Here is a 72,089-nt window from a genome sequence, read left to right on the forward strand (position 1 = left end):
TTAAGGCTTGAATCTCCCACCTGTGCCAAAGAAGGGAGCATCCAAGCTTTATTATCAGCCTATCCAGATGTGGGGAACAGGGGGAAAAGGGAGCATGCCTTAATGGCTGTCAGTAATAAGATACCAAGAAATGGAAGCAGATTCCTCATTACATATACTAATACCCACAATACTATTATCATCATTCAAATAATCCATATGTTAAAATTACAAGCAGATATAAGAAAAAACACACAAAATATATAATAATTCTATCCCTCAAAGACAATTACAACTAATACCTTATTCTTATGTACTATTGATACATATAGTTCTTTAACAGCATATGATATAGTATCTGCATGATTCTGAATCAGCATATGATTCTGTATCACATGATTCTGTATGCAAAAAAACTGCATTGCGTATTGGATTAATTTTAGAACCATTGAAGTATTATTGATATTTGTGTCCTACCTCTAGAAAGTCTTGTTGAGGCCAGGTGCAGTGGCTCATGCCTGTAATCCCAGCACTTTGGGAGGCCAAGGTGGGTGGTTCACCTGAGGTCAGGAGTTGGACACCAGCCTGACCAACATGGTGAAACTCTGTCTCTATTAAAAATACAAAAATTAGCCAGGTGTGGTGGTGCATGCCTGTAATCCTAGCTAGTTGGGAGGCTGAGGCAGGAGAATCACTGGAACCTGGGAGGCGGTGGTTGCAGTGAGCCGAGATCGCGCCAATGCACTCCAGCCTGGGCAACAACAGCGAAACTCCATCTCAAAAAAAGAAAAAAAAAAAATCTTATTGCATTGGTCTGGATTGTGATCTAAGCAATGAGAGTTTTATAATCTCCCCAGTTGACTGTAACATATAGCGAAGTTTAAAAATCCCTGTTTTAGATGGTGTGTGTATAGGTGGGAGGTGTAATAAATGTGGGGCCAAACTCTTAATACAGTTAATTTGATAAGTGGTGCTCATTCCGTCTGAATAGAACATCTTTCCATGCCCATAAATGCACATCTCCTTCATAATTGTGACGCCTCTCAATTACTTTACTACATGGACATACACTACAATTTCTATCCTAGTAGGCCACTGTTTTGAGATACATACATGATATTCAGTTTATTATACTCGTAAAAATCCTTATGAATATTTTTATATATCCCTTCTTGTAAATTTGTCTGATTCCTGGTGAAAATTTTCTAGAAATATAATTGCTGGCTTACAGAGTATGCATGTGTTTAAGGCTCTTGTTCCATCATCCAGCCAGCAGCAAATCAGATTGTCCATTTTCCTATAACTTCACCATTCTGGATATTGTTTATTTTCTCAAATGTTTGCCTGAAGGTAGAAACAAATACATAATTTACCAATTTTATCAAGCCTTTACATTATGTCTTTTTCTTTGATATCATGCTAAGAGAGGTATTTTCTGCCCATAGTTTATGTAAATAGTTTGTCATGCTTTGAAAGTTTTGTTTTCCTTGTATTTTATACTTCATATATTCATATTTTAGAACAGGTATTAAAAACAAATCGCTAACTTTATTTCTCTCTGATGGCAAATCAGTTTTCCAAAATCAGTTACTCGATTGTCCTCAATTTACCAGACTCAGAGAACTCATCTCCAAAGTGAGGAAATAATGGCACCTAACTCACATAATTTCAGAGTGGACTAAAGAGTTAATGTATATTAAGCACTTACAATAGTACATGGCACACAATCAATATTCAGCATACTATTGCTATTATTCTTATGATCATAATGATTATAATCATATTTGTTGTATAACTTCAGTCTCTCTCTTGATTTTGTGTTCTATGGCACTGGACACCTTGTTTAACCTTGTCTCAGTTTCTCATTGTTTCATTGGGTATATTTTGACATGCGTATCTTTAATAATTAGAAATTCCTTATTTTGTCAAAATTATTCTGACATCTCACTTGTTTATTATATTAGAGAACTGTCAACTCGTATTTTCAAATTCAAAAGAAAAAGTCATTCTGATTTTATTTGTGATTGGGTTAAATACATGAGTTAATTAGCCCAAGATGCAAAGTGTTTACAATTGTTTATTATTTCTACTTACTGGCATGGTGTGCAGTTACCTATTGTCAAGTCTCTTTTTACGTCCTCTGTAAATTCATGGAGTTTTCTTCAGAGAGGTCTTGCATATTCTTGTTCAGTTTATTGCTAGAAATTTTACATTTTTATTGGGTTGTCAAAGGGTTAGTTTTTTTTATCATTTTCTAACTGCTTATATTTAGTATACATGGGAGATAGTTTTGTATACTTATTTGTAAGTGACTTACTTCATTGAACTCCCTGTGTTGTTATAATTCAAGGACATTAAAACTCGAGGCTTCTAATTTTATCAAGAATGCTATGTGTTGCAGCTAAATCCCCACTGAAAATTAGAATGGGATTGAGAGAGAATGACTAGGTGGAGAAATAAACATTTCTCCTGTTTCACCTTTAGGATTAAAATGTGTGTCATCACTTTTATTTGTAGCATGCATACTGCAACTTTCACAGAGCCATATATTGAAGTTACTAATTATGAAAGCTTTTAGGTGACAGTCTAGGGCCTCAGTGACTAGCAAACTATATTAAATATAGCCTCAACTCACAAAATTAATCACTGTCATCCTTTTCCCATAGTAGCTATAGATAAATTAATCCCTAAACTTTATTCTTACCAGTATATCTAAGAAGTAAGGAAGTTGTTCCAATGTGTGGTTCAATGGATGCTTAAGGGATCCAAGTTATTTTTAGGGAATCTGTGATATCAAACTTAATATTTTTTAAAAAATTAAGATCTTATTTGATATTAGCAATGATAGTAAAAACTAATAGTGGGTAAAACTGGTAGTGCCTTAGCATGAATCAAGGCAGTGGTACCAAATCATCATTTTATTCTTTACCATCATGCACTTGCAGATAAAAAAAGAAAAAAGAGAATACTTTAACCTAAGAATGCTCCAATGTAGTACTAAAATTACTAATGTTGCTAAATCTCAGTCCTTGAGTATGTATCTATTCTGTTTGACAAAATGAAAAACATACATAAAGTACTCTGTAGATTAACATGTTGGTTAATCCAAGGAAAAGCGTTTGTGTGATTATCTGATTAATAAGACGAACTAGCCACTTTTTTCATAAAGCACCATTTTATTTGAAAGAATAACTCCCAATCTAATGGTTAAGACTTTGGTATTTGCAGATACTTTCTGGAGATTGAACTCAGTGAGACTGTCACTTCAAGGAAAATAAGTAACAATAGTTGTTACCAGGGATGAAATCTGAGGCTTTAATTGAAAATTTAAATCCTAGAAAGCTTGAAGCTGCCACTATGACCTTGATAATTTCAGTATTTAAAGGCTCTCTAATGAGATTGGTGATAATAACAAATGTGATTTTTCTTTGCAAATGCATAAAGAAAGATATCTACATTTGGAATATCTACATAGCATAAGGAATCAATTTTCCAAATGGCAAATTCATAATATTATAACATTATATATGGACAAAAGATCCATTTGAAATGTATAGCCAATGAATGGATTTTAATGTAACAGAGCACTAAAATTCACTGATATTGTTTCAAATGTCACAATGCAGCTAATCTTCATGAAACTGCTGCTTGTCAAAGACGAGTAGCCACAAGTATCTGAAAAGTCTATTAAAATATTCCTCTGTTTTTCTTTTCTTTTCTTTTTTTTTTTTTTTTTTTTTTTTTTTTTTTGAGACAGAGTCTCCCTCTGTCACCCAGGCTGGAGTGCAGTGGCTTGATCTCGGCTCACTGCAAGCTCCACCTCCCAGGTTCACACCATTCTCCTGCCTCAGCCTTCTGAGTAGCTGGGACTACAGGCGCCCACCACCACACCTGGCTAATTTTTTTATATTTTTACTAGAGACAGGGTTTCACCGTGTTAGCTGGGATGGTCTCGATCTCCCGACCTCATGATCCGCCCGTCTCGGCCTCCCAAAGTGCTGGGATTACAGGCGTGAGCCACCGCGCCCGGCCTTCTTCTGTTTTTCAGTGACATACTACCTGTGTTAGACTAGATTTCCTTTTATATACCTCAATCAAAGCAACCTAGTCCAATACATTGAATGCACAAACAGCTCTGGGAATCCAGCTTTCTTTGCTCAAGTTAGCCTTTAAAGAAATTTGCCAACACATAAAGCAATGACATTTCACTTACTAAAAGTAAATTTTTGTTGGGGAAAGTAGAGTTGCTTTCATAAAAATAAATTTTTATATTAAGGTAAAATGGGTTTATTATCATTTTAAAGTTTATTAATATTTTAACCTTCTAAATTTCTTGCTGTGTGACTCATATCTCAAGAAACATTATTTTAAATAGAGTATTCTTATAAGCACCACCAATGATTAGAAGTATTACAAATGCAAATAGATCCTAAGGCTCCCTATATTACACAGGCTTCCTATATTACTCAGGCTCTCTTTATGAATATTTGTAACACTGTACTCAAGACAAATACAGTCTCTTCCAGTCCTAATGGAAATCAGGTGACTCTCAATAGGATGATGAACAAAATTCATCAGAAAACTCATTTCAGATACACTACAACAGTCTTCAGATTAATGCAATCTCAATTTCTGAATGGGCATTAAGATTCCTATAAAAACTTGAATCAAAGTTATTATGTTTTATGCCAAGTCTGCCGTGATGTTAGATAGTTCTTAATTTTTCTTATACTAGTTCTTCTCAAATATTTCATCTCAAACCAACTTATACTCTTAAAAGCTATTAGGAACTTCAAGCCACAAAGAACTTATGCTAAGTTATAGTTACTGATATTTAACAAATTACAAATAATTGAGACAATTTAAAATATTGGTTTTCCAAGTATACAATCATGTCATCTGCAAACAGGGACAATTTGACTTCCTCTTTTCCTAATTGAATACCCTGTATTTCTTTCTCTTGCCTGATTGCCCTTGCCAGAACTTCCAATATTGTGTCAAATAGGAGTGGTGAGAGAGGGCATCCCTGTCTTGTGCCAGTTTTCAAAGGGAATGCTTCCAGTTTTTGCCCATTCAGTATAATATTGGCTGTGGGTTTGTCATAAATAGCTCTTAATATTTTGAGATACGTCCCATCAATACCTAGTTTATTGAGAATTTTTAGCATGAAGGGCTATTGAATTTTGTTGAAGGCCTTTTCTGCATCTCTTGAGATAATCATATGGTTTTTATCTTTGGTTCTGTTTATATGATGTATTACGTTTATTGATAGGCATATGTTGAACCTGCCTTGAATCTCAGGGATGACGCCAACTTGATCGTGGTGGATAAGCTTTTTGATATGCTGCTGGATTCAGTTTGCCAGAATTTCATTGAGGATTTTTGCATCAATGTTCATCAGGGATATTAGTCTAAAATTCTTTTTTCTGTTGTGTCTCTGCCAGGCTTTGGTATCACGAGGATGTTGGCCTCATAAAATGAATTAGGGAGGATTCCCTCTTTTTCTATTGATCAGAATAGCTTAAGAAGGAATGGTACTAACTCCTCTTTGTACCTCTGGTAGAATTTGGCTCTGAATCTGTCTGATCCTGGACTTTTTTTGGTTGGTAGAATATTAATTATTGCCTCAATTTCAGAACCTATTATTGGTCAGTTCATTGATTCAACTTCTTCCTGGTTTAGTCTTGGGAGGGTGTATGTGTCCAGGAATTTATCCACTTCTTCTAGGTTTTCTAGTTTATTTGTACAGATGTGTTTATGGTATTCTCTGATGATAGTTTGTATTTCTGTGGGATCAGTGATGATATCACCTTTATCATTTTTTATTGCATCTATTGATTCTTCTCTCTTTTCTTCTTTATTAGTCTTGCTAGTGGTCTATCAATTTTGTTGATCTTTTCAAAAGACCAGCTCCTGGATTCATTCATTTTTTGAAGAGTTTTTTTGTCTCTGTCTCCTTCAGTTCTGCTCTGATCTTAGTTATTTCTTGCCTTCTGCTAGCTTTCAAATGTGTTTGCTCTTGCTTCTCTAGTTCTTTTAATTGCGATGTTAGGGTGTCAATTTTTAGATCTTTCCTGCTTTCTCTTGTGGGCATTTAGTGCTATAAATTTCCATCTACAAACTGCTTTAAATGTGTCCCAGAGGTTCTGATATGTTGTGTCTTTTTTCTCATTGGTTTCAAAGAACATCTTTATTTCTGCCTTCATTTCGTTATGTACCCAGTAGTTATTCAGAAGCAGGTTGTTCATTTTCCATGTAGTTGAGCAGTTTTGAGTGAGTTCCTTAATCCTGAGTTCTAGTTTGATTGCACTGTGGTCTGAGAGACAGTTTGTTATAATTTCTCTTCTTTTACATTTGCTGAAGAGTGCTTTACTTCCAACTATGTGATCAACTTTGGAATAAGTGTGATAGGGTACTGAGATGAATGTGTATTCTGTTGATTTGGGGTGGAGAGTTTTGTAGATGTCTATTAGATCAGCTTGGTGCAGAGCAGAGTTCAATTCCTGGATATCCTTTTTAACTTTCTGTCTCATTGATCTGTCTAATGTTGAGAATGAGGTGTTAAATTCTCCCATTATTATTGTGTGGGAGTCTAAGTCTGTTTGTAGGTCTCTAAGGACTTGCTTTATGAATCTGGATGCTCCTGTATTGGATGCATATATATTTAGGATAGTTAGCTCTTCTTGTTGAATTGATCCCTTTACCATTGTGTAATGGCCTTGTCTCTTTTGATTTTGTTGGTTTAAAGTCTGTTTTATCAAAGACTAGGATTGCAGTCCCTGCTTTTTATTGTTTTCCATTTGCTTGGTAGATCTTCCTCCATCCCTTTATTTTGAGTGTATATGTGTCTCTTCACATGATATGGGTCTCCTGAATACAGCACGCTGAGGAGTCTTGACTCTTTATCCAATTTGCCAGTCTGTGTCTTTTAATTGGAGCATTTAGCCCATTTACATTTAAGGTTAATATTGTTATATGTGAATTTGCTCCTGTCATTATGACGTTAGCTGGTTATTTTGCTCATTAGTTGATGCAGTTTCTCCCTAGCATTGATGGTCTTTACATTTTGGCATGTTTTTGCAATGGCTGGTACTGGTTGTTCCTTTCCATGTTTAGTGCTTCCTTCAGGAGCTCTTGTAGGGCAGGCCTGGTGGTGACAAAATCTCTCAGCATTTGTTTGTCTGTAAAGGATTTTATTTCTCCTTCACTTATGAAGCTTAGTTTGGCTGGGTATGAAGTTCTGGGTTGAAAATTCTTTTCTTTAAGAATGTTGAATATTGGCCCCACTATTCTGGCTTGTAGAGTTTCTGCAGAGAGATCCGCTGTGAGTCTGATGGGCTTCCCTTTGTGGGTAAGCCAATCTTTCTCTCTGGTTGCCCTTAACATTTTTTTCTTCATTTCAACTTTAGTGAATTTGACAATTACGTGTCTTGGAGTTGCTCTTCTTGAGAGCTATCTTTGTGGCATTCTCTGTATTTCCTGAATTTGAATGTTGGCCTGCCTCGCTAGGTTGGGGAAATTCTCCTGGATAATATCCTGCAGAGTGTTTCCCAACTTGGTTCCATTCTCCCCGTCACTTTCAGGTACACCAATCAGACATAGATTTGATCTTTTCACATAGTTCCATAATTCTTGGAGGCTTTGTTCATTTCTTTTTACTCTTTTTTCTCTAAACTTCTCTTCTCACTTCATTTCATTCATTTGTTCTTCAATCACTGATACCCTTTCTTCCATTTGATCAAATCGTCTACTGAAGCTTGTGAATGCGTCACGTAGTTCTCATGCCATGGTTTTCAGCTCCATCAGGTCATTTAAGGACTTCTCTACACTGTTTATTCTGGTCAGCCATTTGTCTAATCTTATTTCAAGGTTTTTAGCTTCTTTGTGACGGGTTCAAACATCCTCCTTTAACTCAGAGAAGTCTGTTATTACCAATCGTCTGAAGCCTTCTTCTCTCAACTCGTCAAAGTCATTCTCCATCCAGCTTTGTTCTATTGCTGACAAGGAGCTATGTTCCTTTGGAGGAGAAGAGGTGCTCTGATTTTTAGAATTTTCAGCTTTTCTGCTCTGGTTTCTCCCCATCTTTGTGGCTTTATCTACCTTTGGTCTTTGATGATGGTGATGTACAAATGGGGTTTTGGTGTGGATGTCCTTTCTGTTTGTTAGTTTTCCTTCTAACAGTCAGGACCCTCAGCTGCAGGTCTGTTGGAGTTTGCTAGAGGTCCACTCCAGACCCTGTTTGCCTGGGTATCACCAGCAGAGGTTGGAGAACAGCAAATATTGCAGAATGGCAAATGTTGCTGCCTGATCCTTCCTCTGGAAGCTTCATCTCAGAGGGGCACCCGGCTGTATGAGGTGTCAGTTGGCCCCTACTTGGACATGTCTCCCAGTTAGGCTATTCTTGGGTCCAGGACCCACTTGAGGAGGCAGTCTGTTCGTTCTCAGATCTCAAACTCCATGCTGGGAGAAGCACTACTCTCTTCAAAGCTGTCAGACAGGGATATTTAAGTCTGCAGAAGTTTCTGCTGCCTTTTGTTCAGCTACACCCTGCCCCCAGAGGTGGAGGCTACAGAGGCAGGCAGGCCTCCTTGAGCTGCGGTGGATTCCGCCCTTCGAGCTTCCTTGCCACTTTGTTTACCTACTCAAGCCTCAGCAATGGTGGACGCCCCTCCCCCTGCCTCGCTGACACCTTGCAGTTTGATCTCAGACTGCTGTGCTACCAGTGAGTGAGGCTCTGGGGGCGTGGGACCCTCCCAGCCAGGTGCAGGATATAATCTCCTGGTGTGCCATTTTCTAAGGCTGTTGGAAAAGCACAGTATTAGGGTGGGAGTGTCCCTTCTTTCCAGGTACCATCTGTCATGGCTTCCTTTTGCTAGGAAAGGGAATTCCCTGACCCCTTGTGCTTCCTGGGTCAGGCGATGCCCCGCCCTGCTCCATTGGCTGCATCATCTAACAAGCCCCAGTGAGATGAACCTGGTACCTCAACTGGAAATGCAGAAATCACCCATCTTCTGTGTTGCTCACTCTGGGAGCTGCAGACTGGAGTTGTTCCTGCTCGGCCATCTTGCAACCTCTCTTTCTTCATGTCTTGAATCTACTTTGTAATTCTTTTTCTAGTTTCTTAAAGTAGAAGTTTAGATAATTAATTAGTGGCTTTTCTTTCTTACTATAAGCCTTTAGTTTCATAAATTACACTCTATGCACTATTTTAGTTCCAGCCTACAACTTTTGGTATGTTATATTGTATTTTCACTTAATAAAAAATATTTTCTAGCCTTCCTTATGATGTTCTATTTGACCCAGGGGATACATAGAAGTATGTTGTTTAATTTCTGAACATTTAGGGATTTTCAATATATCTTTCTACTATTGATGTTTAGTTTAATTACAGTATGGTCAAAGTACATAATTTGCACCTCAATTCTTCTAAATGTGTTATAGTTTGTTTTACAGTTCAAAATATGATCTGGTTAACATGTAGCTTATGTACAAGTGGAAAGATTGTCTCTTCTACTGTTGCTGAGTAGAGTGTTCCATAAATGTCAGTTGAATTTTCTAACAAATATAACGATTTTTTGCCTACTTATTTAATCAATTACTAAGAAGAGTTTACATTTCCAAATATAATTATGGACTTACCTGTTTCTTCTCTCTGCTCTTTTTTTATATTTTTTTTGCCTTATATATTTCAAAGCTATGCTCTTAGGTGCATTACCTTTTAGGATTATTGTGTCTCCTTAATGAATTGACCCCTTTATCATAATATACTGTCCTCTTTTTTCTGCTAATATTCTTTGTTGTGAAGTCTACTTTTTCTGATACTGATATAGACACTAGCTTTTTTTTGTAATGAATGTTTACATGGGATTTTTTTAAAATGATTTTTTCCAATTGAATTTAAAATAGCCTACTTGTAGATAGTATCTACTTGGATCTCTGTCTTTTATTTGTGTTTAGACCATTTATATTTAATGTGGTTATTGATATGGCTTTATTAAAATGTCCATCTTAGTAAGTGTTTTACATTTTCTTTGTTTCTTTTTCCCATCTTTCTTTCTTCTTTTGGATTGATGAATTATTATTTTATTTTTTCTACTAATGACTTGTTATTTATACATTTTATTAAAAACAGGTCTTTCCCTAGGGTTTACAATATATATATTCAATAAATTGAAGGTAGACTGGTAAACTGTCACACAGCAATAGAAACTTAATATTTCACATTGTACTGTAAAGATATTACACAATACATTCCCAATTCCTTTTCTACTCACAATTTTGTTGTTGTATTCATTGCAATAATTTTGTTTTAGACAGTAATAATCCACAGCAATTAAAATTAGAAACTGGGTTTTATAAAAATTATACTGTAAGTTCTGGGGTACATGTGCAGAATGTGCAGGCTTGTTACATAGGTATACGTGTGCCATGGTGGTTTGCTATCGTGGGAACCCACCCTCAATATTTCAACATAGGTTCTTTCTATTTTCCGTAAGTGTTGGCTGGTCTGAAACATAAAGAGAAAGAGCACAAAGAGGGGAATTTTACAGCTGGGCTGCCAAGGGTGACATTACATATTGGTAGGACTGTGATGCCCACCTGAGCCACAAAACCAGCAAGTTTTATTAAGAATTTCAAAAGGGAAGGGGGTGAAAGAAGAGGGAGTAGGTCACAAGATCTACAAGATCACATGCTTCAAAGGGCAAAAAGGAGAACAAAGATCACATGCTTCGGAGGAAACAGGAGTACTAATAAGGGTCTATGCTCAGCTGTGCATGTATTGTCTTGATAAACATCTTAACAAAACAGAGTTCAAGAGCAGAGAACCAGTCTGACCTCAAATTTACCAGGGTGCAGTTTTTTTCCCCACCCTAATAAGCCTGAGGGTACTGTAAGAGACCAGGGCATATTTTAGTCCTTATCTCAATCGCATAAGACAGACAGTCCCAGAGCGGCCATTTATAGACCTCCCCCCAGGAATGCAATTCTTTTCCTAGGGTCTTAATATTAATATTGCTTGCTAGGAAAAGAATTTAGCGATATCTTTGCTACTTGCATATCCATTTACAGGCTCTCTGCAAGAAGAAAAATATGGTTTTTTGCCCAACCCTGCAGGCAGTCAGATCTTACGATTATCTTCCCTTGTTCCCTAAAATCACTGTTATTCTGTTCTTTTTCAAGGTGCACTGATTTCATATAGTTCAAACACATGTGTTTTACAATCAGTTTGTACAGTTAACGCAATTATTACAGGGTCCTGAGGTGACATACATACTCAGCTAATGAAGATAACAGGATTAAGAAATTAAAGTAAGACAGGCATAAGAAATTATAAGAGTATTATTTGGGAAGTGATAAATATTCATGAAATCTTCACAATTTATGTTCATCTGCAGTGGCTCCAGCCAGTCCCTGCATTCAGGGTCCCTGACTTCCTGCAACAGTTTGCTGCACCCATCAACCCGTCATCTACATTAGGTATTTCTCCTAATGCTATCCCTCCCCTAGTTCCCCGACCCCCTGACAGGCCCCAGTATGTGATGTTCCCCTCCCTGTGTCCATGTGTACTCACTGTTCAACTCCAACTTATGAGTGAGAACATACGGTGTTTGGTTTTCTGTTGTTGTGTTAAGAAACTGAGTTTTACATTTACATTAAGCTATGACCTGTCCAATGCCCCTCATTTATTTGAGTTGATCTATCATCCTTCTAGCAGTGAATATTGGTCCCCAATAGCTGTATTAGTTTTCTATTGCTGTGTGACAGGTAGTCAGAAATTTGTGACTTAAAACAACACTTTTTTTTTGTGGTGGGGGAACTAGTTACAGGTGATTATTTTACAATTTTTTGAATGTACCAAATGCCATTAAATTATATAATTTAAAATAGTTAATTTTATGTTACAAGAATACCTCAAAAAATACCATCTATTGGAGCTATTGGGGCTATAACTGAGTTTTTTATTCCCTTAGGAGCTGATTAGAGTCTGTTAAGCTGGAGAGTATAAAAATAAATATGAAAACAAAACAAAAACCACTCATTTGTTATCTCATAGCTCCTGTGATTAGAAGTCCAGATACAGTATGACTCATTTCCCTACTCAGAATCATCAAGCCACAATTAAGTTGTTGGCCTAGATTGTGATTTTATCTGAGACTCTGGGTTCCATTTCATACTCATTTGGTTTGGTAAAGGAATGCAATTTTTTTATGATTGTAAGACCAAGGTTCTCACTTTCTTGCTGTCTGTCAACTGGGGACCATTCTCAGAGCCTAAAGACACCTGTCATTCATTTCCTGCACTAACATAAAAACTTAAATGGCAGTTTCCCCCTTCAAGGCCAATGTGAAAATGCCTCTTATTTCAGGATATTGGGGCCTTCTTGGGATTCTGCATACCACTCTGTGTTTACCCACAGTGCACTAAAGCTTTCACTTTTCTCTAACGCTATCTTGTGCTTGAGACTGGGATTTATTTGGTAGAGGTTTCCTTTCAGTGTCTGTTCCATCTATAGCTTCAAGTCTTTCCCTTCATTCATCCTTCAGATTATGTCTCTCTTAATTTTCTACACCTTCTTCCAGTAGTGAATTGCTATTATTTATAGCTCGAAACTTATTAACCTGCTGGCAGAGGGGAGGGAAGTGATTCTCTATTGTTGGGGCTCAGTCTCTAACTTAGATAAGCACTGTGTCCCTGAGTTCTGGATTTGGTGCCTTTTCAGTGCTCTTGTCCATACCTCTAATTACGTAGGCCATAAATGTATTCCCGGCCTTCCTCTAAGAATAGAATATTTTTTCTTTTCTTTTTCCCCTCCTGGAATGGGTCTTTACTCTTGCCCTAAAAGTGGTATGATTGGCCTCCCTAACCCTACTAGGTTAAAGCTTTGGTTTCATAGGGAAGATAGGACCTAGATGCTGCTGTATGTCTTTCCCAGGCAAACTTCAGAAAGGAGTTTTTCTAAGGGTTTTTGTTTCGCTTTTCATCATGAGCTCACAGTGAGGCCTATGGGGAAGAATCTGTGAATCTCTGCAAATTCCCTTTGTGTGTGTGGCTTCTGATACTTCTATATGCTCACATTCTCCTATACTCAACATTGAACAATTTATTAAAATTTTTGACTGAATTCTTACCTGCCTGCCTGGTGTTTTTTGTCTACTGTAAGCAAACAAGAGCTAGCATCGTGTTTCTCCTTGGAGGTGTCTGCCTTTCCTTAGATATTGGCTTTGTTGGTTGCCCTACAACCACAGGTCTCTGATCAGTTCAAGAAAAGTTGTGATTTTGTAGATTTTCTAGATCATACTATATTACATTCAGGATAGAAAAACTTCTCTTCTTTGCCTTTCACACCCTAAAGGAAGCCCTATTAACTTCTTGTTTTCATTATTGTTGTGAATCTTCCCTTGAACATTATAATCTCTATAAGGAGAGTGGGAATATCTTTTTTATTAGTAAGTCTGATCCTTACTTGACATAATATTTGTTGAGTAAACCAATGAAGAAATGAACAAATAAAACAAGTAAATGAATGAGCTACATAGAGTTGTGTAGAGTTACATAGTAAGAAGTTAATAGAAAAGTGCAGCAAATATGAGAGCTTGTAGTAATTCAGTGGAATAGTCATGTCAGACATAGAACTATGCCATTTAGAAGATTCATGTATGAAAACGATTAAAATAAAACTAACCAGCTCCTAAAAAAATGGAGCTTGAAAGATCAAGAGAAAGACCAGGCAACTGCTTGTCAAACAGCCTGGTAAAGAGAATTGAATCCTCCTTGTGGGACTCAATACCTTGGGAGGAAGGTGAAAGAGAAAATTCATACCCTAGATGAAGGAAGGTGGTGGGATGGTTAGCTATTTATATGTTTTCATTAATTGTAGATTATACCTTTGCTAGATGAACAGTATAGTGTTTGCTGCAGCGAGATAACCAGATACAGTTTCAAGTCCAAGCTACCCAATCCCTAGCTACCAGCATTGTTGGCTGCTGACACCTCATAACTGTGCAAAAGGAAGTTGCCTTTCTCAAGATTTTGCTTCACACTCCCCAACAGCAGCACCAATGAATAACACAAAGGTAAGACCCACATGCACTTCAGCTTCAGAGCTCTCTCTGAGATTGTTTGAGGTCTCTGTTGCCTCCCAGTTAGACTTCTGACTAATGCTGCTTCCCTCACTCACACAGGTGTTTCTTAGAGCATTCGCCAGTACACCTCACACATACATAGTTCTAAGGTAGTTCCTTAGAGAAGTCAATCTGCAGTAAATAAAAGAAATTATTTCCAAATTCTGATAATTTGTAAATTTAGGTTTACTGATATATTATTTGTCATTAACTTTTCTGCTCATTGGTTCCAGAAGAAATCGTGGTGTGATAGACTGAACGATGACTTCCTCTTCAAAAGCAATGTCCATGTCTCAGTCCTCAAAACCTGGGAATATGTTACTTTTACATAGTCAAAGAAATTTTGCAGATGCAATTAATTTGAGGATTTTGTGATGGAGAGATTATCTTGAATTATCCAGGTTGGCCTGGATAATCATAAGGGTCCTTTTAAAAGTGGGACAGGATTAGAATCAGACAGAAGATGAAGTGACGACAGAAGCAAAGGAACAGAAAGAAAGATTAGAACATGCTACACTACTGCTTTAAGGATGAAGGAAGGAGGCATAAGCTGAGAAATGCTGGCATTCTCTAGAATCTAGAAAATGCAAGGAAATGGATTCCCTTCTAAGGCCTCCAGAAGGAATGCAGCCCTGCCAATCTTTTTTAGACTTTAACCTCCATATATATGAGATAAAACTGTGCTTTCCTGTAAGCCACTCAGTTTGTGGTAACTTGTTACAACTTCAATATGAAATGAACATACACAGTAATCATAAGTTTGTTCAAAAGATGACCAAGTGCTTACAGAGATGTAACCCAAGGCATAAGATTATGAATGTCATTTCACTTCTATATTTTCTCAATGTTTATAATCTAGTTATGTTATTTTATAATAGAAAATGAATTTATAATTAAAAGTATATCATTTATGTCTGCTTCATCTATTACTCTTTAAATGCTGTGGGCAATTCAATTATTTTTAGCATAAATACACATATAAAATTTAACAGGGTCAACATGGATGCTGGTTACTTATCCATCACTGTGCTACCTCTACTACCATTTGATAGTTTGACTCGTTTCATCCCTTTGGTACTTGAGCAGTTGGCTTCATATTCTGGCTAGTGACAGTATAAAATTGCCTTCTTTGACCTTTGTTCTTGACTTTGTATTCAAACTTGATTTCAAATTCCCTAACCCCAAAGAAAGGAGACAAGAGTGCCCTATGTAAACCACAGCCTTTTCAACAGAAATGCTCACATAAAATTTAGTATCAACATTTTGTGTATGAATTTTTCTCTCCAAAATGCATAATTTTATTCTTTCTGAAATTTAGTTTATTTACCTAAATAATATGCTGAAAATCAATTACTACAAAAATGGCAAATTTGCACTAAATGAAAACTTAGAAATTATAAATATATGTGATAAGATAGTCACATAAGAAACTAACTTTCAAAAAATGCTTTGTACAAATGATATGTCAAGAATTTTTCAAGGAACCATGATTACAACTAGGTCATTTTACATTATTTTCTATACATTTAGATAATTAATCTATGCTCTATAATGTTAAATTTCTTAGTAATCCAAAATTGTTCAGCTGAAATATTATAATGATCATACCCACGAATGTGATATATTCTCCCTTTTAAGACTTATCTTTCTAATTTAGAGGCCATATGTCCATTTATTATTTAATAAATCTCATCATATCCTAGCAATATTTCTAGATTAAACTTTCTAGAATTGATCATCCCATGATTCAGATTTAGGATCAACAATTATTATCTTAGTGATGATTAATATTAGGCTTTCTTACATGCATTAGCTTAAAAAGTACATTATTGTAGTAGACATTTTGTAAATGTTCATTATTTGACATGTGTCTGATCTATGAACAGCTGGTAGAAAAAGAGATAAAAAAGAAAAAAAAGAAAAAAGTTCTGTGGACATTAAATTAAAATAATTATCAATGTTCAGATTTTTAGATTACGTTACTTGAGTTTTTAAATACAGGGACGAGGTCTCTGGTGTATCCTGATGTAACAGTTCATTAAAACAACATGAAGCTTCTAGAATACGTATACAGAGAGAGAGGAAGGAATAAGTTTATCTTTTTACCTTTTCCCCCTTTGACTTCCCCCCTTTATAAGCCTGTGTGCAGTTTCCAAACTCCTGATAGAGTTCATCTTAGAACAATGAGATGATTTCATTAACATGGTGCTTTGATAAACTGAGCTTATCAGCTATAAACATACAAAAATGTGGTGATAGGCTCATACTAGAAGGCCTTTGGTTCTAGGGAAATATAATCTACATTATATTACACTGGAGAAATAGAATCTACATTATTTGTGAAACCTTCCTACAAGCCCTGAGTGAGCATCTGGTTTTAACTGAAATAGAAACAATTTCTCTCAGAATTGCTAGTGTTCCCTCCTTTAGACAGGTTCTCAGTGAGAGAATCTCAAAGCACCTTTATGTAATTATTTGCCTGTAAGAGCCACTCTGACTCATTCCTCATTTTAAACTGTTTCCATCTACTTCTTTTTGTCTCTCTAAGCTTCTGTTGGGTATTTTGCCCATTTTTCTAACATATTTTCTTACCACTACTATTGCTTTGCCCATCACTTTTTTCCTCCTTTTGCTTTTCCTTTCCTTTTTTTTTTTTTTGGTTTAGAAATAAAGTTTAAAAGCTAATGGAACTATTCAACTGAATGGATCTGAGTTTCAGCAATTGTGAACTCTTTAAAATGAAATAAATATTTCTTTGGGGTTAACATTGTTAATGAAAGGATTCTCCCTTTACTGAGGGAACATCAAGACAAGCTTAACATTTCCAGGACTCAGTCACCTACAAAAAATAAAACTATGAAGACATTCTAAGGATATGCTGGACCTTCAAATTTAACTTACACTGCAGCAAGCTTTTATGGCCTATTCTAAAAACTTAGTACTAGCTCTCTTGTTTAATGAGCAGCTTAATTTAAAGCTTAAAATTATTAAGTATTCCAAAGGAGTCATAAATAATGCAGCTTATAATATTCTTATCAAGCACATAAAGATACATTTGTCTTCCATTAACAACATACTTTTAAAGTAGCTTGACCTCTTCAGATGTATAAGAGCACTCAATTAGTGCAATTTGTCACAGGTCTTTTACACGTTAATAAGATGTAATTAATTGTCTGTTTTGTCTAATTAACTTTTCAGACACTGGCAGCTCTTGTTCTTTTAATACAAAGCAAGAGTGCCTTATTTGCAATTCTAATATTTGATGCAGAATTCTGACTATAAACTCAAGTCTACCATCCTAAAAAAAAGTTATATGGCAATTAAGAATTCAGGAAAGAAATATTATATATTTTTAGGATGTTAATGTTTTTATGTGCTATTCCAAACCACAAGAGTGAAAGAAATTCAGATTGGAAAATAAATGAGAAAACATACATAATCCTTCCCAAGATATATTAATATGTAAGATTTTATGTAAATAATTTTATATTTGCTCATTCATTCATTTAGCTGTTCTCTCATCTTCTATTAATTCATTCGTTCTTGTAGTGCCAAGTCTCTTGAGGATAGTCTGTTAGTAGCTAAAGATTTGAGGATAACTAAGTAAAAACACTGTCCTTAACAAAATGTATGTTTCCTGGCCATGAAATTAACAGTGAAATTGACTAAATCTTAGAGTAGAAGCATACGCTCTACATATAATATTTTTTCTCCTAGTGAAGTGTAGACCAGAGTGACATATTTGTGGCACATTTGTTCAACATATGACAATATACTAACTCTATTTTTCATCTTATTACACTGTAAAATTAACATATTTTAATTACAAGTATTTGAAAAATATAAATATTTTATTGTGTGGCATTATTAAATATTATTTTTAAATGTGACTTAAATAGAATATTTCTGGCCGGGCACAATGACTCACGTCTGTAATCCCACCACTTTGGGAGGCCTAGGTGGGGGGATCACTTGAGGTGAGGAGTTCGTGACCAGCCTGGCCAAATGGTGAAACCCCATCTCTACTAAAAATACAAAAATGAGCCAGGTGTGGTGGCGCATGATTGTAATCCCAGCTACTTGGGAGACTGAGGCAGGAGGATTGCTTGAACCTGGGAAGTGGAGGTTGCAGTGAGCTGAGATTGTGCCACTGCACTCCAGCCTGGGTGACAGAACAAGACTACATCTCAAAAAAAAAAAAAGTAATAAAATATAGTAAAATTATATATTTCATTATATTTTAATTTTAAAATATAAAATTATATAAATGTATATATTACTAACAGGCACCATAATTTATTTAGCATTAACTCAGACTAATTATCTGTGAGTCTTTTTACAAATGCTGAGTTTATAATTTTGGTAGAATCTCTGCAGAAGATTGTGATGAACAGTCAAGGCTGATAAATGTTTCCCCATTCTAATACATTTAGTTATTCCCAAATTCCAAGTTGTATAACAAATAATGCAATATTTTGGATCCTTCATTGCTGTTTTCTTAGGGCACCCAACATATTTTCTTAGGGCACCCAACAGATTCAAAATTCCTGGACCAAAGGCCAAATCTAAAAGTGTTGTAAAGTTTCTGATGCATGTAGTCAAATTGCTTTCTAGAAAATACTCAGAAATCTGATATTTTATATGAAAACAAGTGTCTTCCCTAGGATGAATTAATTATTTTTAAGGTTTACATTTGATTTTTTAAATGGCATCTCTATATTTTGGGGATTGTTGTTGTTATTGTTTTTGTTTTCTTTTTTGAGACAGAATCTCACTCTTTTGCCCAGGCTGGAGTGCAGTGTTACAATCTCGGCTCACTGCAACCTCCGCCTCCAGGGTTCAAACAATTATCCTCCCTCAGCCTTCCTAGTAGCTGGGATTACAGGCGTCCACCACCATGCCCAGCTAATTTTTGTATTTTTCGTAGAAACAGGGTTTCTCCATGTTGACCAGGCTAGTTTTGAACTCCTGACCTCAAGTGACCCACCCGCCTCAGACTCCCAAAGTGCTGGGGTTCGGGTGTGAGCCACTGCACTGGCCTTATATTTTGTATTTTTAATGATGTTTCTCCTATATGTATTTAATAATTGTGTACATAATAATATAAAATGTGTATCATATTAGTAGCAAAGTTTTTTCTTCCTTTTTCACTTTTATTATAATATGATGAAATACTAGGTAAAAGAACATGCTCTGGAGTCAGACCAGCTGGGTTTTAATCCTGACTCTGCCCTTATTGGCTATGTTACCCTCTGTAAGTACCTTGAACTCTGTTTCTTAGTTTCTTTATCCATAACAGGGGGACAATAACAGCACCTATTTCACCAAGTAATCATAAAAATTAAATATGTTAATAAATGTAAAACTTTTAGAAAATCTCCCATTTCTTGTTCATTGCCTTCCTGCAGGAACTGTAATGTTAGATTAGATTACCATTCTCTGTTCTTCAATGTCCAAATCAACTCTTTCATTGAAATCAATTTCAATCTTCTCCCACTGCATTATTGGTAAGCCTTTTATGTTTATGACTCAAATAATCGATCAAATTTTCCATAAATTTCAGATATGGCCTTTGTCACTAGGATATTTTGTATTTTTAAGCTTTTTTATTTTTTAACATCAGTTTTTTTCTTTGCATTTTTGTCTTCATCCCAATTTTTCTTTTCTATTATGGGTTCCAGATTTTGTTTCTCAGAGACCATTTCTTCTTTGATATATTTGATAACACCAAACATATAATATAATACTTTCATATTTTAATTTTAGAAATTATTTGTACAGATATGCTTAGTGTCTGCTTTTCTCCTAATTGTTTTTCTTGGAGGAGGTTATGCTTTAAAAAATATTTTTATCTTACTCATATTTGAAGAGAAAAGTATTTATCTAGGCCTGCTGTTTTGCCAATAAGCAGGGTAGACGGTGTACTTTTGGTCCCTCTAATAGCTCATATGGACTCTAGCAAAGCGTTACTCCCACCCCAAAATTGACCTATGCCAATTGGAAATATCCTGCATCTTCTCATTTAATGCTGGTACAATTCACTGTGATTGAAATGTGTTTCAACATATTTACAGACCATGAGGGCTAAGAAACATTGCCTGATGAAATATATAAAGAATTACATTATTAAAAATCATGCCAGACATATTGATTGTAATGATTATCATAAAACGTGTATTATTATCAAAGTAAACTAACCACATCCAATTCATCAGTGTTATAGTCAGTGACAACTAGAATTAGAGAATATTAAGAGTATAATGAAACATTACTATCCCCTTCAAGTTCAGAATTTTGTACATATATGTACATATATAAGCCCAGAAACCCAAAGATGTGAAGAAATGGCTAGAATGAGGCAGAAACTGGAGTTTGACTCAGATTCCTATATTGCAGTGATTTTTCCATGATGCTCCATTAGCCCTTTAGTTTCAAGAATCAGGATAATTGTCCAGGAAAACACAAAATTTTCACTGTTTTAAAAGGTAGATATCACTGGAAAAGAACAGGCAAGTGACAACTAACAGAGAATAAAGACAAACACAGTATGAGAAATTCTTCCAGTAACCTCTGAGTGGGTGTCATTGCTTTAGGAAGTGATGATGGGCCCAGACAGCCATGGGAAGATGATTATTTAAGAGGCTGACACCTGAAATTGGAGATTTATAATTTAACTCTTACCTGGGATAAGGTAAAATTGAAAAAGTATGAAGAAATTGCACTTTTTTTTTGTTGGAAAGATTCATATATCATATCCATTACTTTACAAGTTACCAAAGCCCAATGTCTCAATGGTAAAATAATAAAAGCGGAACACTTTCTTGGTCATTCAGTTATTTTGATTAAAAATGAAAAAAATCTACATAACGAAAATCTGAAATTCCGTTTGCAACTTCATCTGGACAAAAGATCATTTCTTTTTCTTCTTTACCTTTAAAAACATATGACTAAAAGCATCAATTTTCAAGAGAATATCTATTCATTGCTACTGTATTAGTCATCTAATAGTTATATTTTTATAAATAAATGTGAAATGTAGTGTTTCGTCAACTGCTAGAAAAAAATGGCTGTTTCAATTTGGTTATGGACACACTCCTGCCACCTGGTGTCATAGTATCTAAATTACAGAATCAGGTCTGGAAATGCAAACACATTTTAAAAATTCAATTATTTAAAGAAAAATGTTTCTATGAATCCTGTGTATATTAAAATTAATTTTGAAGCAGAATGTAAACATTATCACAAAACCAAGCTGTGATGAATAAAATGATTTAGAAATACAGAAAACTATGCAATATTATCATTATTAAAAATAAAATTTGAATTCACTTTTTGGTTTGTATCTTCATAATGAAAGGCTAAATCAAACTTAAAAAACAAACCTTCATCTTAGGCGATGAGTAGAGGTATCCTCTGTATTGCTATTATTTAATGCAAAAAAAAAGATGTTGTCATTCATTTAAATAAGAATGATAACTAGAAGCTTTAGTAAAAGAAAATTTTGGAAATACTATTAACTACTTTGGTTTTATCTCTTCATCTAATTTCACATGCAAGACAAACAGTGAAAGACAACAGTTATAAAACATAAATTGATAATGCATTAATGTATTTTTGCAAATCCTTGTCAGCTCAATTATATCCTTGGCAATTCAGAAATAATCACTCATACTCTCTAGCAATTCTTCACGACAGCTAGTCACCTTATCTGATTTTATGTCCATGACTGCTTTTAGAAGATCTAATATCTCCTAGTCAGAACATTAGAACCAAACTTCTCACATTGTATCATAGAAATTAGATTTTTCACTTTCTCTTCAGTGACATTTTCCAAATTATGTACTTCCTCACTGATTATTATGAATAAATTTGAAAACACTAAAATAAATAAATGTAAACTGGCCTTAGCATTATATTATTAACATGGTAAAGTATATTGAGAAGGTAAGAGCATATGTCACTTCTCAAGCTCTATGGATCACTCTGGTCTCCACCTTAGAACACAAAACTAGTCCTCCCAGGTGCACTAACTGGAAATATACTAAAAGATGTATTTTCTTATGATGTGTAATGATTACTTTTATAGCTCTGCTTTGGAGTTTATTTTTATGTCAGAACAGATTATTGATTGAAATAATGAAATATATCATCTACACTATCTCTTTTGGCCCTGTTATGAAGTCATGGCTAGGAAAATTATAAATTCGATTAAAATATATTGGAATATTTTCAGCCCGGTGTTCTTTGGTTTCTGTACAATGAAGTTACTTCTTTATGTGATGTAATATTGCTGAGTGATTGAGACAGAGTTGAAGTCTGACTGCTGAAGTTCAAATGGCAGCTCTACTATTCCAAGCCTTACGGACTTGGAAAAATTGGATAACCTCTCTAAGCCTCAATTTCCTCAATATTAAGTAAGAATATCAACCACACCCAGGTTTATTTGGGGATCCGTTGAGTTAATGCATTTACTGGTGTTTGGCACACGGTAAGTGCTCTATAAAATATGTTTATTGTTTATAATATAACTATGAAAAAACCACATAATCATTTAAAAAGATTATGTAGCATTTTAGATATTCAGGTAATTATTAATTACCTGAATTAATTTCAGCTATCACCTCTTGCTTTTACAACTAATCATTTCAAAGTCTTATGCCCTGAAGTTAAACATGTTAGTAGTATTAGATGTATATTTTTAATTAAACCCCTTTGGGAAAAAGTTGTTTGAAAATAAAGATTCGTTTTAGTGCTTAGTTTGCATTCTCAGAATTCAACTGAAACTTGGATGTTTGGTAAAATCATATTTTACAAATATCTTGATAGCTAGTTGAAAGTTATTATGAGATAATACTAAGCAACATAAATGTAATTTCCTTATATGTTCATTAAATTGTTCAAACTAGTAACATTCTTAAAAATGAAGTCTTTTTATCCTTGTGGTTGTGGATTTTTATATATAAACTATAATGTGTATATATGTATGTGTGTATGTGTACATACATATACAGTACATATATAGATACACACACACACATATATATATATATAAATTTCTATTTAAGGGAGAAAAATTATTCATGGCAAAAAAGTAGAGTTTCATGAGGAAGGTATTATTTTAAGTATAGATGTTATACTCTTATACAAAATTCTGTGGAAAAAAAACCTAGCTAAGGTAAGGATTCTTTGTCTGATTCTAGAACACCCAAAAGGATGTTATATAAAACTTCCCTTGCTATACTGTATATAGACTGACAGGGACAGAATGAAAACCAAAGCAAATATGAGGTAAGAATGATTTTTTATTACTTTAGGTATTTCTAGATGTCAGATAAAAATGAGAACATTGCTAAAAATTTTACAGAATGACAGCTATGCCTTATGGAGAAAATTCTATAGTTTGATGTATGAGGCAGAAAATGTGAAAAATATTATGAAGTACTACCCTGACATAATGATGGAAAGCTGCTGAAAGTGTGCTAACACCAAGAAATATAATAGAGTAAAGTTAAACAAGGAAGAGTGCCATTTTTTTGAATCTTTTCTACCTCAGAAACATGAAGTTTAGCTTTCAAAAATGCAAACCCCTACCTTTTATTTTTTACTGACTTCTACATGTACCACTTTACTACCTTACTTGGAAGCTAAGTTCCCAATACCTTTGTATATTTTGCAAATACAAAATAAATACTGAAAGTTATTTAATAATGGTAATATTCTCCTCTACTATAAATGAGTAGACTATAACCTGCTAAATTACTCATTTAATATTTATCCACTCAAATGCTATTTCTGCATATACTCTTCTTCTAAGTGGTATCAGACATTTGATGCCTTAAGCCACATGTACCCACAACCCCTTTGTTCTGTTCACAGTAGTAAAATTTGCCTTTGGTAAATTCTATAATTCAAGGTGCTCTGCCCTCTACCCTCTAAGAAGTTGACACTTAACTCAGATTAAGCCAAGTGGACTCTCTTACCCTGAGATTTTCCTCTTAGGCCAAATTATATCAGTGGAGGTGCTTGAAGAAATTGGCTCCTACTATCTGGAAATCTTGATATTCCCTGATTCCTGAAACTTTCTAAGTTTGATGAATCAATACCCCTTTGACTCTACAAAACCCTTTATCCTTCAAGTGAATTCTGGTTTTTGGTAATTTCAATTTGTTAAATTAGCTAAAGTGATTTATGAGGCTTACTATATATATATATATTTATATGTGGATATATATTTTTATATGTGGCACATTTAATGGTTGAGTTATGTAATATAGTATAAAACCTCATGACAGAAGCATATAGTTGAATGTGACAGGATATTCTAAATTCCTCTATTTTTATAAAGAATACTGACATGAAATTTTATTTTTACGTAAGCTCTCTGTTTCACTAAATTTCCCCCATATTTCTTATGTCAAGAAAACACTCCATGGGTTAGTACAAAAGAAAATTAAATAACATATTATGTATTATTGTATGTATGCCGACACAATCACTTCTGCTTCGATTCTATTAATGCATTAAAGAAGGAATCCTTCTCTGCAAATGCCACTTATACAATTATTTATATTTATATAAGACACAATTTTTTCAGTGGAATGCAGACTAGAAGGTGGGTTGCAGAATAATTCACATTTATATTATTTGCAAAGTTTTATGCATTATTTAAATTTAATATATTACAATCACCAGTGAGAATCACAGCTAAAAACATATCAATGTGCTCGAGTTTATTTCCCGTTGGATATCTCTGTATAAATATTGAGAAATGTTGAATTAAAAATTAAAGATTCATTGCAATTTTTTACTCTTTCATTTAATTTGCTTTTTATAATAGTAATTTTCCTATAACATTTTTATGAATATTAAATGAGACAGCTCATGAAAATCTCAACATAAAGATGGGTTCATAACAAGCTCAATAAATGCCTGCTGTGATATTGAAGATAATAATAAAATGATGATGATAATGATAGTGCATATCAACATGAAAATGAGTCTTGTCTAAACCATTATTTTCGTTTAGGTTTCCTTGATTAGGTTTTGCTAGTTGTCTATACAGTCAAGTCTATGTGTGGAATTTTACTCATTGACTATTCTAAGAAAATCTCTAAAAATATCCTGAGTAGTTGTCAATATTTCAACTTTAAACACATGACAACTGTTCCCACTATTTGGGTGGTATAAGAATCTTTTTTAAATTTTTTTAAACTTTTTAAAGAACAATTCTATGTATTGGGAACATAAAGATAAATAAGGCACTGTTCCCATTCTTTAGCAGTAAAATGAATCTAAATTCTGAGATGATTTTTTTTTTTCTTTTTTTTTGGCATACAGAGAGTGAAGAAGAACTTTCATTTGGAGTTAGGAGATAGGAAGGCAGAAAAAGACCTTTCTCTTGTGGTGAAAACGAGTTAAATCTGGGAAAATACAAATAATATTTTTTATTTTTTATTTTTTTATTTTTTTTGAGACAGAGTCTCCCAGGCTGGATGGAGTGCAGTGGCGCGACCTTGACTCACTGCAACCTCCGCCTCCCAGGTTCAAGTGATTCTGCTGCCTTAGCCTCCCGAGTAGTTGGGATTACAGGCATGAGCCACCACGTCCAGGTAATTTTTGTATTTTTTTTAGTAAAGACAGGGTTTCACTGTGTTGGCCAGGCTGTTCTCGAACTCCTGACTTCAATCAATCCACCCAATTCGGCCTCCCGAAATGCTGGGATTACAGGCATAAGCTACCGTACCCGGCCAATCATACTTTTTTTTTTTTTTTTTTAAACATGGCCAGTGAAAAGTGGTGAATAAGAGATTTCTTGTGAACTGAAGTCTAGAGAGAAACAAGCTCAGAAAGCAACTATAACCTTCTAGACCTGGAGATGCGCCTCTAGCGTGGGAATGCTGGGGGGCTTGTCATAGAAATATTTTATGGGAGTGAGGGAAAATCAACCAGACTCCTTGGAATACAGTGTGGGTAGGCAGAACAAATAAGAATTTGAAACGGTTATAAACACAAGGATGGACAATTAGGGAAAGCAGTTCCCTTCCCTCAGTTTTTGCCAAGAAAGCATCAGCAAACCTCAACAGAGAGAAATCACATACCACACATAGCGCTATTCTTGTGTTTTCAGTCCCTACCTGAAGTGAAAGTATATTAAACTGCAACCATCCCCTTCCCAGCTAAAAAGGCAGCAGCTTGGGAGGTTGAGGTTGTCCGTTCACAAGTGAACTCATTCTAATTAAAGCTGTGACCCAGCACCAACTCAAATTCATTTTAGAAAATTTCTGAATAATCAGCCTTGCACTCTAACAACTTGTCAGAGAAAAGAGTTTAAGTAAACAAAAATATAAATAAATTTTAAAATATTTTATACATCAGTTTTTATACAATGTGCAGTCTACAGTAAAAAAAAAAAGTCCAGAAACACGAAGAAGCAGAAAATATAAGAATAATAGAGAAAATAATTTTTTTAAATTTTTTTCCATAGGTTATTGCGTTTAGTTACATGCGCAAATTATTTAGTGGTGATTTGTGAGATTTTGGTGCACCCATCACCTGAGCAGTATACACTGCACCCAATTTGTAGTCTTTTATCCCTCACCCCCTTCCCACCATTTCCCTGAGTCCCCAAAGTCCGTTGTGTCACTCTTGTACCTTTGCATCCTCATAGCTTAGCTCACACTTAGGAGTGAGAACATACAATGCTTGGCTTTCCATTCCTGAGTCACTTCATTTAGAATAACAGTCTCCAAGCTCATCCAGGTTGCTGCGAATGCCATTAATTCATTCCTTTTTATGGCTAAGTACTATTCCATTGTATTTATATAACATTGTAGGAGAAAACAGTGTTAATAAAAACAGATCTATTGATGAACAAGTGTTTGCAATGAGTCAACAAAAAAATTAAAAGTAACTGTGATTAAGTTAAATCATTTACAGGAAAAGATGAAGACGTTGGGTATCACAAGAAGTAAATTTAAACTAAAATACGATTCATTGGATATGCTAGCAAATGAAGTCAGAAAAAAGAGGAGAGTGAGAGACAGAAAAAAGAAGACAGATACAGAGAAATATTCAGGCATACAAAATTAGAAGAAAAAAGGGTCAATTATTTTTCCAAATTTCATAAACAATTTTAGCTCTATTGATCCAGAAAGTTTAATAAACCTAACTGAATAAAGTAAAAATTGATAATGAGGTATAGTATAGTTAAATTACTTAAAGCCATGGATAATACCAAAAAAATAAACTATAGGTAAAAAAATACTTCTAAGGACAGTGCAACAATGGTAACAATAACGGCTTACTTCTCATCAGATAAAATGAGAGCCAGGAGACAAAGAGAGAACATCTTTAAAGTGCTAAGACAGAAAACAGAAACAAAAATTTTCAATCTACAATTATATATTCAGCATAAGTATCCTTTGAGAATTAAAGCAAAGATATCTTCAATAAAAAAAATTATACTACAAGATCCATACTACAAAATACACAAAAGTAGTTCTTCAGGCTGAAGGAAAATTATACCACAGATAAACTTAGATCTATAGAGAAGAATACAAAGTACTAGATACAGCAAATATGTGGTTAAATATAAAAGTTTTTGTTTTTTTAAAAAAAGTTTACATTGTTTGAACTATATTATTAAAACAAAAAATATGTACAGCGGGGCTGATAACATATGTAGAATTAAAATATATTACAATATATGATATGAATACTAAAATTGTTTCATCAAACCAAAAGAAGGAAGAAAAGGAAGAACCAAAAAACAAGTAAACAAACAATGGATGAAATAAAAATTTAAAAAATAGCAAGATTTTAGCCTTAAATTCAGCCATATTAATTATTATATTAAATGTTGATGGGCTTAAATACTTCCATTCAAAGGCAGAAGTTTTATATCTGGATTAAAAAAAACTATATGCTCTTCACAAAGCCACCAACATTAAATATTATGATATAGATATGTTGAAAGCAAAATAATGGAAAAGATATACCACACAAACACTAATCACAAGAAAGTTTGCATTGCTATATTAATATCAAACAAAGTAGATGTCAAGATAAGAAAAATTACCAGACGAAAATGTTTGATGTTTTATAATATTTTTAAAATGGTCAATTCAAAAAAGTATAAATATCTGATAACAGAGATTCAACATATATGAAGGAAAAATTGATGTAACTAAAGCAGGAAATTTAAACAATACATATCTATGCCTACATATTTCAACTTCTTTTTTTTTTTTTTTTTTTTGAGATGGAGTTTCGCTCTGTTGCCCAGGCTGGAGTGCAGTGGCCCGATCTCGGCTCACTGTAACCTCCTCCTCCTGGGTTCAAGTGATTGTCCTGCCTCAGCCTCCCAGATAGCTGGTACTACAGGCACGCACCACCACACCTGGCTAATTTTTTGCATTTTTAGTAGGGACGGGGTTTCACCGTGTTAGGCAGGATGGTCTCCATCCCTTGACCTCGTGATCCGCCCACCTCGGCATCCCAAACTGCTGGGATTACAGGCATAACTTAACTTCCTTTTATAAGTGATCCAAAAAAAAAAAAAAAAAACAGACCAAAAAATTAGTAAGCATAAATAAGATTTGAACAATATCAAATACTTACTTGACACTTCTAGGACACTACATCCAACAACTATATAATACGTATTATTTTCAGGAACACATGGAACATTCACTAATTCAGGCCAAATGCTGGACCATGAAATGAATCTCATTACGTTTAAGATGATTTAAGTCACACAGGGCATGTTCTATGGTTATAATAGAATTAAATTAAAATTTAATAATAGAAAATCTCAAATACATAAAAATTAAACATCATACTTCTAAATAATCCACTGCCTTAATAAAGAAAACACAAGACAAGAAAACATCATAAAGCTGAATGATAGTGAAAATCTACCTTATGTAAATATGTGGAATCCATATAAAACAGAGCTTCAGGGTAATTTATATGTAAATACTTATGTTAGATAAAATATTGCTTTAATGTTAATTTGTAAGTTTCCAATTCAAGAAGCTAGAAAAAAGATAAAACTAAATCTAAAATAAGTAGAACCAATTAAAATAAGAGCAAAATAATTTTTTTAAGAAATTAAAAATAGAGAAATAATGAAGTATGAAAAGAGGAACACCAGTTCTTTCAAAAGATAATAAAATGAATAAATTCTTAGCAATATTGATCAACAAAAGCAACAAAACCCAATTACCAACAACACGGTATCAGGATATGTGGGTCACATACACAAAAAGATTATTCCATAATTTATCATAATGGCTAAGGGCTTTAACTTACCATAGAAAACATCTGTGTTTGGTCCTGTTTACTCTGTAAATGGCTCCTAGTTCTGAGTTAGCCTTATTTATAACTATTGCCAAAGGGAAACTAATGTATAAATTGTGGTATTGAATATAAATAATATATAAGAAGAGTGCCTATAATCTCCTAATAAAAACATGGCATATGTTTTAATAATAATATTCAATATTTTAGATATCTTAGAAAACTTTCCAAGCAAACTTGCCATAACTGAAGTGGGTTAAAACAGTAATTACATTCTTTGGTTACGTTTCAAAATGCCTACAAACAGCAAATTAAATAATGTTGAGTAATATTCTGCAAAAACAAATTTCATCCCCACTTCCATGTCTTTATTAAATTGCTTTATATCCCACTTTGCTTAGGTTACTGCTGTTGTTCAGAATCCCCTCCTGAAGACAGGGAACACTTTAGCTGGCATACCAATGTGAATAATAAAAGAAATCCTTGACATATACATCTGTGCAAACATTCTCCCCAGCTACCTGAATTCAATGACATCAATCATAAGGGGCTTCACTGAGTAAACATACATTTAGATTTTAAGATATGTATAAGTATATGGTATACCTCACTGGTGCCATTGACTATAATTGCAAAATATAATTAAATTTATTCATTGAGTGTTTTGTATCAGGAGAGTCACTAAAAATATCTTTGAACATCTGCTGTGAACCTTGTTTTGATGTGTATCACAAAAATATAGAATATTTAAGATATAATACATTATGTTCTCTTGAAGAATATAAAATACAATAAGATGTGGATATGATGGATTTCTGCCAAGCATTTGTACATATCTTCAGAAAATTTCACACAAATAATTCCCTGGTGTTAATACTATTGTTCATTTTGTTCTTAATGGGGCTGCATTTTTAGTCTCAGTCCTCAATGACATTTTGTTGTACAAATGGTTCTTCTATGTAGGATATGTGCATCCTTTGTCTAATATGATTTCGGACCAACTCTTTGTATTTTCTTAGATCAATATTAGTTTACCATGCATTTTCCTTTCACACTGGATCTGGGGCAGATAATACGAATCTGAATGTACAAATATGCAAAAATAAACTACTTTCTCACAGAAAAATAATTACCAAAAACAGATTTGGTGTGAAATTGTGCATGACTCTTATTTTAATTAGCACAGCTTTGACAACTCAAGTATGTATAGAAGCATCAGCATTCTCTGTAATACATTTCAGTTGTATATTGCCATTATTTTTCCAAACATTATAAACTATAAGAATTCAACTACTCTCTTCAATAGGCATTTTTCAAGTTCCTGCTTTATAGGAGTTGATCATATATGAACAAAGAAGACAGGGAAGGGGGTCCTGTGCTTTTCTTATACTGTCCCTTCAAATTTATTTCATTTAGAAGTATTCAGAATGAGCTATTAAAATACTGATAATCATCCTCATGCACATCTATTGTCTTCATCTTTTTATAATACTACCCGTGCTCACCATGCTGAAGTGCATTGACTTTCCTCATGTTTCTTGAATATTTCTGCATTTTTCTGCTCAGAGTCTTTGAATTGATTGCTTCCTGCACTTGGAATGCTTTCCCCGCTAGATCCACATGCTTGCTGTTATTCCCTTTTTACAGCTTCGATTAAACTCCCCTTCTCATTGGATTTTACCCTGATCTCCCTATTTATGATGGCAGTTTCTCCCATCCAGCTGACTTTCTAAATCTAATTTAAGAGTTTTTATTATAAAGAGATGTGGATTTTGTTTCATGCTTTTATTAGAAGTATTGAGGTGACCATACAATTTTTATCCTTCATTATGTTAATGTGGTGTATTATATTTATTGATTTGTGTATCTTGAACCATCTTGAATCCCAAGGATAAATCCTATTTGATCATGCTGTATGATACTTATAATGTGCTGTTGAATTTGGTTTGGTAGTATTTCATGAAGAATTTTTGTATCTGTGTTCATCAGGGATATTGGCCTATAATTTCCTTTTCTGGAAGTGTCTTTGGTCTGCCTTTAATATCAAAGTATTGCTAGCCTCGTAAAATGAGATCGAAAGTATTCTCTCCTCTCTAATTTTTTAAAAGAGTTTGAGAAGGATTGGCCATCAGGTCCCAGGCATCTTCTTGTTTCTGCTGGAAGATTTTATTCACTATCTTATTCACTACTGCTCTGCTTTAATTTCCTATTTTTTTGTGAATCAGACTTGGTAAGTTGTATGTTTCTAAGAATTTATCCATTTATTCTTGTTATTTAATTTTTTGACTTATAACTGTTCCAAGTAGTTTCTTATAATCCTTTGTATTACTGTAACAGTTACAATATCTCCTCTTTCATTTATAAGTTGAGTCTTTTTCCTTTAGACCATCTAAAGGTTTATATTTTCTATTGATTTTCTAATATCTATTACATGTATTTCTGCTCTGATCTTTATTTTTTTCTTCTGTCTTCTAACTTTGGTCTTAGTATGTTTTCTATTTTTCTTCTTTTTTAAAATTTCCTTGAAGCATAAAGTTATGTTGTTGTTTAAGATCTTTTTCTCATGGTAGGTATTTATCATTAAAGAATTCCCTGTTAGAAATATTTTCACTGCATTCCATAAGTTTTGTTATGTTGTGTTTCTTTGTCTCAAGATATTTCTCCATTATTGTATTTGATTATATTTCTGCCTTTCTTCAGTTCTGTTAATACTTTCTTTATTTACTTAAGTATTCAGTGTTGGGTGTACATATTTTTATAATGGCTATGTCTATTTAACATTTGATAAATTTACCACTTTTTATGATATGGTGTCCTTCTTTGTCTCTTGTGGCAATTTGTTTTACTTAAATTCTATTTTTTTCCTGATGCAAGAATAGTTACGAAAGATCTCTTTTGATTACCATCTGTATGGGATATCGTTTTCTATCCTTTCACTTTTAGTCTATGTGTGTTCTGAAAGTTTAAGTGAGTCTCATATAGACAGCATATACTTGGGTCTTGTTTTTCCATTTAGCCACTCCATATTTTCATGGAAAATGTAATCCATGTACATTTAAAGTAATTATTGATAGGTAAGGACTTACTATATTTACCTATCAATATCTTTGATATTGATATCCTTGACATTTGGTAAATGTCTTTGACATCTTAGTATCTTTGCCATTTTGTAAAATTGTTTTCTGAGTGTTTTGTAGTTCTTTTGCTCCTTTATTCTTTCTACTATTATTGTATTACTGTCTATCGTTTTCAACTCTGTTGATACTTCCTTTATATATTTAGGTTCTACAATTTATTGGGTGCATATATAGTTACAACTGTTATATCCACTTGATAAACTGGCTTATTACTATATAATGACCTTATTTGTCTCTTATGAGAGTTTTTGATGTAAAGTCTATTTGTCTGATTGGCAGACAACTGGTAATCTAACAAAACAAGCCTGTGGATATGACATAAATCCGTAATTTAGAAATTAGTGCTGAACACTAATTCCTAAGTCTAAAAACCTGTTGCTGGTAAGTACAATCCTAAGTATTCCATTTTCACCTGCATTTGTTTCAGTTTACCACTACTATAAGTTTATTTTAAAACAAAATGGAAAGATTTTACCTGCTAAATGCCCTCTCTTCTCACCTTGTATACAACATGACTAAAAAGTGTGATTTGCTACATTTTTTTTTTAAAAAATGATACACTAAAGGATGTAGCAAGTTCAGAGACATGGCCTTTAAAAAGGAACACATAAAGAGTAAAATTATCCTGTTGTATCATGGGTCAGAAAGAAACATATTGGGCTGTCACATTCTAAGGTGGCTGCTATCATTCCCACTTCTTACTTTGTGACCCCCTACCGGTGAGTGTGGAAAGTACTTGTGACTGATTTTAACCAATAGAATATGGAAAAGGTGATAAGATTTTACCTTTGTGATTATGATACATAAGATCGAAGCATTCTTTTTACTACATGACTCTCTCTCCTGTTCATTTTGAAGAAACAAGCTGGCATGTTGTAAGCCACCCTACGAAGAAGCTACTTTGCAGGAAAAAAAAGAGGAAAATTTCTGAATAACAACCAGCAAGAAACAGTTCCTCAATCCAACAACTCACAAGAAGTGGAATCCTACTGATACTGGCAGCAAATCTGTACGGATCTACAGCAACCTTCTTGCCTCCTCAGAAGAAAGAATTTGACCCAGGGGTTAAAAGGCAGAGTGAGAGACCAAGACAAGTTTTAGAGCAGGATTGAGAGCTTATTAAAAAGTTTTAGGGCATGAATGAATGGAGAAGTAAAGTATACTTGAAAGAGGCCCAAGCAGGCAACTTGAGTGATCTAGTGCCCTGTTTGATCTTTGACTTGGAGTTTTATACAATGGCATACTTTCAGGGTCGTGCGTCCCTTCTCCTGTGATTCTTCCCTTGGGGTGGACTGTCCACATGTGCAGTGTTCTGCTAGCACTTGGGAGGAACCACAAGTGCAGTGGGCTTTCTAGAATTATACACATGCTCACTTCTTCCCTTACCAGTCTAATGTTCCATATACCAGTTAAACTCCACCATTTTGCCTCTTAATGTGCATGCTGGAGCCCACTTGCTCAACTCCTGAGATCTTATTGGGAAGCTGTTGATCACCAGTTTCAAGTTTTTTCTATCTATTGGGAGACTGCCTGTCCCTAGCACTGGCGGCAACCAATTGTTTTAGACTATCACCTGATGATCACCTGACATTCCTGGCTGGGCGGGAGGAGCCCTCTTCTGTCCTGCTTATGTCTGCTTGACTACCTACTGTAACACTACCAACAACCATATGAGCTTGGAAATGGATTCTTCATCAGTTGAGTTTTCAGATGAGAATTCAACTCTGACTACCATCTTGATTTCAGTCTTGAACAGGATCTGGATAGACTGTTCCCAGATTCCTTACCCGCATAAAATATAAGGTGATAAATGTGTCTTGTTTTAAACTGCTAAGTTTGTGCTAAGTATTTTTATTTAGCAATAGATAACTAATATATACATTAATATTTTGTATCAAATATAGTTAATACCTGCTTAATTAGCCCTACATAAGTTATTTGTTGTCTCCTTTTAAGAAGTCTTACATCTATGCATCTTAAAAATACACAAATGATATAGATTAAAATTTAAATATCCAATACAGAGTTGAAAAGTTAAAACTGAATTGCTGTATCAGAGGAAGCTATATCAGAGGAAGACATTTTTTTGTCTGTTATTAGTTACCATTAGTTGTTACTCTTGATTAGTCCTTTTTTGTTTTGTTTGAATAGTAGAATTTATGTCATAGAAGAGTAAAGAATAGAAGATAATACACAATTTCAAATAAGCATATTTTATTTTCATGTTAATGTAATAACATATATATGCACAATTATTTTTTATATCTTATTTTTGTGGGTTTGGCAATTAGTCTCCAACCATTATCATTACTTTATTGATTTTTCCTGTAAGTGCTATCAACTTTTGCTCCATATATTTTATTTTATTTGTTTTTGTGTTTGTTTTTGAGAGAGAGTGTTGCTCTGTCACCCAGACTGGAGGGCAGGGGAGTGATCTCAGCTCACTGCAACCTTCATCTCCCAGGTTCAAGCTATTCTTGTGCTTCAGCTTCCTGAGTAGCTGGGATAACAGGCATGCACCAACACACCTGGCTAATTTTTGTATTTTTAGTAGAGACAGGGTCTAGCCATGTTGTCCAAACTGTTCTCCAACTCCTGGCCTTCAGTGATTTCCCAACCTCAGCCTCCCAAAGTGCTAGGATTACGGGTGTGAGCCACTGTGCCCGGCCAGCTTTATATATTTTAAAGTCCTCTTCTGAGGTGGAAATATATATTCCTAATTGGTATACCTTGGTGAATATTGATACTTTAATTATTCTATAATAAATGTTCATCTCTTCCAGTGCGTTATCTTTTTCGGAGTTTAATAATATTTTTCTTCCATTTAAATTACACAGCCCATTTATATTTAGTATAATTATTGATATGGTTGGTTGTATTTATCTCTATCGTTTGCTTTTTTGTGGAATAACTACTTCTGTATTTTTGTTTGTTTGCTTGCTTCTCTTTCCTTTTCATCCTTTGTGTTGATCAAATACCTTTAGTTTGGGAAAAATTTTCAGAAACTTCCATAATTCCCATGAATTCTAGAAAAAGATTTTAAGAAAATGTTCATAGCATAGTTAATTGAAAAAGAAAAATTTATAAAAGTGCATTTAATGTGTAACCAGATTTGGAAACCAATGGGGTGTGTGTGTGTGTGTGTATCGTATGGATATGGAAAAAATGATGCATGGAAAAACACACAGAACATTTGAAAGAGGATAAGAGGATGAAGAAGAAGGAAGATGGGAATTAAAATATACCATTTAGGAGAATTTTTACTTTAAATTTTACCATTTTTATAATGTAATAATGATATAATATGCTCTGATATTAGTACTCAGAACCCAAATTATTATAAATATTTTCAAAATGTATTTCATTCAGTAAATGTATATCCTTGCTATTAAATACACAAACATCCACATAAATCCAAGTGCATATGCACACATACACAAACACACACATATTGTAATTACACCAAATGTTATTTTATTAATATTTTTATTTGAGTAGATCCAGTTTTAAAACATAAAGGAGTAGTTTCTTCATTTTGGTCTATTTTGTGTTGTCGCACATTTTAATTATTGTTGAAAAGACAATTCAACACTTTTAAGAAAATTAAACAAACATTTAAACTACTTTAAAATTATTTATTGAGTACCAGTCACTCTTCTAAATGATTTGCAGTGTTTTATGAAGAGAAAACTTTAAGAATTAATAAATGCCAATTAAAGTAATTATTCAACTTTTTATCTTTGTATTGTGTGTATATTTTACATTGCCAAAAGAATGGGAGGAATATAGTTATATTTCTCTTAAATTTATTAACTGCTTCTCTATCAGACACCTAACATGTTGTATAGATGCAGAAAACAATATTGATCTCTCCAAGTTAGCTAAAATCATCACACTGTCCAGAAAATAAAAGTAGCCTATATTTTCCTAAGAGACTTTATAGTTTCCTTGACTAAATAAGTAACTCACACAATTTGAAGATGGTATTTTGTTGAAAAATAAATCTTGTATAAACTCCTTTACTATATATAGTTGTACTTAGTAATTTTGACTTAATTTTAATGTATGTGTATATGAATGTATACCCTTGGGCTACAAAAGCTAGACCATTTTTTATGTCAAAATACATATGTCAACAATTTAAACATTATGCACACAGCTTACACTGTTTTTTACTTCACATGAAAAAGCATCCTGATTCTTTCAAAACAAAATAAAGAATTTGGATTAAATAGCTTCTGATTAATTTTAAGGCTCAAAGCAAAATTACCACATCTCAAGGATATTACAACAACTGCAAATAATTTAAAATGTACATATTTGGCATTTATAATTTTTGTATAATAATAAAAACTAGCATATAATCTTTATTTTGATGAGTGTACATGTTAATATTTAGTCTCATTTGTAAATTCAACTCAGTAGAGTTACATAAATATGCCTGAAACATATTTAATGTATAAAAACTGGGCTAAGTACTGAAACAAATACAGAGACGAGCAATGACAATAATAAATACTAAAAATAATTTTAAAATTACCTAAAATTGAATAGATCCAGAAATTCCTCAATATGATAAAGATGAAAAAGGGAGAGCAATAACTATTGGAAATAAGTTTGACATGAATCAAAGTATTTGAGAAATACTGTACAGTCTTGCAAACAAGAATGTACTTTGAGAAAATGTTCTGTTTTTATGTATACTATCTGAAAGACACTTATAATTTAGATTTTAGAATCCCAGACAATATCCTAAAAATATAAAATATTTTAAATAACAATATTACAAAGGTCTGCTATACTTCCCCCTTTGTATCAAGCATGTGCTTTTTTTCCTTTACAGATAAGTTAATATGTCATAAGGACTATATATTAACACTTTAACTTAATACAAAATTTGATGAATTCTATGTAGTGGTACATTTTATACTGAATAGAATATATGATAATTTCATATATGGAAGAGACATAGACTGCAGGCTTGACTTTGAAAAGGAGTATGATTATAAACATGTTAACGTATTCAGTCATTGCTTTAACATCAAGTTTATCCTTTAATTACTCTGTGTCCTGAGTATTTTGCAAGACACATCAAGGTCTCTTTTGCCTTCCATTTAAAGACAGCAAAGGTCAGCCTGCTCCCTCTTTTCCTGAGTCCAATACTCTAAGATGAGAAAATGAAAAATACGAAAAAAATCTTGTATAAAAATAAAAACACTAAACAAAATTCGACATGCAGTAAGGTTGCCAATAGCAGAAACCATTACACCAGAGCAAAGAAGGGAGGCAAGAGAGAAAATTGTCTCTGCATATCTAAATCGGAATAAGAGGAACACAGAGAATTACAAGTTAGATATCACTTCCTGAAGGGCCGTTTCAAGGTGTTCTTGATTGAAATTGCAATATTTGAATGGACATACAAACAAGGAGATATCCTTAAACCATATGTATCATAGAAGTGTGTCAGGGGAAAATGGACTGGGAAGGAACCCAACCAAAATACCATCCTGGCAAGAAACATCCAGAATAATGGAGAAATTTCAGGTAGTATGCAGCCCTGTAGTTAAAGGCTTGGCTGCTAAAGGAAGAAAATGCCACGTTACCATACCACAAGCCTGAGAAAGAAGACTGAGAACTATGGGGACTAATTACTACTTCAAGGGCAGAGAAATTCAGAAACCACTGAAATGATGTTTAATCTGGGCTCCTACGCTCATTAGCTTGTCCCCTTTTTAAAAACACTTTCACAAACAGCTGATCCATGGAGAACAGCCTCCACTCAGGGGTGAGTGAAACTGAGAAAGAACTAAGCAAAGCATCTGTGCCAAGACATCCCCAAAACAAAAGGCCAGCAGCAGAAAAATAAAATTATACCACACAGTAGATCACATTTTGTAGATAAACAGTGGAAACAAAGAACAATAAAAATTACAGCCTCTGTGAAATAGCTGCTCAGAAAAGCAATAATAGGCAATGAAAAATGAGCAAACCGATTTCAAGAACAAAACTGAAAGAGAAAAAGAAGACATGTAATGAGAATTCAACTAGTATTAGCCTAAATAGCGGTGATTGGTCAAAGGTCTGAAAATACACAAAATCCAATTAGAAATGAATAGAGTACAAAGAAATAGAAATAAAACTAGAAATAAAATTAGAGCTATAGAAAGTAGTATGTAACAAACCAGTGTTTTAGATAAGAGAATAAATAAACCTAGAAAAAATTTAAATATGTAATCAAAGAAAAAACGTTAAAATGAAACAAGACCTGCACTAACACCTTAAAGAGACTCTTTGTCTCAATGGGTAGCAGGGAGGGGAAATTATTAATTCCCGGCTAATCAGGATCACTGAGTTATTGAGCTTCAAGGACAAAGAATTCTAAGGGAATTTAAGTAAAAGATTAAGTCAACTATAAAAAAGATTTAAAATTTTAGTTCAACTCAGACTTAGCAATAACAACATTCCAGGCAAAAACTGAGGAGCAATCTTTATAACGTTCTTGGGACTGTATCAGAAAACATGGCAAATTTTGACGCCCTGTATATGCCAACCTGGCATTCAGAGTACACAAGTAACAGGTATCTATCATCAGATAAGCAAAACTCAGTAAGTGAAGTACACAATACTCCTTCCAGAGAATTAACTGTAACCAACTAAGGTATGCATTGAGCGTTTTTTGGTTAAAATTAATGATGAGCAGTGACTCCAAAAACTACAGTGCCTGAGTTTAACTATGGTTGTTGCTGAAAACAACACAAATGTTAAAAATTAGAAATAAATATAAACTATAGTAAAATTAAAAAAATTTAGGAGATAACCTAAATGAGGGGAAATGAAAGTAAAGAGGTTTTCTCAATGTGTATAACGTAATGTAAGTAGATTTATGATTTAAGTTACAAATACTTAAGTTTACCACCTAACAGCTAAAATAACTAAAATGTTAATAAAATCAGAAAATTTGTAAGTAGAGGAAGAGCAGGCTGGAGAAGGTTTGTGTGTGCCAATTATTGTCTCTTTCTTATTCATGAGTCAAGTTAAACTGGTTGTATTAGGCCGTTCTTGTGTTGTCATAAAGGAACACCTGAGACTGTGTAATTTACAAGAAAAGCTATTTAATTGGCTCGTGGTTCTGCAGACTGTACAGACATGGTGCCAGCATCTGCTCAGCTTCTGGGGAGGAGTTTTACTGAAGCAGAAGGCAAAGTCGGGGGAGGGATGACACATGGAGAGAGCAGGAACAAGAGAAGAAGGGAAGGAGGAGGACCCAGACTTTTAAAGAACGAGAGCTTATGTGACTTAAGTGAGCGAGAACTTACTTATCACCAAGGGGATGGCACTAAATGATTCATAAGGGATCCACCCCCATGATCCAATCACTTACCTTCAGGTCTTACCTCCAACATTGGGGATTACATTTCAAGATGACATTAGTCAGGGACAAATATCCCAACTATATCACAGGTTAAATTTTAAAACTCAAAAAATACAGCTTTAAGTATAAAATACAGACTTTTAAAGATAACCACTAGAAAACTAAAAATACATTATATAGAAACAACATCAGAAATGAAAAAAATCAGATATATAATGAAAGCTAAAAGAGATAGAAATACTAAAAATTGAAAGCCTATGCATGTAAAGTAGATGGCAAATATATACATATACATAAATATATAGCAGGGGCTACAGTGTTGTTGTCAAAATAGGTTCTAAAGGAATGATTGATAGAAAACAATGTACCAAGCAAATTCACTGTGCACCGGATACCACCTCAGGTCACTGCATCTTGGGTTGACATTTCTACTACTTGCACTAGACCTTTGAGAATACTTACACAAATTAAGTGAAGCACCTTTATTTTTCACAAATAGGCAGCAAGGGACAGTATAAAGCTGGGATTCAGGTGAGCCAGACTTCCAACTCTCAGGAAGCTACACAGGGCAGGTGGTCTCTCATCTGTGTGGCGCCATTTGCACTTCAGCTCAGGAAATCCTGAAAGCAATCTTCCCTGGGTTTTGTACTCTAGGGAAAACATGACATGCTGGGCCAAAACATTGAAGGACATCCTGTTTCTGGAAAGAACTAGAACAGAGCCTGAGCTCTCTTGGCTAGTCTTCTCCTTATCTCAGGATATTACATTCTCAGCACATTTTACAATTATTATTGAAAACAACAAGCAAAAAAAAGGGAAAAACTGGATTGGTCCAAGGCCACCCAGAGAACTGCCCTGCAAAAAGTAATTCATAATGTACAATCTTTAATGAAAATGTAAGGATCATTGTATTTTTTTAATGGAGGTAAATTCGCATAACATAATTTTCATGTATTTAAAGTGTATAGTTCAGTAACATTGAGTACATTCTCAATGTTGTAGAACTATCACCTCTATCCAGTTCCAAAGCATTTCCATCTCACCCAAGGGCAATCTCATGCCAATTATGCAGTCACTTTCTAGTCCCAATTCCCTACAACTGCTGACAAATACTAGCCTGATTTCTCTAGCATTTATGTATTTGGGATATTCTAAATAGACGGAATCAAATAATATATGTCCTTTTGTGGTGAGCTACTTTCACTCAACATAGTGTGTTCAAGGTTCATTCATGTTGCAGCCCATGTCAGCACATCATTTCTTTTTTATGGCTGAATAATATTTCATTAGATAGATATACCACATTTTATTTACACTTTAATATATTGGGGTACATTTGGGTAGTTTCCACCTTTGGCTATTGCGAGTAGTGCTGCTATATACATTTGTGTCATGCATTTAAATATTTGTTCTTTGTTTTTTGGGCTATATATCTAGAAGTAGCATTGGCCATTCATATGGTAATTCTCTGTTCAAAATTTAAGGATCCGCCAAACTGTTATCCACAGTGGTTTCACTATTTAAAGTTCCCACCACCAAAATAGGCTTCAAATCTTCAAATCCTCACCAATGCTTGTTATTTTTTTTTTTCTTTTTTTTGGTGGGGGGACGGTGATGGCCATCTTATGGATGTGACATTGTATCTCATTATGGTTTTTTATTTTCATTTTCCAAATGATTACTGATGTTGAGCATCTTTTCGTGTGCTTTTTGTTTATCTACTTTGGAGTACTGTGTACCTCAGAACATTGCCCATTTTAAAAATTAGGCTATTTGTCTTTTTTTGCTCAATTATAAGAGTATTACACATATTAAAAGTACTTGACCCTTATCATATATATGATTTGCAAATATTTGCACCAATTCTATACGTTGTCTGTGATAGTGTTATTTGATGCACAAAAGTTTTTAATTTTGATTAACTCTATATTATCTATTTTTTATTTTGTTGAAATGCTTTTGATTTTACATTAATTGCCAAATCCAAAATAATGAGGCCTTGTTGAATATTTTTGATGCTATTGTAAATAGATTTTTAAATTTTGTTTTCAGATTGTTCACTGCTAGGGTATAGGAATAAAACTGATTTTGTGTATTAATCTTGTATCTTGCAATTTGCTGAATTTGTTTATTACTTCTGTGTTTTAAAGCTCTTTTACAGCTTCATTGGATGGTTCAGAGAAAATAGTTAAATTCAAATTCTAGCTCCTTCAATTACTAGCTATGTGATCTTGGGCCAGCTGCATAAGTTCTGAGTATCTCAATTTCCTCAAATTTAAAATGCACCTAATAGCACCTATTGAATAACCATTGAATATTAGCACTTACTTCAATGGTTACTACTAGAATTAAGTACTATTTATAAAGAACTTAGAATTAAGTCAAGCACATAGTGAGTATTATACATGTGTTAAATAATTGAAGGGCATTGAAATTAATAAAGAACACTCTAGAAAAATATAGAGGTAATTAACACACCAGGGAATTATATTTACCTATTAGCCAACAATAGACGAAATAGCTCCAATAAAATTAAGTAGAGGAGCTGAATAGTATTTGCATAGCAGGATACAATATACAGATAGATGTTATGTTTTTCTAATACTTACACTGTACACAGAATAACCTTTGCAAGTACTCAAGAAATATTTTATTTGTGTATATATTTTGCCAGGAATACATATAAGTTTTTACTAACGAAATAATAAAAACCACTAATCCAATAAAAATAGAAATTGAAAACAGACCAAAAATAAATAAAACACCAACTGGATGCTTAAAACCTATATGTTGGCCGGGTGTGGTGGCTCATGCCTGTAATCCCAGCACTTTGGGAGGCCGAGGAGGGCAGATCACCTGAGGTCGGGAGTTTGAGACCAGCCTGACCAACATAGAGAAACCCCATCCCTACTAAAAATATAAAATTAGCTGGGCATGGTGGAGTATCCCTGTAATCCCAGCTACTCAGGAGACTGAGGCAGGAGAATCGCTTGAACCTGTGAGGTAGAGGTTACGGTGAGCCAAGACCACGCCTGGACAACAAGAGTGAAGCTCTGTCTCAAAATAAAATAAAATAAAAATAAAATAATGAAAATCTATATGTTAAAAAACTCTAGTTCATAAAATAAATAAAATAAAAATATGAATATAAAGGAAATAATAAGAGTGAAATACTACTAGTCAGATCTTTTTTGACACTGATAAAAATGTTCAGACAAAAAATTAGTAAGACTATACACCTAAGTTAGAAGAAAAAATATGCAAACTAACATGTTCATTGAGCTTATGAAATTATTATAAGAATAGAAAAATAAAGAAATGGAGAAGACAATAACTGACAAAAGTAAAAAAAATTATAAAAGGGAAATCAGGGAAAAAGATAAAATATAAGCACAAATGATATGAGAAGAGTAAATGGCAGAATATAAAATTTATTTATTATTATTTTACTTTTTTAAACCATTTCATTGAGATATAATTGACATTAAGAAAACTGTACATACGTAATACTTAATATGTACATTTTGATGAGCCTGGGAATAAGTATACCCATGAAACCATCACCATCATCAAAATTATAATCAGATCTATCACTTTCTAGAGTTTCCTCATGCCTCTTTTATTATTACTATTGTTTTTCTGAATACCAAACATAAGATCTACCTTACTAGTAAGTTTAAATACACAATACAGTATTGTTAGCTATAGGCATTATGTTGTATAGCAGAGCTCCAGAATTTAAATATCTTGCATAGCCGAAACTTTGTATACTTTAACCATTTTCTTCCCATTTTCTCTTCTCCCAGGCCCTGGCAACCACCATTTTTTTGCTTCTCTGAGTTTAAATATTTTAACTTCTACATAGGAGAGACATTATACAGTATTTGTCTTTCTGTGACTGTTTTATTTCACTTAATATAATGCCCTCTACTTCATCTGTGGTATCACAAATGGCAGAATTTTACCATAATTTAGTGTATGCCATGATTTCTTCATTCATTCATCCATGGATAAACATTTAGGTTGTTTCTACATCTTGGATATTGTGAATAATACTTCAATAAACACAGGAGTTCAGCAAACTATTCAAGATCCTGATTTCAATGACTTTGGATTTGTACCCAGAAATGGGATTGCTGGGTCATATGGTAGTCCTATTTTTAACTTTTCAAGGAATTTTCATATTGCTTTTTATAATGGTTATACTCATTTACATTCCCACCAACACTGGACAAGTGTTCTTCTTTGTTTGCATCCTTTGTTTTTCTTAATAACAGTCATTCCAACAGGTGTGAGGTCATAGTTCATTGTGGTTTTGATTTGCATTTTCCTTATGATTAGTGATTTTGGGCATGTTTTAACATACCTATTGGTCACTTGTATATATTCTTTTGAAAAATGTCTCTTCAGGTCCTTTGCTCTTTTTTATATGGGTTATTTGGGTTTTTGCTATTCAGTCGTATGAGCTCCTTCTGTATCTTGGATGTTAATCCCTTATCAGAATTATAGTTTGCAAAGGAGAAAAGTATATAACTTAGTAAGTGCTAAAAAAAAGGGTTGTTGTTATAAATATTAATTAAAACAAACACACATATAAAGACACTCTACCTAATCAGGGTGAATGTTGGCAATAGTTTGTGACATTTTTAAGGAAGGGCTGATTAATAAAAACTTTAAAAGCATAATCTCGATAATATCAGCATCATGAAAACATAAATTATTTTTTAAAATAATATTTAAAATATTTTGGTACTACCAAGTAGTCTAATTATGCATTCAATATATAAATAAGAATATATTTGGCAGATGATGTTATTACATTTCTGCAAAATTCTGAGAAATCAACCATAATATAATCAGAAACTGTAAGAAACTCTGTTAACACATATAGCTATACAATCAATAACAATGTCAATTATTTAATGACTTCACTTGTAACAGAAAGAAGAAAAATGAGAGGAATGAGAGAAAGGAAGGAAGGAAAGAAAGAAAGAAAGAAAGAAAGAAAGAAAGAAAGAAAGAAAGAAAGAAAGAAAGAAAGAAAGAGAGAAGGAAAGAAAGAAAGAAAACAGAAAAAAGAGATGACATATATGATTGCAATGTATTTAAGACATATGCAGAATTATACAGTAGTCCCCCCTTTATCTGTGTTATTGCCTTATGTGATTTTAATTGCCCATAGTACAGTACAATAAGATTTTAAAATAGAGAAAGAACACATTCATATAACTTTATTACAGTACATTGTTATAAATGTTTTATTTTATTATTAGTTATTGCTGTTAATCTCTTACTGTGCCTAATTTATAAATTAAACTTCATTATAAGTATGTATATATAGCAAAAAGCATAGTATGTTTAGGGTTTAGTACTATCTGTGATTTCAGGCATCCCCTTGGGGTCTTGGAATGTATCCCCTGAGAAAAACGAGGAACTACTATATAAAGGAAATTTGAAAATTTTTTGTAGAACATAAAGTAAAACTTAAATAGAACCATGAAACTTGTTTATTTTATTAAAAGTCCTTAATATTTAAATATGTCATTTCTCCCCTAAATTATTTTGAGTTTTAATAGTATCAAATAGGTTTTGACACTCAACAGTTCTAATATTAAAGTTCTTCATAAAAAAAAATCAAAATGATTTAAAAGAACAGAGTATTCTGAAAAAAAGATTATTAAAGGAGATATAGTTTTACCATATAAAGAAAAATACTATAAAACATTAATAATTAAAATATATTCATATTGGCACATAAATGGGTAGACACATTAATGGCACCATTAGATAATTGAGAAGTACACATGAACAGAGAAATATAGTATCTGGATAAATTATGATTCTGAATTAATGAAGAAAATGTGAGTGCTATACCAAAGTTGCAATATAGAACTAAGAAATGTTAAATAGTAATTTCACATGAATTAAATATTTAAATATTAAAATTTGCATCTGTAATAGTGCTAGAAGAAAACAATATTTTAAAATAATTTCTAATCGAGGAAGTCCTGTATAAGCAAAATAATCATTTTAGATGGAAAGATGTCACTTATAAAGTCAAAAAGAGAAGTAATATTGAACCATGTAATTGCAGATAGTAATAATATATTCTTTTTTACTGCTGTATAGTATACAATAGCTTGAATATAACACTTATTTTACATTTGTTTGCTTCCAGCTTTGGGCTTTTATGAGTAAAGGTGTGATGGAAATTCTTATATCTGTCTTTTGGTGAACATGTACACTCATTGATAACAATCCTTGTTACCAACCCAGTATTGGTAAACTTTTCATTTACTCATTGATGTTTGTGTGTTGATATCTCCATGTGGTTTACTTTGCATGTTTATGATTACTAATTATGTTGACAATCTTTTATATAATTATTGTCTGTTTTGATGTATTGTTTTGTGATGTATCTCAGGTCTTTTGACTAATATTTGGATTTTCTGTCTTTTACTATTGGTTTTGTATTGGTATGTTTTCACAGTGCTGATGAAGACATACCTGAGACTAGGCAATTTACAAAAGAAAGTGGTTTAATGGACTTACACTTCCAGGTGCCTGGCGAGGCCTCGCAATCGTGGCAGAAGGTAAAAGGCAAGGAAGAGCAAGTCACGTTTTATATGGATGGCAGTAGGCAAAGAGAGAGAGTTTGTGCAGAGAAACTCCCATTTTTACAACCATCAGATATTGTGAGACTCACTCAGTATCACGAGAACAGTACAGGAAAGACCTGCCCCCATAATTCAATCACCTCCGACAGGATTCCTCCCACAACACATGGGAATTATGGGAGTTACAATTTAAGCTGAGATTTGGGTGGGGACACAGCCATAGGAGTTCATTATATAATCTCATTATACATCCTTTTCCAGTCGTAAATGTCTTCTTCCGATCCTTGGCTTCCTTTCCATTTTTTAATGATGTCTTTTAATAAATAAAACATCTTTTATTTAATAAAACTTCTTTCAGTTATCTATTGCTGTATAACTACTTACCGCAAAATGAATAATTAAAACATTGCATTATTTACTCATTATTTTGCATTTTAGGGAGAGCATGGTAGTCTCTGATAGTTGAACTTCTTATGTGGCAGTTTGCTTCCCATAGCACAAAAGAGGCAAAATGTCATATCCTCTGCATTGTATTGATTTAAGCATACCATACTGTGATAATTGTGCAAAGACAACTACAAAATTTTCATTGTAGCATTGTTTGTATTAGCAAATCCCTGGAAATAAGTCAAATGTTCATTAATATAGCACTCAATAAATATAACACATTTGTGTAATGCAATATGATCTTATTTAATGATATGGAATGAGTCAAAATGTATGCTGTCTTACTAACTGAAAATAGAGGTCTGCATAAGGTGAAATTTATATATAACATGATCTATTTTTTGTTAAAAATATAAATGTGTTTGTGCATATTCATAGAATAATTCTGGGAGGATGCATAAGCTAATACTGATGATGTTTACATATCAAAAAGGACCCTGTAGAATCTTGTACAGAAAAGAAACTTACATTTAATTCTCTTTTAATTTTTTCTTCATATGCATATATTAATTTTCTAGTCAAATATTAGAATTTAAAATATATAAATGTAGCATTTTAACATATGAACATTAGCAAATTGTCTTAGCTCAAGCCATCAGAATACAAAACATAGACTGGGTGACTTACACTACAGACATTTATTTCTCAAAGTTCTGGTGACTAAAGTCTGATATCAGAGTACCAGCATGGTTGGGTTTTAGTGAGGGCTCTCTTCCTGGCTTGCAGATGGCTGCCTTCTAACTGTGTGCTCGTATAGTGCTAAGAAAGAAATCTGGTGTCTTTTCCTTGTCTTCTACAGGCGTTAATTCCATCATGGGTCCCCTACCCTCATGATTTTACCTAAAGCAAATTAATTCCCAAAGTCATCACCTTCAAATACCATATCGTTGGGGGTTAGGGCTTCACCATATGAATTTTGGGGAGAACATACTCAGTTAATAAGACAAATGTTGCTACATGTTTGCATGTGTGTGTATATGCACATATATGTTTCATAAACATATATATAACAATGTATTTAACAACATATATCTAACAAGATGTTGCCATTTTTTGTTTTAATTTTACAATTTAAAGCTACGCCTATATAATTCTGAATACACAAAGGAAGAAAAACATGGATAGTGATAATAAAAACAAGATGAGAATCCCAAAAGATTTTCAGAATAATCAGACATATCCTCAAGCAAAAAATGAATTACTCTGAAAAATGTTTTAATGGCTTCAGGAAGTTACAGAGCTCTTTGAAATTAGTGTGTGGATACACTGGAATTTATATTGCATTGCATATAAAAACATCCACAAAATAGTGCATACATTTCATGATGCCACAGAATATGAGATAGGTGTGATATAGGTGCATCACTGTATCTCCTAAGACAGTATTCTTTAAGGAGTGTAGTTTTCTTACTGATATGGTTTGGCTATGTTCCCACCCAAATCTCATCTCGAATTATAGCTCTTATAATCCCCACGTATTGTGGGAGGGACCCAGTGGGAGGTAATTGAATCATGGGGGCATGATTTTCCCATGCTCTTCTCATGATAGTGAGTAAGTCTTAAAAATCTGATAGTTTTATAGGGGGCAGTTTCCCTGCGCATGCTTTCTTGCCTGCTCCATGTAAGACGTGACTTTGCTCCTTATTCAGCTTCCGCCATAACTGTGAGACCTCCCCAGCCTTGTGGAACTGTGAGTCAATTAAACTTCTTTCATTTATAAATTACTCAGTCTTGGGCATGTCTTTATTAGCAGTGTGAGAACAAACTAATACACTTACTTTTCTTCACTGTGGAAATTTAACCTTGATTTAACCCCAAAGGAACCGCACAGTCTTGTGTTCTATATGCCACATTGTATCACATGGGAATGAATGAAGATGTGAACAGTTATTTTTAAGACACTTATGAGATTTAGTTACTTGTTATATAAAAATATAATCATTAAAATCAGTAGTCTTTGAGGTTCTCACGTTAACTTCCAGTTTCTCTACAAGAATCCGGTATAAACAGTGGCCAGTCTTCAATATTTTCTTGTTGTATTTTCCATTCTTATCTTCCTAGTATATAATTATGTTAACCCAGTTTATCATTTTATTCATCTTTATCAAAATGTCAGGTCATTTCTTACTGCATAACACACAACAAAGCTTTATGCTCCATCATAGAGGCTTTAATTATTACTTTACACGTAATTTTTGAGTCAGTCTCAAGGTCAGCTCTAAAAATTATAACACACTTGTTTTTCTCCATGCTGCTTGGAATTTTCCAATAAGTAGACATTAATATTGATGAGATCTGTAGAATATAGTACTACTCTGTCAACATAGGTTGCTCCAATGGATTGGTTTTTAATCATTTAAGAATTTGGGGGGTTGGGGAAGAGGGAAGAACAGGGGCATGTTTGTGATTTTTTTTAAACACAGAAAACTTGTAATATGACTTAGTATTCAGATAAAATTGTTGAAAATGCAGATTTGAAAAGTAAATAAAAGCTGTAAGTTTAGCCTGAAGCAGAGCTGTGAGGCACACTAGGAAAGAAATGTCATCTGTGGACATTTGCCTCTGGGCAAAATCTTTTGTTACAGCTGCTACAGGAGCAGCTGAGTCACCAACTAGCCTCTATGAGCAATTGCAAAATGCTAAGGTTTGACTTCTTACCCATCTTTCTCTGTAACCTCTCTCTAGAGTTGGATGGGAAAAATAAGGTTATAGCCTTGTGAAAGAAAACTGATCACATCCTACAGCTTTCAACTTTAGAAATTCTGAGCCAGTACCTACATGTTGCAGAGGTTTTGATTAGAAATTAAGAGAATAAAATCAATCATTTTGGTTCCTGTGATCCTTTGTGATTACAGTAACATTATATTTACTTGCTATATGATAAATAAAGTCATTGCAGCTCAGTGGACCTGAAAAGTCTAGACTCAAAAAGCCAGACCAAAATTATGACATAAAGTCAGATGTCAAAATGAACTTTCACTTTTTTCATTGCTTTGCATATTTTATTTACTGTAGTGAACATATATAATATGAATACATAAATGTCACATCTTGTGTCTTCATTGAAAATAATATGATCTAGCTCCAGGCTGCTGAAAACAAAATTAATAAAATGGTAACATAGTTACTTTACTTTAAACAAAGAAGCTGAGTGTTTTGATGCTGTTTTTGTTATTTAACCAGGAAAAAAAAAACTATTTTATCCTTTGGTTACTCTGCATTACAAATGTGAAAATTGATGTTGAGAGCCAATGGAAATGGTAAATTATAAATAAAATAATTGTGATGCAATCTTCAAACAGAAAGTACCAAGGCAAATCAAGTAAGAGCAGCTTCACGAAGTATGTAGGGTGTTATGAAGGCACTTAAGGAATTAATTGCCTCATTCTGAATAATATAACTGTGTGTAAGCACATTGCTTACACAGCTAAGAAAGGTGTTTCTCCAGACATTGGTGTAAATGTTAAAATCATATATTCTATCCATAAAGTAAAGCAAGTATAATATGCAATGAAAAAATGTCTTTCACTTTTGACATAAGAATGTATGTCCTTTTAGCTTCTTATTGATTTTATTAAATAAGAATGAAAAATAAAGAATTACAAAGCCAATCTATTTCAGCAGTAAGTTGAATATCACATTGTATTGACAAACAGTCCTGTATATGCTACTTTCCTAGCTATATGATTTTGAAATCTACATGTCCCCTTTAATAAAAAGCACTTATAATAAATTTAGAATGAAGCTAGAATAAATAAATAGCCTTTGTAAAGTCCTAGTAGTATTTATCTTTAATGTTAAAAAAAAAAAACCTTTCCTTTAATTCAAATCCCAAGTTGTAAAGAATAGGCGACAGAACTAAATGTATCTACAGGGGTTTTTGAGATTAATGGAGCTTAATGGAGAAATAATTAAGTGATATTAGAGGATAACTAACCCATAGAAGCTTCATAACAGTAGTTCTCAATCTGGACTGCTTCATGAAAATCACCTATTGTATCTAGGGCTGCCATCACAAACCATGATGCACTGGGTGACTTAAACAACAGAAATGTATTTCTCACAGTTCTGGAAGCTGGGGAGTTGAAGGTCAAGGTACTGACAAGCTAAATTTCATTTTGAGGCCTATTTTCCCAGTTTTTAGGTTAGTGTCATGTCTCTGCATGCTCACATGACCACTCTATTTATGGGTGGGAGAGAGAGAACAAGCTACCTTATTATAAAGCCACTAACCACATCATGAGGGTCATATCCTCACGACCCCATCTAACCCTAATTACCTCCCAAAGACCCCATCTTTAAATATCATCACATTAGCTATTATGGCTTCAATATATGAATGTTGAAGGGATACAACCATTCAGTCCATAACATTACCTGAGGAGCTTTTAAAATAGTACTAATACTTGAGTAGCACCCTCAGAAATACTGATTTAATTGGTCTGGGAGTAGATTGGACAAATGGATTTTTGAAAATTCCACAGGTAAGTCTAATATCCATCCAAATTTGAGAACTGCTTATCTGTAATAGAAATACCACATTTTTAATACATTCTCAATGTGAAATCTTTCAACTGAGACATATCTTTCTTTTTTTTTTTTACATTTTTGACATAGTTTCAAACTTACAGAAATATTGCAAGAACAGTAACAAAATGTCCTATATACATTTCCACAGATTCTCCAAGTGTTAATATATCACCAGGTTTCCTCTATCCTTCTCTCTGTGTGTCTGTCTCTCTTTCTCCCTTTCTGTACACACACACACACACACACACACACACACACACACACAGAGAGAGAGAGAGTGAGAGAGAGAACTAAGACGTAGCCGTAATACTCCTTTACCCACTTTAAATACTTAAAAAACATCATTTTAAATGATTATAGTACAATCATCAAAAATAAAAAAAATTACGTTGATACTGAAGGAATTTGTTACACAAAGTATATCACTTTTGCATAAGAAACATTTGGAACTAAAGGCACTTAAACAGAAGGTGTGAGAAAATCATTGACCTTCGTTCTGTTTCTTAAAAGCAAGAAACGGAATTCCCATGTGAAAGATATCCTCCTTATACTAGAATATATCATTCATTCTTACTATCAGGACAAGAATTTGAGGCAGAGAGAAATCTGTAAAAAAAAAAAAACACCCTTTCTAGTCATTTCTTTACCCAATTAACTACTCTACACAAATCCCTTTGCCTTGTCACATTTTCACAATTTACTACACTTTCTCCAATGCAGTATTTAAGTTCAATACCAACTATGACTTTGGGTCCTCATCTCCTTGTAAAGGTTCCTGTGCCACATACGATTTGTGTCAGATAAATTTGTATGCTTTTCTCCTATTGATCTGTCTATGGCCACTTTTACTTTCAGGCCCAGCCAAAAACCCTAAGAAGATAGAAATAAAATCTTGCCTCTTCTACATGACAATGCTATTACTGATCAACAAATAGTGTTAAATTTTGCCAGTTGTTTAAAAAATGGCATTTATGGCAATTTACCATTTTGGGAAATAATCATGTGTCTTCTCTTTACAATTAGTGGAATTCTTCATGTATTGTTTTTTTGATATGATTCAGTTCACAAATATTATGTTTTGAAATTTTGTATTATTTATAAGTGAGATAGGTCTGTAATTTTCTTTTCTTTTCTTTGTATTGACTTTTTAAGGCTTAAGTATCAATGTCATACTTTTCAAAAGAAATAGGATATTTTCTTTAATGTCAATTCTTGAAAAGTATATAAACTATTACAACATCTTTAGATGTTTGTTATAATTCCCTCATGAAATCATCTTGGCTGTTGTTTTTTTGTGTGTAGTTTTTTGATAACTTTCTCTAAATTTCTTTAAGGCACATTGGTCTGTTTAAGCTTTCTGTCCCTCTTGATGTCTCTTTGGGTAATTTTATTTCCTTAGAAAATAATCCATTGTATCTATATACATATTTGTAAAATGTTATCATAAGTTTTAAAAGAGTCTTATTTTCCCTCTTTGTAATTTTTTACTTTATGTTTTTGTTCTTTCTCCATTTTTCTAGATTAAATTAGTTCATCTAATTTGTTATTTTTAAAATATATACTGGAATGTTAGTTTATTAATTTGACCAAATCTGTTCATATTCTCTGCCACTTTAATTTTTACTTTAATTTTTATTATTTTCTTCCTTCTGCCTTCTTCTATTTCCTTTTCTAGGTTTTTAAAGTGGTTATTTAAGTAATTTTTATTCTTTTTATTATAAGAAGTATATTAAGTTACACAGTTTTCTCTGATAATTGCTTTAATGGAATTCCACAGGTTCAGGTATGTGTTCAGATAGGTGTTTTTTATCTTTTCAAAAATTATGTAATGTAAATTTTATTATTTCCTTTGGCCTGAGAATTGTTTTGTAATTCTTTTAAAGTTTCCAGTTGAAAGGATCTTGATTTTTTTCTAAATATTTTGTTCATTACGTTCGGAATATTATTTGTAATATTTATAGTTTAAACTATCAAATAATTTGTTTTACCTCAGTACAATTAATCTCAAGAAGTCATATATATTTCTTTTGAATTTCAGCTATGACTAAAGAGACTCCTTTCCAACCAGAAAGCAAATACTAGAAAAGACTTCATATTGGTGATACTAAACAGTGTTAAGCATGGGGTGCCATCTGGTAATATTTAAAGTCTACTACTGGATGATTAGCAATTTGAAGACATAGAACATGAGAGACTGACGTAGAGCCTACAGAAGAGAAAGAGATAAAAATTTCTCACCAAAGGTATAGCGCCAAAGATAGAGAGCCTGCAATCTGAGTCCTGTCTACTTGCTTTTATTTGTCTGGTGAGGCAGTGGACTGTCAGGGCAGAAACTTAGGTTCCCAGACCAAATTGCCTTTGTTCAATACGTTGTTCCATCGCTTAGTCATTGTTACTATGTCATGACTGCCTTACTCTTCCTCTCTCAAATCTTTAGTGCTCACTTTGTGCCAGACCGCACTAAAAGCTAGACATATGAGGGTGAACAAAACAGACAAGGAACCTCTGCTCATGGAGATTATAGTTTAATAAGCTGGTGGAGCAACCAAAAATTTACATTAACAAAATGTAAGATGGTTGAAATTTTTCAGCACTTGCTCTAAGGGAAGCACACTATTGAGATAAAGAGTGAAAGAGAAAAGGTTTAAATTAGAAAAGATAGAGAATATCTTTGGGGAATTATAGATTCAATCTTCTCTATTATCGCAAAAAAATTAACACTCTCTTGCTTTGCTTTTGCCCTTAACAGCATATCATAATTCCTTCTCATTGTTGCCATGACATTTATTAAATATAACATGAGTTTCTTCAATTCTGTTTCGCTAAAAAGATGTTTTGTCAAGTTTTTATTATTTGAAGAACTGGCTGTTGCCCAAACAATGCAAGTCAACCTCATCGACTTATTCTTTTAACTTTAGGATCCCAATAGAAAATTTCTCAATTGTGAACTATGACAATGAAATGTATCAAGTAACAGCCATTCACATTATCAACATTTATACTGTATTTCTTAGATTATGTGCATACTGTTGATGATAACTAGGATATTTACTATTAAAAATCAATTAAGTTTTTAAAATATGGGCATTTCTAATGAAGAAATACGATTTAGAGAATGAAAATTTTTACAAAAAACTTTAATAAAACTTACAACTGTTTAATGTGTGTTTTTCTTTTTCACTTTAGGCAAATTGTGTCATCAATGGGGATAGAAGATTAAAAAATAGGAATAACTGATTCCATTAATACAATACCCAATAATCACTTTCTGTTTTTCTTTACTTCATCAGTAATAGAGTATCGTGTGTAAATATTTTACCTTTATCTATAGACAAATATAGATTGAACGTTCTTTTATACAGTAATATAAAAAAACATTACATTGTAATTTAATTGTATATTATATTGTAATAAAAGAACATTCAAGACTATTATCTGAAAAAGGAAAGGAAATTACAAAATACCTTGAGGAAGAAAAAAGGAACCATTGATTACAAAAACCAATGCCCAACGCAGCTCTATAAAACAAATGAATCTAATCAAATCTATGATTTTAGAAGAGTCTATAGATCAGTTAATATGGAGATGAGCCAAGAAAGAATAAAGGAAAGAGCACAAGACTCAGAAAAGAGAATTAAGCTGGGCATGATGGCGCGTACCTGTGTAATGCAAGCTATTCAGGAGGCTGAGGCAGGAGAATCACTTGAACATGGGAGGTGGAGGTCGCAATGAGCCAAGATCACGCCACTGCACTCCAGCCTGGGTGACAGAGTGAGACTTGGTCTCAAAAAAAGACAAAAAAAAAAAAAAAAACAAAGAGGAAGAAGAAGAAAGAAAACAGATATACAGACCAGTGTAATAGAATAGACACCTCAGAAATAATGCCACACATCTACAACCATCTGATCTTTGACAAACCTGACAAAAACAAGCAATGGGGAAAGAATTTCCTATTTAATAAATGTTATTGGAAAAGCTGGCTAGCCATATGCAGAAAACTGAAACTGGACTCCTTCTGTACACCTTATACAAAAATTAACTCAACATGGATTAAAGACTTAAACATAAGGCCTAAAACCATAGAAACCCTAGAGGAAAACCTAGGCAATACCATTCAGGACATAGGCATGGGCAAGGACTTCGTGACTAAAACACCAAAAGCAATGGCAACAAAAGCCAAAATTGATAAATCGGATCTAATTAAACTAAAGAGCTTCTGCACAGCAAAAGAAACTATCATCAGAGTGAACAGGCACCGACAGAATGGGAGAAAATTTTTGCAATTTACTCATCTGACAGAGGGCTAATATCCAGAATCTACAAAGAACTTAAACAAATTTACAAGAAGAAAAAAAAAAAAAAACAGACAATCCCATCAAAAAGTGGGTAAAGGATATGAAGAGACACTTCTCAGAGGAAGACATTTATGCAGCCAACAGACACATGAAAAAAAAAAAGCTCATCATCACTGGTCATTAGAGAAATGCAAATCAAAACCACAATCTCACACGAGTTAGAATGGTGATCATTAAAAAGTCAGGAAACAACAGGTGCTAGAGAGGATGTGGAGAAATAGGAACACTTTTACACTGTTGGTGGGAGTGTAAATTAGTTCAACCATTATGGAAGACAGTGTGGTGATTCCCCAAGGATCTAGAACCAGAAATACCATTTGACCCAGCAATCACATTACTGGGTATATACTCAAAGGATTATAAGTCATTCTACTATAAAGACGCATGCCCAGCACTATTCACAATAGCAAAGACTTGGAACAAACCAAAATGCCCATCAATAAGAGACTGTATAAAGAAAATGTGGCACGTATTCACCATGGAATACTATGCAGCCATAAAAAAGGATGAGTTCATGTCCTTTGCAGAGACATGGATGAAGCTGGAAACCATCATTCCCAGCAAACTAACACAGGAACAGAAAGCCAAACACTGCACTTTCTCACTCATAAGTGGGAGTTGAACAATGAGAACACATGGATGCAGAGAGGGGAACATCACACACCAGGGCCTGTTGGGGGGTGGTGGGCTAGGTCACTAGGGGAGGGATAGCATTAGGAGAAATACCTAATGTAGATGATGAGTTGATGGGTGCAGCAAACCACCATGGTACATGGATACCTATGTAACAAACATGCACATTCTGCACATGTGTCCCAGAACTTAAAGTGAAAAAAGAAAGAAAGAAGAAGGAGAGGAGGGAGGGAGGGAGGGTGGAAGGGAGGGAGGGAGGGAGGGAGGGAGGGAGGGAACTGGGCACTGAATAACCATAAAAGGTGAAATGTGTTTTGAAAATTTTGTTTGTGCTGTGCACTATGCCTTGAATACATAATTTCTAACCTCCCTACATCACTGCAGAGAGGGTATTATTAAGCAATTATATAGCTAGGGTAGACTGTCTTCAATAAAATTAATTAACCAGTCTTCAGTTTCTGTATCACTGGCATTTGAAGGCAAGTCTTTGATTTAAGCCCATGTGCGTTTCTTGCTGCTGGGCTGTTGTTACTCAAGTTTAAGAGAAGGCTTCTCTGGCTCATAGATGAAAACAGAATTCTCTCCTACAGAAAGAACCTGATCTGAGAATAATTTGACAACAAACTCTGATACATACTGTGTACCAAGATACTGAAAGAAGCCAGGTACGGTGGCTCACGCCTCCAATCCCAGCACTTTGGGAGGCCAAGATGGGTGGATCACCTGAGGTCAGGAGTCCCTGACCAGCCTGGCCAACATGGTAAAACCCCATCTCTACTAAAAATAAAATAAAACAAAAAAAAAATTAGCCAGCGCAGTGGCTCATGCCTGTAATCCTCCCAGCTACTTGGGAGGCTGAGGCCGAAGAATAGCTTGAACCCAGGAGGCACAGGTTGCAGTGAGCCGAGATCGCACCACTGCACTCCACCCTGGGTGACAAGGGAGAGTCTCTGTCTCGAAAAAAAAGATACTGAAAGAAGTTTCAGATAAAGCCATGAGATGGTTTGCATTTCTGTTGGATGAATCATGGAGAAAAAGAAAAGATGTAGCTTATGTTTTTAAAAAGAAGACTATATCACATTCTGCAAATTGTAAACAGATGTGATTATACGATCCTGGACAAGGTTATTGAATTAGATATTTAAAATGTATGTGCTTAGAAAATAAACCCATTAATAGTAGTATTAATGGGTTCAGTTAGTATATGCCATTATGACTAATCTAATAATCCCTTTTTTAACTTGGATTTAGCAAGGCATTTGTCTAAGTTTTTCATGTAGCCTAATGGATAGGAAAAGAAATGTAGGTTACACATGGAAATTTAGAGAGACATTTGTTCATTATATTTTAATCAATAATATGAACAAAGATATTGAATACCTTTTACAAATTTATAAATAACAGAAAATGGTAACTAGAAAAGTAATTCAAATCTAAATAAATTTTAATGTAACAGAGTGATTAGCTTAGTAACATGACTTCAAAGTGGGCAAATATAAACTCTTGCATTTGCTTCCAAAAGATGAAAGAAAGTGGTAATTTGATTTAGCAACAATGTCTAGGAAGTGAGGACACATGGCATCTGAATAAAAGTTAAGCTCAGTATCAATCTCAATTGATAATATATTAGTACTACGTACTAACCTATCTGACTTGCCTTAATAAAATGGTAGTTGTTAAATTTTAATGTTAATTACAATTACTTGCCGTGTTTGTTAGATTGCAGAATTTCAGAATTATTGATTTGGGTCCAAAATAACCAAAACTTTTTCATTGCAGAGCTATCAAAGGATGAAAGAAATTGCCTCTGGAGACTTTGTATTCTCAATTATTTTAGCTTTCAAAAATGCAAACTCTTGTGAGAATAGATCCAAATAAACAATCTGCAAATAGCAAAGGGTATATATATATAAAAAACCATATTATTTAAAGCACTGTAGGAGTAACCACTTATACATAATTGATATACTATTTATAGATGATTAATGCAGCTTAGTATAACCTCAGAGTTCTCAAAATGTTAGGGCTTAGGACCCCTTCACATGTTTAAAACCTATTCAGGACCTCAAAGAGCTTTTTTAAATGTGGATTATAGCTATCAATATTAACCATATAAAAATTAAAGCAAACAATTTAGATGTATTAATTCAATGAAATATAACAATGATAACCCTGTTATGTTTAACAGAAATAACATTTTATGAAATATAGCTCTATTTTTCCAACACAAAAGTTAATGACCAAACTGATTTTTTTTAAATCTGTGTATGGCTGACTCATTGGAAGACGGCTGGATCATTATATCTGCTGCTGTATTCAATCTGTTATAGTTCATTGTTTTGATTGAAATATATGAAGAAAATCTGACCTCCCACAAATACACAGATAGAAAATAAAGGACTGTATTTAGTAGCTTTTCTAGATAATTGTTTATATTCTCTTTTGTGTCAACACTCAATATGTGGTAGTATTTAAGGTTATTGGCAATATGAAATTTAAATAATATTAATTTTTTGTTTCCTATTAAGGCAAAATCCATTGATCTATCTTGCATTTTTGAATAGCTAGATTACCTATAAGCAATTTAGCAATATCATACATTAGTCATTTGAAAAATATTGTTTCATTGAACAATGCAGGTCTTCCAAATGTTGATATATTTTATTAGAGAGTATAAATAAACCACATTCATTAATAGTATCACCACTGTCATCAGAAAAATCTAGTAGTATTGGGAAGGTGGGAAGATTTGGATACGAGATTTTTAAAATTTTAACTTGAACTTCAAGTTCAAAGTTTTTATTCCCAACAAATATTGTCAGTAGTTTTTCTTGAAGTAATAGTTTTATTGCATATATTTTTTGAGACAGTATCTGTCAAATACCCAAATTTGGATAAACTTAATTTGTGTTAAGCAGTTGTTTTCAGGTAAAAAACAGTGTTTCATTTTTTAAAAAATTGTCACTTTGGAAAGTTCGCAATTCAAACAATTGTCTCTCCTTTGGACGATTATCACACTATAATATTTAGCAGAAGTGTTTTGTATGTACTTCTTAGTCATGCACATTAATAATAAGATGTACACTCACAGGTAGAGAGTTTTAATTAATATTTTTTACTGTTTCATGAAGGACAATCTTAAGTAAACTGCTTTTTTATTTGTCTGTTTTTGAGACAGAATCTTGCTCTTGTTGCCCAGGCTGGAGTACAATGGCGTGATCTCGACTCACCACAACCTCTGCCTCTGGGGTTCAAGTGACTCTCCAGCCTCAGCCTCCCAAGTAGCTGGGCATGTGCCACCACTCCCAGCTAATTTTGTATTTTTAGTAGAGACGGGGTTTCTCCATGTTGGTCAGGCTGGTCTTGAACTCTCAACCCCAGGTGATCTGCCTGCCTCGGCCTCCCAAAGTGCTGAGATTACAGGCATGAGCCACAGTGCCCAGCCAAACTGCAATTTTACCCCTGCAAATGCATGGTGATAAAGAACATAACAACTATTAGTACACTTTGATGCCATTGCCTTGGTTAGTGCTAAGGTACCCGAAGTTTCACCTATCTTTTGCTTTTCGCACCATCAGTGCAAATGTAACATAGTGAAATGAGGCAAATATATTAGTACTATGTACTAACATCTCAAAATGTTAGGGCTCAGGACCCCTTCACATGTTTAAAACCTATTCAGGACCTCAAAGAACGTGATCATTTTTTTAAAAATTGTCACTTTGGGAAGTTCGCAATTCAAACAATTGTCTCTCCTTTGGACAATTATCACACTATAATATTTAGCAGAAGTGTTTTATATGTACTTCTTAGTCATACACATTAATAATAAAATGTCTCAGTGTTATTATGAAAATCATTTTGACCTCACAAATCCCCGAATATTCTCATGGTACCCTGGAATTCTGCAAAACACACTTTGAAACTTGTTGGCATATTTGTTAAAAGCATGGTATAGGTAACTTTACTGGGTGTGAATCACAGCTCTGATTTGGGCTGTGAACAAATTATCCTCTTCATGTGTCATTTGACTCATCTGTAAAGTGGAGCAATAATAGCGTTTATTGCTTAGAATTGTGTGAAACTCAGAATAGTAGTGGACATATCATACATACTCAATTTTGTTTAGCTATTAGTACTGGTGTTAATAATAAATACCACCAGTGTATTAACTTGGTAGAAGCAGTATATATACTATTCCATGAGTTAATTATGCTACTATATTCTCTCTAAATTATTTATAAATTTAAACTTTCCACTTCTGTAAGCCAGTTTTTTCCATGAGACAGAAAAAGTGACAGTTCACCTGAAAGTGATTTTCTAAAGTATCATTAATCCCCCACCTTAATTTTGTGATTCATGCTGACATAGAAATAAAAATTTCTAGTAGATGTCAACTTCTGAGAAAGTAGCAAGTGAAAATTATATTTTTAAATAAATCTGTAAAATCTGAAATTAATTTACTTCATTAATATCAATGAATTTTTTAATGAGATTCCTGTATTTTACTCAATAAAGTACAACCAGATAACTCTTGGTTTCTATTTTATAAGCAAGGGAAATAAAGGAACTTTCTAAATCTGAAACAAATGTCTACTACTATATTGACAAATAGTGTTGTGATTGTCAGAGGACTTTTATCCAGTGCTTAGCATTTAGGAAAAAAATACTTACTCTTACTCCTGACCTAAGGTGGACAGGATGAGTAATAGGATGAGAAGTGAATAATTTATGTGTGTTTAAGTTAAACTGTCTCTTTCCAAACACACAATTAAAATTAAAGGTCAATATTTTTAGACATACATACATATGTCTTAATTTGTTAAAGTTGCACATCAAGCCAACTGTGGCTGGATTCCCAGTGGGGCCAGCTTCATGGGCATGCAGCCTGTGTTGATGTACAGGATCCTGCAATCACAAAGGCCTCACTCTAGGTCGAACATTCTATTGTCATCATCTTCGGTTTCTTCATGATTTTTCAACAAGGGTCAAGATTTTCATTTTTTTAGTGGTCTTTACATATCATATATCCCGTCTTGGTTCAAGGAGGAGCGTATCATGAGAGAGACAAGCACAGACCATGTAAACTTTTCTGAACAAATCATGGAATTCATGTAGCATCGGTTTCACCATCTTCTATGAATCGAGGCAGTAATAAAATCCCACCCAGTGCAAGGGGAGAAGACATAGAGCCTATTCTTTGACAGTGGAAGCATTGTTGTAGATTTTGAAAAATTGTACCTGCCACAAATGAAAAAAAAAAATTCAAGTACTTAGTATATTGGCATTCACTTATATGACCTTTCTTGACATCTCAAAGCAATACTTAGAAAAATGGATACTCCTGAGAAATAGTTGAGAGTACAAATTTGGAGTCAGACTTTTGGGATTTGAATTCCAGCTTTTGCTAGGATTTTGGCATGGTACTTAATTGCTCAGTGTCTACGTTTCTCATCCATAAAATGAGAATAATTTTAGAAATTACTTTTTATGATTATTCATGTAAGAATTAAATGAGTTAATACATGTAAAACCATTAGCCATCAGTTTTTTTTTTATTTGGTCAGATGAATGAAATTCTTAGAAAATATACTTTTAAAATTGGACACATATTATTTCCCACTCCTAATGGCATAAATGTCCATCTCAGATTTATAATGATTACTACATTAGAATTTAAAAAGAGAACACATTAGTTTCCCAGAGCTGCCATAACAACATACCACAGATTCATTGGCTTAAACAATAAAAGTGTATTTGTTTACAATACTGAAGACTAAAAGTACAAGATCAAGGTATTGGCGGTGTTGGCTCCTTCTGAGGTCTGCTAGGGAATAATCTTTTCCAGGCTACTCTCCTTAGCTTGTAAATGGCCATCTTCTCCCTGTGTCCTCACATTATCTTCCTTCTGTATACATTTGTGTTCGGGTCTCCTCTTCTTATAAGGACACCAGTCATATCATATAAAGATTCGCCCTCATGACCTAATTTTGGCTTAAACGCCTCTTTAAAGACCCTATCTTCAAATCAGGTCACATTCTGAGGAACTGAGGATTTAGAACTTCAAGTTGAATTTTTGAGGGAGTATAATTGAGCCTGTTTGATGGATATGATTTTGAGGAAATGTATCTCATCACTCAGCATTTGTTCCAAAATTTTCTTACAGGTTTGTCATTTTCTTACAAATCACTAGAATATCTTAAAAGCTATATATATGATTCCTACTTTTATAAGCCTTGGTAATATTACTGGATTATTACCTTCAAAATTGTTTAAAACTATGCACCCCACTCCAGCATGGGTTTATTCTCTGATTCATCACTTTAGCTCACATGCCTACCCTCCTTGAAGGAGGACATCATGCATCACTTACGTTGTTCCTGCAGGGCCTTCATGTAGAACAGAAGCTCAAGCTTCTGCTGTATAGAATTTAATTGAACGTCACTTAAAGAGATTTGAAAACTTTAATCCTCACTTATATCTGTGCTTTAATTTAGACTGAACAAATTAAATGTGTTACACTTGTAGCACTTGAATGCATGCATTTTGTCAATACTTGGCACCACAATATGCTACTCCATTCACTAATGTTTTCCTGTATCTGTATCTTCTCCCCAACTAGACAGAAAGGTCTTTTCTATAAGAACCCTTGCTATGCCACTTCTCCCTGTATCACCTTGCCATCTAACAAAGTAACCTTTCATTGTATCTGTACCATTTTAACCAGATATGTACAATGCTTTAACATTTCTTCACAATTCAACTGTTGAACAAATACATTTCTGAAAAACTAAAAATCTTGTTAAACAGAAAAGTTACCAAAGTCTCCATCAGAGGTCTAGGAAATTATTACAGTGAAGAACTCCTCTTTTCTTTTTCAGAAGCCCAAGATCAAAACAGGGAGTAGAGGAAAAAGTGGTCCACACTTTCAAGGAGAGCCACGGAACTCTCACATCTATCTGGGTAGTGATGTGTGCAACAGATACAAGGAATCATGGAAGTGAGGCTTTAGCAGCAGTTTGATTATTAAGATAAGTTATCACATATGAAGGGACTAGGAATAGAGATAGCCAACGTAGCTCTACCTGCCATCCAACAATAGCAAATGAGATCATTGGAATAACTTTCATAAGTAAGCTCTTCTTCACAATCCAACTTTTGGTACACCATGTGTCACCATACAGATACCTATAGCCAACCAATTATCATCTTCAATAGATTCTTCTTTCAAGCATCTCAAAGACCCAGTTATACAATCAGGATCCAATATCCTACTATAACACAAAATAACAAGTCATGATATTTTTCTAGAACACTTTAGCTTCTTTTATATAAATACTTTTTAAAAGTACAATAATTATTTCAATTATAAAAATTTGTTTTGTTCTCCTGAAATAAAATTAAAGCAACTTACATAATAGAAAACTCTCTTTCCATGATTTCAAAATATTTTTAAAGTGAAGTCCTGCTTAACGAATGGAGTCTTAAGGATACATAAAATATTAACACGCTTGGGAAATGTAGTTAATAAATTAATTACATTTTACTTATTTTTTCTTGATGATATAAACCTTTTGAGATAAATTTAAAACAATGTAACTGCTTTTCTTATTTTGAAATCCATGATTACAATTGAGGCATAAAAAACTAGTGTATTTTGGAAAGGAAAATTGTCAATATTTAACCCTATTTATTGGTGGACTCCTATTCCTTAACTTTGCATATTTTAAAAATTAAAATTGCTTTTTGTTATGGTTTTAAGTTCTAATGTTCTAAAAAGTTACTGATAAAATTTCACAACTAGTCTGTGCCTGTTGTCTTGAAATTTAATACTGCTGCATTACAATTTGGGAATATTAAAATCTTCTGCATTTAGTATAAACAGAACAAGTAAGACTTCTTTCTTCTATTAAAAAGCAGAGACTCTGAATGTCTGGTCGAGAAATAATTATGCTATACAAGCAAAAATATGAATAAAATTAATTGCTAGCTTTATCAAATCTTTATAAGTGAGGACAATATTTTCTTATAATAAAAGAATTAAGAAGATAGGACAGAGGAGCAAGAATTGGATGGGAGTAGGGTAGAAAGGAAAGAGGAAGGGCAAAAAACAAACAAACAAACAAACAACAACAAAAAGATTGCTTTCAATTTTCTCTTCACCAAAGCTGGTTTTACTCTCTTGGTCCCACATTTTAGAAAATGGAATTTGAAAGAGAGAACAAGAATAATCCATTAGAATTGATATATCCTCTGTTACAAGCCACTGGAATTAGGGGGAAATAAGAATGGGAATTTCATATTTAGTCATGAGGATTTAAATGTTAAGACCTCAAATCAGGAAATGTTAACTATTAGGATATAGGAGTTTGGACTCACAGAGGGAAAACAAAAACTGTAGAAGAAATTTTACAGTACAGGACAATGTAACGGTGGGATAACCTGGATGGGATGTCATGGTGGGGCTGTAAACTGCTAAGAAATGGTAAGATAAAAATGACTGAGGACTTGAGGATAGATTTGACTTGAGGATAGAAATGACAAATGATTCTCATAACTACTTTGCCTAGAGTCCCCCTATTTTGGAGCACTATATCTTTTCTGAAGTCTTATCATAGGTTTTCTTTCTTTTTAATAACACTTATATTTTAATTGTGAAATGTTTCTAACATGCAGCACATACAGTGACCTATGCCAGACCTTTGGGGACCAACTGCATCATGACGGTCACTGAACCAGCAGAATGCAGTGAAAGATATATGAGAAAAGAATTAACATGATAGGAAGCAGCTCCTCAATTTCCCCTAAATCCTCACAAGAGTGCACATAAATTTCAGTGGTCAGGGTAGCCTATGTGGCAAGAACAATCAGCTAGTTCTGAAGAGCACAGAGTCTGCAGCTGGCAAACTGTTTCTACTTTTTCTCCAATCCTTCAATCTTATTTCTTCTAAGTTCCTCTACATTTGACACTGGCCTCCACAAATCATTACAGATCAATAAAGATAAAGTGGACAACCAAGTGCACTGCTCAAAATGATGCCTGCAGACAGGATTTCTCTTCCCACCAACTGCCTACCTGAGGTTTTAATGCCATTGACTTCCATTTAAGTTTGGTGATATTAAAAAGAGCCATTTAGTTGCCAAGCACATTTTTTGTTCTTAGTCACCTAGTCATAGGCAGTCTCCATGAGGCCATAAATGAGGGTTGAGATGACACAGCATAAAACAGGGGCAGGTGCATGCCCAAGGAATCAGGTGATCTGCTCATGTGGCCTATTTGTGCCTTCAGTATCTGCTTGGGCCTACCTCCTCTTCCGGACATAGGGATCCATCAGTGATTTATCAGTTTACCTACCTTCTAGGAAATGTAGACTGACAAAATATGAAAGATGATTTTGGATACAATCATAATGAGTGTTAATGAGAAAGCAGGTATGAGAAAAGAATAGTTCTTACGGGTTGTAATTTTACAATTACAGACTCACAGAGACTCACAGAGAAGGTGATATTTAAGTAAAGTGAAAGAAAAAATAAGTGAAAGAAGAAGTCATGTGGATATCTGTGGGAAGAAGTTTCCATGGCGAGAGAAAACCTGCATGAGGTAGGAACATGCCTGGAATTTTAGAAGACACCAGTGCTCACTGGAGTATTATAAATGGTAGTATAATGGTGAGTGGAAGATTAATGACTTATTAAATCATTCATAGTCTGGATGCCACTGCCACTGGCACTCTATGTTTTCAGAGAGCCAGTGGCAGCCAGATTATGAATGATTTTATAAGCCATTGTAAGGACTTTCTCACTTCTCTGGGGGGTGAATTAGGAAGCCATTAGAGAGCTTTGGCAAAGATGTGACATCACCTGACTTACATTTAAGTAGGATTTTACAGGCTTCAGCATTCAGAATAGACCGAAGGGAATCAGGACAGTAGCAGGACATCAAGTGAGGAGGTTACTGCAATAATCCAGGAAAATAATAATGATAGCTTGGACTACGGTTACTTAGTGGGGCAGATGGTCAACAGTGGTTAGACCATTTAGCCAACAGGATTTTTTTGGATGAGTTAGATGTGGTGTATGAGATAAAGAAAATAAACAGTTTAAGAAACTAGAAGAAACTAAGAAGAGCAACACTGTGAGAGGACAGACTTGGGGACTGGGAAATCAAGTCCATTCTGGACGTATTAATTTGCGGTAATACTTGGACAATTGTATATGATATATGTATATATAGGATATGAATTGGGAATTCTTAGTGTGGAGAGAATATTTAAAGCTAGAGGCTGTGTGAGATAATTGAGTGAGTCACCTGGAGAGGAGAGATATAATTAACAGACTGAGCCCTGTGTGGTCTGGTGTTAAGAAGTCAGAGAAATGAGGAAGAACAAGCATGAGAGATGGAGATGTGGCAGCCAGTGAAGAAGCTAAAAATGAGGAATGTGTGTGCATCTCAAAAGAGGGTCTAGGAAGAAATGGTGATTGGGGAGGTATATTAGACTTTTTAGTTTCATCCTCCACATCTCCTAATCTTTTTGTATTGTCCCTCTATTTATTATTCCTTGAAGAATTCTATATAATTTCTTCAAAGGCAATAGAGCAGAGTGTTTGAGAGCAAAGATTACAGAGACAGACAACTTATCACTAACAAACTCCGGGCAGCCAGAACATATGAATGAACACAGTAATGATAACAACAAGCAATAATTTAAAATAATGGTATCACAAGTATTATATAACGCTTAGTTGTATAAGTGTTATATACTTAGTAAGCACTCAATAAACTATAGCTATTATCTATCTTCCAGGTCACCAGTTTCCTATTCACCAGTTTCTAATCAGCTTACTTGTCAATCAAGTTTGTAATTTCAATAGTCATTTTTTATTTCTAAAATGTATATTTAGTTCTTTTTCAAATATTCCTAATCCCTTGTGGTTATGTATTTAATTTACTTGCCTCTTTTTTTCTTATAGGTTCAATTTTATATTCGTAGTAATTTTAAATAGAAATCTTCATCATCTTTACCAGTTTGCTTTATTACTTAAAGTTTTGAAGTTCTATTAATCTTGCTTGACTGCCTCTTATAAGACACATTATTTTGGGTGTTTTGCAAATTTAGATTGTGAGCTTGCTTTCCAAGGGCTTTATCAATAAGGATCCTGTGCGGCCAGAGATTTTTTGCAGTTGCTTCTTCCTAGTATCCTGCACCTACCACTGTCTTCTGGGCCAACACCTATTTTAATTTCTCAGTCTAGGGTTTTCAGAACCATTTGATTAATATAAACTGAACCAGAAACCCAGCAGATTCAGAACCATTGTTTTGACTTCTCAAGATATGTTTGCCTACTCGGGATCCAGGAGGACATACTGGCTCCCTCATTATTCCCATATGCAATTTAGGCAGACTTTCTCTGTGCATGCTGTGAATATGAATGAAGTCTCTGAGACTTTCAGCTCTGCGTGGAAGTTCCAGTACTAAATCCTTGCTCAGGTCATAAAGAACAATAATTAAGACCTCCACGCAGCCCTGATGCCAACTCATCTTCTTACAATCTGCATTTAAGTTCCAGTGCTATTTCTTTTGCTTGGGGATTTCCTTTCCTTCCTTGTGACAATTTTTCCTAAACTTTATCCTACATTTCTTATAAAGACAGTGTACATTTTTGGAGACTGGTTCAGGGGATAGAATCACTCTCTCTATTCCATTATGTTACCAAAGCCAGAAATAATAGATTTTCGAGCCTGAGACTTTATGACAAGATTAGGTAAGAAGAAGGGCCATAACTGTACCAGAAGTATAAATACATGAATGTCACTTGATCCACTTAATTGGAGAACAACTTATAGTTTGTACGTACTTTTAGGCCAAGGTAAAAATGTCCAGAAAAGTCAAAGACATAATGCCATAATAATATTATCATTTGACTATTGAATCCTTTCGTTTTATTATTGCAAGAAAGCATTTCTGTACTCTAGTACATAGGTTTTCATTATGCTAAAAGACTACAATAGATAAAACAGAAGCACAGTAAAATAGCTAAAGTAGTCCAACAGCTTTAGTTTCTAGATAATAGTCCTGACTCCGACCTGTATTCTTGTTTTAAAGTAGTTTGTGACATATTATGACTCTGCAAAGTTGTAAAGTTTCACAAATTCGATTAAGCTGCAAAAAGAAGCTGAAACAACTCTAATTGAATTTGGCCTTATCAATTATTTTTGGAACTCTATGCTAACTCATATTGAGTTCTCAATTCAAATAGCAAAGATAATTTTGCACCAAAGAGACATTGTCTTGGATTTCGAGACCATCCTGGCTAACCCGGTGAAACCCCGTCTCTACTAAAAAAATACAAAAAACTAGCCGGGCGAGATGGCGGGCGCCTGTAGTCCCAGCTACTCGGGAGGCTGAGGCAGGAGAATGGCGTAAACCCGGGAGGCGGAGCTTACAGTGAGCTGAGATCCGGCCACTGCACTCCAGCCTGGGGACAGAGCCAGACTCTGTCTGAAAAAAAAAAAAAAAGAAAACCCATGTAATTTGCTGTGCTACTTGCCTATTGAAGAAAGCAAAAATGTGCTAACTGAACAACAAAAATTGTTACAGCACCATTGATTTCATTTTAATATGGCTAATGTTTAAGTGCAAACATACAGAAATCAGGACAAGAATATGATTTACTTTGCTCTAAATGAAATATTTGTTTTGAGCATCCATATTGTGTTTGATAAGATGATACCTATTTAGCTCTATTAAATAGTGGCAACTATGATGTTATGAATGTGTTCAATGTAATTCAAATTATCATGCAGGCAAATACACTTGAAAGAACAGCATTAATTCTGTATGACACTAAATTATTGTTACACTGGTTTGCAATATGTATCTTTGCTGAATTCACAGGACTATAAGTAACAAAACTATTTCATCAACAAAGTGTGAAGGAACAAATTTAAAGACATGAGTGTGGAAAATTTTATATTACACCACCAAATTACTTTGAGAAGAGAAATAAAAAGAAATATAATTTGTGACAGTCCAAGCATACTTGAATGCTGTTTATATTGTTCTGTGTGTAATAAGTTTGTTTTTTTCATCTCTAACTAAGAAAAATACATTGTTTCCATGGCTCAGTTTTCTGCCAAATCTGTAATTACTTTGAAGGTTTATCTAAACATCCCTAAATAATTTTCAAGTCATTTATATTCTTGTGCTACTAAAGATAGTCCCATCAGTATAGTGACTTTATCACGATGGTGGCAACCCAGTGACAGCTTGAAAATAGCAATTATACATACTTAGTTTCCAGGCTCTAGGTCATCTCACTGAATCATGTGGCTTTACCAACAATACATAATGTATAGACCATTTCCTCTCATGTCATATGTTTTGCCCATGTATATTTTTGTGATACTTTCAGTATTTTGCTCAGATTCTGTTCATTTCTTTGAATAAGTTAGAGGGAAAACTGTAATTTAAAACAGATGAAAATGTAAAGCAAAAATATTACTCAATTGAAAGCAGATAAATAACACTCTTCAAGGATTAGGGCTTTTATGTATGTGTGGGGTGGATATTTACAACATATACAAATGTTAAGTTAACTTTGCTGTTCATATTTTGTTCTTACTATTCTATATAACTTTTTGCTTAAAAAGGCCTAACTTAAAATAAAATAGGAAAAGTATTTAATTAAATGATTTGATTTCTTGGTAAGGAAATAATTATTTGCATTTGCAGGTAGTACAACTTCTCTATTTATCCATTACTTCTCTTTTTTCTTTTTTATTTTTTTTGAGACAGAGCCTTGCTCTGTCACCCAGGCTGTAATGCAGTGGCGGGATCTTGGCTCACTGCAAGCTCTGCCTCCCGGGTTGACGCCATTCTCCTGCCTCAGCCTCCAGAGTAGCTGGGACTACAGGCGCCCGCCACCAAGCCTGGCTAATTTTTTGTTTTTAGTAGAAACGGGGTTTCCCCTTGTTAGCCCGGATAGTCTCGATCTCCTGACCTCGTGATCCGCCCGCCTCGGCCTGCCAAAGTGCTGGGATTACAGGCGTGAGCTACCGTGCCCGGCCTATCCATTACTTTTCAAATGATTCTTTAAAGATGAACAGCACCGATTTTTCTTTTGCATTGCTTTTCAATATTGTCAGAAACATTTCTATAATGAAGAGAAAATTACTTCAGTAAAATTTATATCTTTATTACATTTCATATACAGTTCACTTTAATAAATAACTATTTAACTATTAGTTTCAAAGACTTTTAGCTCAACAACAATTCTGCTTTTCTCATTATAGCTGCTATATAACTGCATCATTGTAGCTCATGCTTTTGGCTTCATCGTTACTCATCTTTAAAAAGTACTATTTTTCTTTCAGATAAACTCTAACAATTGCTGCAATAAATTCTAACCCAAGAAAACAGTCATTCACAGGTGGAAATAGTATTTCATTTACATTATAAATGTCATATGCTATAGTATCTAAGGTCAAGCATTCTATGGACCCTGAAATAACAGCTATATTTGCTTTCATCTGCTCATACCAAATTCAACAATACATAAAATGAGACTTTTTTTGTGAAATAGAAACTTTGGATGAATAACTAGTTTGAATAACGAAAAATTGCAAAATTAATTTCTGCTATGCTATTTGTGAGAGCTACAGGTCTTCAGAATTCTGGAATGCATTTATTCGATCTGGCACTATTAGTTTGAATACTCTGGCACCAGGCCAGAATTCTCTGTGCGATCCAGAGGCAATCACAGGACTTTGCCCGGTAGGCCTCTGGGGAAAACTGCCTTGTCCACACCAGACTTGGTGCATAGCCAATAAAATTACTGTTTTCTGTAGAGAGTCGCAGTCAAGAATTCAAAGTACCTCAGGCTGAACATTCCCATGAGTATCCCTAGCCCAGGCACCGCCATTTGGAGGCCTCTTTATTAGGGGGACTCAGCTGAGGTACTCTTCAGGAGCCTTTGCCAAGACCTTCTTAGTGGAGGATTCCAACTAAGCTACTTTTCTCCCCTCTGACTCGGTACTTTTTGCCCTTAGTTCTTTCCCTTTCATGTTCTGGAGACCACTGGGTTTTATAAAAAGGCAGGAGTCTCTTGTTTGTGGCTCCTGGACAGTTAGACAGTTCCCTTTGACTGCCCTGCATGTTATTAGACCTTCGCCTGCATATTTAAAAAAAAAAAAAAATGGAACTCTGAGGGGTGGTGCCTCACTCTTATTACAGTAAGTGAATAAAGGCTTGATTGTTACTTTTAGTTTGTCTTGTTGTCCTTCATTGACTACCTTGACACCCAAGGCCTTGGCATGGTTCATAAATCTGCACTTTTCATGTGATAGTTTCCCTTGAACAACTTTTTTCTTTTTTGCAAAGCTAATGACCAAGTGTCAATAGATATTTTTGCATACTGAGAGTTTTCTAATGGAGAAAATGTCTTTTTACTTCAAAGAATACAGAAATCCTGTCCATGTATACCCATGCTTATAGACAAAGCAAACAACAATGATAAATGTCAATTGGTCTATCTAAAAATGATAACATATAAAGTCATGGAAACCACCTCCATGATGTCACATGATGCTGTTAATG

Source organism: Theropithecus gelada, chromosome 5 (genome assembly GCF_003255815.1).
Source record: "Theropithecus gelada isolate Dixy chromosome 5, Tgel_1.0, whole genome shotgun sequence".
In the NCBI taxonomy this organism is placed as follows: Eukaryota; Metazoa; Chordata; class Mammalia; order Primates; family Cercopithecidae; genus Theropithecus; species Theropithecus gelada.